At 41.7% G+C, this 70,385-nt stretch overlaps 1 protein-coding gene and 1 long non-coding RNA gene across 3 annotated transcripts; one reads left to right on the top strand and one right to left on the bottom strand.

The window, feature by feature from the left end:
• The first annotated feature begins 24,113 nt into the window (after positions 1 to 24,113).
• Positions 24,114 to 24,613, top strand: LOC126484471 (uncharacterized). The gene is made up of 2 exons (XR_007587860.1): positions 24,114 to 24,265; positions 24,365 to 24,613. It is a non-coding gene; the product is annotated as an uncharacterized LOC126484471 (long non-coding RNA).
• A 4,707-nt stretch (positions 24,614 to 29,320) lies between these two features.
• LOC126484525 (NADH dehydrogenase [ubiquinone] iron-sulfur protein 5) lies at positions 29,321 to 60,730 on the bottom strand. Of its 2 annotated transcripts, none has more exons than XM_050108074.1 (3): positions 60,606 to 60,730; positions 59,860 to 60,087; positions 29,321 to 29,535 (listed from the first exon to the last, which is right to left on the bottom strand). In XM_050108074.1, the coding sequence occupies exons 2-3, from the start codon at positions 60,055 to 60,057 to the stop codon at positions 29,428 to 29,430; spliced, it is 306 nt and encodes a 101-aa protein (XP_049964031.1). In that variant the 5' UTR covers positions 60,058 to 60,087; positions 60,606 to 60,730; the 3' UTR covers positions 29,321 to 29,427. The 2 variants fall into 2 exon arrangements, with proteins under 2 accessions (XP_049964031.1, XP_049964030.1); XM_050108073.1 differs by lacking the exon at positions 60,606 to 60,730 and adding an exon at positions 60,331 to 60,473.
• Positions 60,731 to 70,385: the final 9,655 nt, after the last annotated feature.

Genomic DNA, 70,385 nt, shown 5'->3' on the forward strand with positions numbered 1-70,385 from the left:
GCTCCATCAAATTCTTCACGCAGTATCATGTCTCCGATTTCATCTTCATCTACGTCCTCTTCCATTTCCATAATATCGACCTCAAGTACATCGCCCTTGTATAGACCTTCTCCATACTCCTTCCACCTTTCTGCTTTCCCTACTTTGCTTAGAACTGGTTTTCCGTCTGAGCTCTTGATATTCATACAAGTGGTTCTCTTTTCTCCAAAGGTATCTTTAATTTTCCTATAGGCAGTATCTATCTTACGCCTAGTGATGTATGCTTCTACATTCTTACATACATCCTCTAGCCATCCCTGCTTAGCCATTTTGCACTTCCTGTTGATCTCATTTTTGAGATGTTTGTATTCCTTTTCACCTGCTTCATTTACTGCATTTTTATATTTCCTTCTTCATCAATTAAGTTCAATATCTCTTCTGTTGCCCAAGGATTTCTACTAGCCCTCATCTTTTTACCTACTTGATCCTCTGCTGCCTTCACTATTTCATCTCTCAAAGTTACCCATTCTTCTTCTATTGTATTTCTTTCCCCCGTTCTTGTTGATCATTCCCTAATGCTCTCTCTGAAATGCTCTACAACCTCTCATTCTTTCAGTTTATCCAGGTCCCATCTCCTTAATTTGCAACCTCTTTGCCGTTTCCTCAGTTGTAATCTAAACCAATCAACTGTGGTCAGAGTCCCTGAAAATTGATTACAATTTAAAACCTGGTTCCTAAATCTCTGTCTTAGCATTACATAATATCTCTGAAACCTTCCAGTGTATCCAGATCTCTTCCACATATACAACCTTCTCTCATGTTTCTTAAACCAAGTCAGCTAGGATTAAGTTATGTTCTTTGCAAAATTCTACCAGGCGGCTTCCTCTTTCATTCCTTACCCCTATTCCATATGCACCTACTACTTTTCCTTCTCTTTCTTTTCCTACTATCGAATTCCAGTCCTCCATGATGATTAAATTTTTGTCTCCCTTCACTATCTGAATAATGTCCTTTATCGCGTCATGTATTTCTCCAGTCTCTTCCTGCAAAGCTAATCAGCATATAAACTTGTACTTCTATGGTATGTGTGGGCTTCGTGTCTATCTTGGCTACAATAATGTGTTCACTGTGCTGTTGGTACTAGCTTATCCACGCTCTTATTTTTTTATTCATTATTACACCTACTCCGGCATTATACATATTTAATTTTATATTTATAACCCTGTATTCACCTGACCAGAAGTCTTGTTCCTCCTGCCAGTGAACTATCCATTTCCATTTTAAATCTTCTAACCTACCTGCCCAACTAAGGGATCTGACATTCCATGCTCTGACGCATAGAGTGCCAGTTTTCTGTCTCCTGATAATGACGTTCTCCTGAGTAGTCCCCATGCGGAAATCCAAATTGGCGGAGTATTTTACCCCTGGAATATTTTACCCTAGAGGATGCCATCATAATTTAATGAAACAGTGGAGCTGCAAACCCTAGGGAAAAATTACAACTGTAGTCTCCTCTTGCTTTCAGCCGTTCTCAGTACCAACACAGCAAGGTCGTTTTGGTTGATGTTACAAGGCCAGATCAGTCAATCATCCAGGTAGTTGCCCTTGAAACTACTGAAAAAGCTGCTGCCCCTCTTCAGGAACCACACATTTGTCTGGCCCCTCAACAGATACCCCTTCATAGTGGTTGCACCTACGGTACGACTATCTGTATCGCCAAGGCAAGCAAGCCTCCCCACTAATGGTGAGGTTCATGGTTGCCTTTCTATCCTGATGTTATTCACCATATCTCACTCCAAATTGCTAACTGTACAGTATGTTGTTCCACAGTTGCCCTGCTAGTACACACCAAGCCCTGCACATGTACATGTCATAATTATTAGCTGTACCAAACACTGTCTTTGGCAACTTTACCCCATGCATCTAACCATCCTGTTTCATCATAACAATGTTCATGGCACAAAATTCATTACTTGACATAACTCATCTCTTAACCTTTCATACTAAAATAATAATCCCTGACCACCTCCCTGTATCTGTCTTAGTTTTCCTTCTATCTTGGCTTTGAGATTATGGGTCAATGTTAAAAATCCACTGGTGACCGACCAGTTGGTATGACATCCCCTTGTCTGGAGCTTCAAGTTGTTTGTTCCTCAGCATGTCCACTACTTCTCCCCCAAAGTGGAGCAGTATCATCAGAAATATCAGACCTATTCTGAATATTCTCTGTGATAATGCCATCTGGGAGAAAGGAATTTGCATAATTCTTCTTCTCCCTTCAAAAAACTTAGTCGTACATAATTCAGTGGTAAACAATATTGTGTTGGGTTGTGTATTAAGTCAAAATATAGATGGTAAAGAACATCCAGTGACTTATGCCTCCAGGCGGTTAAATAAAGCACAAATAAATTATTCCGCAACAGAAAAGGAAATGCTAGCTATCCTTTATGGAATTTCATACTTTCATTGTTATTTGTATGGTTGGAAATTCAAAGTTGTTATGGACCAAGCTTCTCTCGGATGGTTACTAGGGTTAAAGGATCCATCAAGCGGATGGTGAGATGGGCATGAAAATTAAGTGAATTTGATTATGATGTGATTCATAAATCGGGAGCTTCAAATAAAAATGCTGATGTGTTAAGCAGAAAGGTTGCAGATTTACAAGTAGTAGGTTCTGATCAGCCAGACTGGATAAAGGCACAACTAGCTGATGGACAGTGCACATTGTTTCACATGCAGCAACAGTTTGAAATATAAGAAGGCATGCTATGCAGAGCTACAAAGTGCAAACCATGTGTTGTCATTCCTGCAGCGTTGAGACAGGAAGTGTTACGTCAGGCTCATGACCATGTTTTATCAGGTCACAGAGGTAGACGTACAACAAATCGCTGAGTAGCTGGAAGATTCTGGTGGAAGACACGTCACAATGATGTAGTGCAATTTGTAAAAAAACTTGTGTTCCGTGCATGCAACGGTCAAATTTAAGTCATCAAAAGATTGAGTTACAATGACTGCCTGAAACAGATAGACCATTTTCTTTTTTAGGACTTGACATTCCCTGGCCTTTTAACAAAACACCTGCTGGGAAAAAATATGTTTTAACAATTTTGGGCCATTTTTCATGTTATTTGGTTATGGTAGCTATTCCTGATCGGAAGGCTAGTACAGTAACACAAGCAATGGTGAGCAATTGGCTATTGAAGTACAGTATACCTGAAACTATTATTACAGACCAGAGAAAAAAAAATTGTATCTAAATTACTGAAACAACTATGTTGGTTATTACAAATTAAGAAGTTATATACCAATACATTTCATCCTCAAGAATGGGTGAACTGAATGAGTTCACCATACGTTTTCTAAGATGTTGAGCCACTATGTTGACCCACAGCATTTAAATTGGGATCTAGTCATCTGTGTTTAATATGTGAAAGTTCATTATTGAATGGGTCTCTCACCACACGAAGTTGTATATGGTAGGAAAATGCCATCACCTTTCAATGTGCTCCATCATAAACTAGGGCCACAAGGTGAACCAGTGAAAGAATTTGCAAAGAAGATTTAAAAAAATGGAAAACAGTGAAACGGGCCAACACAAAAGAATTAGAAAAACGAGCATATTGGGCAAAGAGCAAGTAAACTACCACAGTATAGAACAGGACAATGGGTATTGTTAACTAATCCTTATATTCTGATAGGCAAAACTATCTTCATGATAGAAATCTGCCAAGGACAGTACTTCTACTTATGGCATATATCGGTTAGAAAAATGCACCGATGATAACTGATATCAGTCGAAATCGATTTGCAACAAGCTAAATAAATTATGTTTCTGTGACTGGTTGCAACATTCTTTATAATTTTAATAAAACTAAAAATTTTTTGACTAAGTATCAAGGACCGTAGCAAGTTGTTGAAATGACTTCCCTGGTCAACATAAAATTGCAATTACCAACAAGGACTGCAATAGTGCACGTCAGTCAAGTCAAACCATTTAACAGTGTAGTTGACGCATTGCCACAAATCTCTTCAACCAACCCCGAAAGATCAGAAGGACAAAAGAAGCAACAACCTAAGAAGGATATACCTTATTCACTTAGATCTAGGAAGCATAAACAGAAATATAAAGGGGTACGGTCAGGTGATCTTGGGGGCCAGTTAATATCACCACCACCGGCCAGTCCAGCAGTTAGGGTAGATGTGGTTGAGATGGTCCCTCACATGTAAGGTAACGTGAAGGGGCACCATCATGTTGAAAGTACATACCAGTTTGTTTGGCTAAAGGAACATCTTCCAATAGTTCCACAAATGAATTTTCCAAAGAATGCAGGTACCTCTCTCCCGTCAATCGCTGATTGATAATACACACATCAAAAAAAGTTTTGCATAACCTTGGTTCCAAGAGTTCCAGAATCTGTACAGAAAATTGGAATAGAGATCAACATAAACATCATTCCCGCCCTTTTTATTGCTCATGGAAACCTCACATTGCATGTTGTACCACCATACTGCGAGACCTTCAGAGGTGGTGGTCCAGATTGTTGTACGCACCGATACCTCTAATACCCAGTAGCACATTCTCTTGCATCGATGTTTGCCTGTATCCATCATGGCATACTATTCACAAGTTCATCAAGGCACTGTTGGTACAGTTTGTCCCACTCCTCAATGGCGATTCAGCATAGATCCCTCAGAGTGGTTGGTGGGTCAAGTCATCCATAAACAGCCCTTTTCAATCTATCCCATTCATGTTCGATGCGGTTCATGTCGGGAGAATATGCAGGCCACTCTAGTCGAGCGATGTCATTGTCCTGAAGGAAGGCATTCACAAGATGTGCACAATGGGGGCATAAATTGTTGCCCATGAAAACGAATGCCTCTCCAACATGTTGCCGATATGGTTGCACTATCAGAGGACGGCATTCACATATCGTACAGTCATCACGGCGCCTTCCATGACCACCAGTGGCATACGTCGGCTCCACATAATGCCACCCAAAACAGCAGGGAACCTCTACCCGGCTGCACTCACTGTACAGTGTGTCTAAGGTGTTCAGCCTGACTGGGTTGCCTCCAAACACGTTTCTGATGATTGTCTGGTTGAAGGCATATGCGACACTTATCGGTAAAGGGAACATGATGCCAATCCTGAGTGGTTCATTCAGCATGTTGTTGTGCCCATCTGCACTGTGCTGCATGGTGCCATGGTTGCAAAGATTTACCTCGCCATGGACGTCGGGAGTGAAGTTGCGCATCATGCAGCCTATTGTGCAGTTTGAGTCGTAACACGACGTCCTGTGGCTGCACAAAAAGCATTATTCAACATGGTGGCATTGCTGTCAGGGCTCCTCCAAGCCATAATCCACAGGTAGCGGTCATGCACTGCAGTAGTAGCCCTTGGACGGCCTGAACATGGCATGTCACCAACAGTTCCTGTCTCTCTGTATCTCTTCTCTGTCCGAACAACATCACTTTGGTTCACTCCGAGATGTATGGGCGCTTCCGTTGCTGAGAGTTCTTTCTGGCACAAAGTAACAATGCAGACATGATCAAACTGCGGTATTGACTGTCAAGGCATGGTTAACTACAGAGAACACGAGATGTGTACCTCCTTCCTGGTGGAATGACTGGTTGGCTGTCTAACCCTCTCTGTCTAATAGGTGGTGCTCATGCATGGTTGTTTAAATCTTTGGGAGGGTTTAGGGACATCTCTTAACAGTCAAAGTGACTGTGTTTGTGATACAATATCCACAGTCAACGTCTATCTCCAGGAGTTATGGGAACCGGGGTAAGCAAAACTTTTTTTGATGTGTGTACACACATTTACAGGAGGTGGCGCATACAATTTTGATGCTGTGTAGCATTGTTGGATGATGTATCTGGATATGGGTTACTATGTAAAATTTGATCTACTAAGCCCCCTCTACAACCTGTAGAAGTGTGTAACATGAATTGTGAAACACCCTGTATAGTAATAGTACATATGTTCATCTAGAAATAGAATTTACAGGTGAAGTATTTATGGATGAAAGAAAATATATTCTTTGAAAAAATCATTGTAATCTAGCAAATCTAGTAAATAGAAAGCTACCAACAGCAGATAAACAGCAGCTACATAATGAAAATGAGGTGGCAACACCTTTTCCTGTTGCAGCAGCTTTGTTTTCAATTTACATGATTAAATTTAGATAGCATATGCCTGAATGACATTCAGCAATATAGTGACAGTTTATTGTAAATATTTAAAGATTACATTTCTATGACTTCTTTATATTTTATTATTGTATTTCTTGACTTGTTCTGTCTCCCTGATGGTTTTCCATCTTGATAGAATCTATGGACGAATGAATGAATACTTTCTTACTTTATTTTGACTGTTGTTGTGGACTTAAGCCCAAAGACTGGTTTTATGCAGCTCTCCACACTATTCTATCCTGTGCATCCTACATTAATTTGAACTTACAGATAAACTGCTTGTTAAGTGGAAACAACATCGTAACCAACATCTTGTGCAGATCAGATTATATTGTGTAACCGATCAACTGTTATTTGTGTGTCAAAATCATAGTAAATGGGTTGCTTCCATCCAGAAAGCAAACTACGTACCATAACAAATAGAACGTTACTGAGTTGCCCTACAACACGATCTTCAACAGGATCATAAATAATATTGCTGTCTACATTCATTTTGTCGAATGATAGCACACACACACGTTCAGGTCTTGTCAATACAGATGAGTGGGCTTTAATTAGTTACAAGGCATCTGTCAGCACGCCAGGAAGGCATCTGAAACAGCGTGACGTTTATCTCTTGCGTGGTTTACTTTATTGACACAATTTGTACCTCCACCCCCCCGCCCCGCCACTTCCCTCCATTTCTAAACTGACAGTTCCTTGATGCCTCAGTATGTGTCCTATCATCTGATACCTTCTTTTACTCAAGATGTGCCATAAAGTTATTTTTTCCTCAATTGCATTCATTAATTATTCGATCCACCCATCTTATCTTCACCAGCCTTCTGTAGCACCATATTTCACAAGTTCTATTCTCTTCTTGTCTGAACTATTTAATGTTCATATTTTGCTTCCATACAAGGCTACAGTTCAAAGAAGAAAAGAGAGAAAGAGAGGCTTACTAACATTGAAATTTATATTTGATGTTAGCAAATTCCTCTTTATCAGAAAGCTTTTCTGCATTTTATATTCCCACTACTTTCACCATCATCAGTTATTTTTCTACCCAAATAGCAAAACTTTTCAGCTGCTTTTAGCGTCTTATTTCCCAATTAAATTTCCTCAGAAGTTCCTGATTTGTTTTGACTACCTTCAGTTATCCTTGCTTTATTTTTGTTGTTCATTTTCTACCTCTTTTCAAGACACTGTTCATTCCATTCAACCTTTTAAGAGGGAGAATTGCAGTGTCACTGGCACCTCAAAGCTTTAATTTCTTCCTGCTCAAATTCAATTCCCCTTCGAAATTTTTTCTTGATTTACTTTGCTGATTGTTCCATGAATAGATAGAAAAACATCAGGGATAGGAATAGTCCCATCTCCCCCTTTCTCATCTGCTGCTTCCACAGCAATAATGAAGACACAAGATAAATTTGGGAAAGTAATTAAAGTTCAGGGAGAAGAAATTAAAACTTTGATGTTTTCTGATGGGATTGTAATAATGTCAGAGAGGTCAAAGAACCCAGAAGATAATTTGAATGGAATGGATAGGGTTTTGAAATGAGACCGTAAGATGAACATGAGCAAAACTAAAGCAAGAGTTGTGGAATATAGTTAACTTAAATAAGGTGATGCTGACGGAATTTGATTAGGAAATGAGACACTAAAAGTAGTAGGTAAGTTTTGCTATTTGAATAGGAAAATAACTGATGAGAATCGAAGCAGAAAGGATATAAAATATAGACTGGCAATAGTAAGAAAGCTGTTCTGAAGAAGAGAAATTTGTTAACATCAAATATAAATTAAAGTGCTAGGATATCTTTTTTGAAGATATTTGTCAGAGTGTAGCCTTGTACAAAAGTGAAACATGGCCATTACTTACAGACAAGAAGGGAATAGAAGTTTTTGAAATGTGTTGATACAGAAGAATACAAAGATTAGATGTGTAGAGCAGATAGATAGTGAAGACACATTTAATCACTGTAGGAAGAAAAGAAATGTATGCCACAACTTGACTGAAAGAAGGAATCAGTTGAGTGGACAAATCAAGGAATTGTCAATTAGGTATTGGAGGGAAGAGTGTAGGGGTGGTGGAGGCTAAAAAAGTGAAGAGTGACGCCAAGAGATTAAAGGTTTAGTACAGTGAACAAGTTCATATGGATGTACACTGAAGAGCCAAAGAAGCTGGTACACCTGCCTAATATCATATAGGGCCCCTGTGAGCACGCAGAAGTGCCGCCACATGATGTGGCATGGACTCGACAAATGTCTGAAGTAGTGCTGGAGGGAGCTGACACCATGAATCCTGCAGGAAAGACTCTTTTCACAAACCTTGTATGTATGTCTAGTGTGTAATGACACTCATTTTGGTACAAAATAAAACGAAGTAAATAGGTTGTCAAAGGGCCGAAGACGAAACAACAACGATAGCTCGTTCGGATTTTATGTGTACTATGTACAATCGCCACTGGGATGGGCACTGGCTGGAATCTGATGTAAAGGTTAACTTTGCACAGTTATTCAACTAAACATCCCAAATTAGTCACAGTGCAACAACTTCCTAATGCGAGAAACGCATTACCGTCTTAATCAGAATGAGAGTCTGACATAATTTCCTGCTCATCTGTATAATATACTAATTAATGGAGCTGCCCGAGCTGTACTAATGAAATGCTAGAATGCGATCTAGATAATTTAATATCGTGTTCAAAATGTAGGAAGTAGCAGAAAAGTTACGTCACACCAATAAATTGGAAACAACAAAATGTGAGTGTGTTACTCGCGCAAACGAAGTTAACACACGGTGCGGTGGCTGATGGGAACGTAAATAGAAAATGCTTTCACGGTCGCTCCCATCAGCCACCGCGTCGAGTCTCAGCATGGATGGCGCGAATTGTCATTGTTTAATTCATGAAAATGTAGAATATCTTCGTCACTGCTATTTTCGTTGCAAAAAATCAAATATTGTGATAAATATTGTTGATCAACATGTAACAGAGAATATATTAAATATTGTTGATCAACATGTAACAGAGAATATATTAAGTGGTTTACTTTACATTGCTACAGATCCGTACACTGTCAAAATCGTTATGTGTAAATGTAACAATTAATGTACTTGAAACACGTACTAGTATGTAATACATGTAGGCCTGTATATCATGATAACAAATTAAACAGCTTCTTCCGCTATCCTTTACTGAATTGTAAATCGAAATGTCAAGAACAGAATAATAACTGTCTTGAGCACACAAACCGGCGGAAATCTAATTACGAACCCAAAATTTTACTGAATGCTATAATATGTTGACTATAGAGATAAATCTGGAAGAAGACTGATAAAGTTTTTCAGTATTTGACCTATAAAAAAATACAATAGAGTTCCCAATATTACAAGTATTGTAAAAAAAAACAGCATAGCAACTTGAGATTTCCAAACTATACGTGAGACACAAGTTTCCAAAGAGAGGGGACTGAATAACAAAATTTTCCACAGTTTTGTTATTGCCGAAAAAAAAAATAAGGCTTTACAAATCTATTTTCGATGATTCTCGCTTGCCAGTGTCGTAGTATGGTGGACGTCAAGATAATGATTTAAGAATGACTTTTGCCTTTTTCGGTGCTGCGATCAGGTTTTAATTTATGATAGTAAATGTTCTGTCTCTCTAATATCGAAATTTGAGCAATTTATAAGCTACGAGACTCACCTATGTATTTGAATGATGTTCTGTATCCTCTGCTTGCACTAACATTTTCCAGTATCTGACAAGGCTGACAAGCACAAAGCGTTCCATTCGCCTTCGGGGATTAATATAATGGTGTAATTTTCCCTCTTGAACAACCATACGGCTACTACGCAACTTGCAATCTTGCCAAAAGGAGATACCTGGCTTCCTTAACTTCCACCACCAAAAACCAAGGTTCTAAAAGGGGCTTTCCAAGAGAGTTTTGGAACTATCATATCGAAAACTGACAAACTCCGCTATGCTTTTAACAGTTGATAAAAAATACGGATGCCATTGTTCGTAAGATATGTTTTATGGCAATGACCATAATACTTCAACTTATTTTTTTTTTACAAGGAAACCTCCCATTTAAGTTCATTACAAGCATATAGCTAGCTAGTTTGTGTTAATGGAGTGAAACCTCTCAAAGTATTGCCAGTCACTCACTTTCAGCCGACTGTCAAAGCGTTGACAAATGGCGGTAGGCAGCACTGATTTCAAGGCTGTTACGTGTCATGCGAGATAGATTATTGTTGGCATTAAATGTTCACTGAACAGGCATACGAGCTATTGTAATTATGAACTGAAAACTTTTTAAACTATGTAAAAATAGCAACTTACTGCGCCTGAACTTCATTGTGAAGAGGCTGGTGATGACTTCAGTTTTCAGGAGTCGAGTTTGCTGGAAGTAATTAACGCGCGCGATGTGTTTTCTGGGATGTACCGGTACCGATATCAGATATTCGAGGTACAGGAGTTTTTTTTGCGAAAGACACTGTCAGTTCCACCAGAGGGTAAACAAAAACAAGGTGCAGTCTTTTCTGTCAACACAACAATTAAAGATAGTCATTAAATATGGTTCTCTTCCCGTTCAGCAACTGTCACTGAATCTGTTTCACAGTTTCTATCTGATTGGTAGACAATACTTCTCTCGAAGTGCAGAACTCAGGCGTGCAACAAACAAAGATTGTTTTCACATTGTGTTAGTATGATACAGGTGACACCTATTGAGCAAAAAGTCAAATTTCCGATGTTGCTGATGATATGGAAAATGATTTGTTTAAGGGTGCTCTTATTAACTTTTTGAAAAGACTTTCTGGGGAACATTGAAAGTATTTTGTTACACCAGTTATAGTTATTATAGATTTTTTTTGTGTTATTTCCATCTCATTGTTTGTAGCCTTTCAAGGGAAATGCCATAAATCGTCGCTATTGCTGATCAAGAAATGACAGGCAGCCTGACTTTCCAAGGAGGGATTGACACACGAATACAAAAGCAAAAATAACATACTTTCCCCTGTTACTGAAACGTGCCTGTAAATTAGGTCATTTATATAAGGTCAGTGTACAACAGATCAAAAATAATTTGCTCTAAAATTACATTGCATACAGAATGGAAAACGTTCTAGTGGCAAAGGTTTTATACAGCGTAACAGTTTATCGAAACATTTTGAGTTCTGTTTGTTGCAGTGTCTAGATACTGAAGAATGCAGAACCCAGCCATACAATTGTACGAGAAAATTCCGACGTATTCCATATATTTAATCACAATGTAGAAAGTGAGTTGATGAGAAAATTAAATTACTTTCTTCATCAGTATGAAACTATATGATCGAAAAATCGGCCAGTGATACAATTCATAACCTTTCTTCCTACTGCCAGTATATTTTGCATTAAATAAATGCTTACATAACCATGTAATTAGTGAAAACTTCATCAGACTCGTTTTGATCCAAGGCATGCAGCATCCAATCAAACCCAGTGACATACCATTATGATCTCAGTTATCATCTATCCGTAAGTGCTTCAAAGCACAGTCCTCTGGCTAATAAAAAAGCAGTTAATTCGTCGTCCAAAATGTGTTTCTGGCCTTACTTGCCACATCTTCACTACTTCTGTCACCTGAAGTCAGTCTCTCTCTCTCTCTCTCTCTCTCTCTCTCTCTCTCTCTGAATTGGTTCCGAGTAGTAGGTGCTTTTAATTATTATCAGCTGTAATTATTGCTACCAGCTTTGTGCAATTAACATATGGATGATGCAATATTTCTTGGTGCTATCTTATTTTTGAGGTGTATCATAATGTGTGTTGCTGGAACTGAAGTCTACGTTTGGGATGTTTTGTCAAAATGACGGTTTTGTGTGGAAAGCTCACAGATGTTGAGATCCATAGTAATAGTTTAGGATGACACAGTTTGTGTTTGATGGGACTAGGGTGATAGAAATGAATACTGGGTAGTTTGTAGTCTTCCAAAATTCCTGTATAAATTTTGCATGTTGTATAAGTGGTTTGTGCATTTAATTCGTCTGATTGTTTTGTATGTTTGTATCTTTATTTCTAAATAGTTCTACTAGTTCTCTGGACTTTGGTTCCTATTCTAATTTTCTGAACAATAATGTGGAATTTAAGCCTCTAATACATTCTGGGGTTTTCCACCAGTGCATGTGTGCCAAGTTTGATTTCCCGATTCTTAAATTGTCACAGGATATGCATCCTTTTTCAGTGTATAGTTTCTGCAGTGCTTTTATAAATATCTCTTAAGTACTGTAGACTGACTCGTGGTATTTTAGGTTTCTGGTATTTTTTCCAATTAGTTGAATTTTGATATATGAGGTATGTTGCTCTCATATGTCTTGTACAATTCAAGTATTTCTGTGTTTGGATACACAAATGTGTCATGTTTTACACTTTGAAGAAATTTAATCAAATTCAACATATACTTTTTGAGTTACTTTTATTATTGTTTCTTTAGTTTTTGTTCATTTATAAACAGCAATATATACTGTCAATATCTATCAAAAAGATAAATGGAGCCTTCTGTCTACATCATTCCTTTCTTTTAACACGGAGTTATTTGAAGGCACATCACCAATTTAGTATCTGTTGAATGACTTGAAATGAAATCACTATGTGAAGGTAGAAACATGTTCCATCAGTTAGATTTTTGGGAACTTTTTCAGAGAGTTGTGACTCCAAGTAGTATCACAGGCATGCTGAATATTGGAATACTTACAGTGTAATTTGCCTGTAGGTAAGACTGGTATCCTTTTGCCTCCAGAAATATTACATTATCAAGGGTGCAGTGATGTTATTTGTAGTAACACTATTGCAAGTAGTTAGGCAGCTCCTCAGATAACCACCCTTCAAGAATGTCTCTAGGTGCTTTCCAATGAATTTAATATTAGCACCATTGCAGCAATTACAGCAGAAGCTTATACCTCCCCTTTTTTTGGGAGTGTTTTAAGTAGGCCTACATCTTGTCTCTGGGTTATGTGGTGTCACTTATCAGTACCACCCAACGGGTGTCAAAGTTGGCTGTGGAATTGCAAATTTCCTTGAGACGCTGACGGCAGTTGTCTAGGATCTGGTGAACCCAATGGTGCACATCCTCTTAGACACACTTCCAGTGGCTTTGGACTATGAGCATCCTTTGCCACCGCAGTATAGGACAGCTGGTGGCAGCTACACAGTACGTGATGCTACAAGGACACTGCCTAGCCATGGCTCTGACACCATCATTAGTTCCTTAGTTCAGAGAGCCTCTTCCGTGTTAACATAGAGTGCTGGACTCTATGTCTTCCTGCACTATTTGTAATGGGTCTTTGTATGCTTGAAGAAATACAAGTTAAGAAAATCTGTGTATTTTGTTAATGTTTTTGCTACTAATTTCTGCTCCTGTCCAGCTTTTCTAGTGTCAGTTGCCACACCACTCTGTAGCGCACCTGTTCTTAATGTTGTGTATGAAGTCGTACACAATGGGTTATGGCTATCTTGTGTCAACCATATCTTTACATACCAAAAATCCAGCTGCACTTATCACTGTTGGAATATAAGGTCTAACCTTTTTCATATAACAACACCAGTTCTTGGTGACGATTATAGGAATATTCTCAAACTTTCACTGGCTGAAAACTTGGTGACACCTCTTATGCCCCCTAACTGCCCCTACTGGGTTTGCACAGCTTTTCAGAAGTGAGGGAACGGTTGGTTAAGTCTAAAATCAATCCATATAAACTCTTCTCTCTCTCTCTCTCTCTCTCTCTCTCTCTCTCTCTCTCTCTAGATCTCATTGTTGTTATGCATTGTTCAAATATCTAGAGAGAATGTGAGTTTCCCTGTAAATTGCCAGTACTATTTCTTTGTATTGTTTCATACCAGACTAAATGTGGAGTGACCGAATCTCATTTGTGATACTTCATTGCCATGTTACAAGCTAGACTAATTATAGAGCAACAGATCTCATTTCACTGGATTGCCTCTCTAGTCGATTTGAGACTTGCGTTGGATCAGTATGTCCCACACTCCCTTCCCTCTCCAAATCCCTATCTCTGAAGTCTCAAAACAAAGATTGGGTAGAGGCTTGGTGAATGACAACTTCCACAATGCGGTCTGGACACACATGCTGATGTCCACTCAAATGAATAACAAACTAAGATGGCCTCAACATTGGATAAGTTAATCAGTTCTGCCTGCTTTGCACTAAGAAATCTGTTTCATTGTGAAACTGCCTGGCAGACTAAAACAGTGTCCCAGATCAGACTTTAGACATTGAACCTTTGACTTTTGCGGGCAAGTTGCTCTACCAACTAAGCTGTCCAAGCATGACTCATGACCCACTGTTACATTCCCGCCTCTGCCAGTACTTCAGCTCCTTCCTTCCAAGCTTCTCAGAACTTCTCCTGCATACCTTGCAGGACCAGCAGTGCTGGAAGAAAGTTTCAGTCAGTGCACATTTTGCTGCAGAGTGAAAATTCATTCTGGAAACAATCTCGTAGGCTGTGGCTAAGCCATGTTCTTTCTTCTAGGAGTGCTAGCCCTACAAAGTATGCCGGAGACTTATGGTAAATTTGGAAGGTAGGGGATGAGGTACTGCCTGAAGTAAAGCTGTGAGGGTGGATCGTGATACAGACTTCGATAGCTCAATCGATGAAATGCAAAAGGCAAAGGTCCCATGTTCAAATTCGGCCAAACACAATGTTTTAATATGTCAGAAAGTTTCAAATCAGTGCACACACTGTTGCAGAGTGAAAATTCATTCTCTCTCATTGTCATAATTACTAGCATACTTTCACTCATTACTGCCCAACACACAGACTAGAATAACCCAGGTGATGGCAAGAAATATTTGTTGGACATAAGTTTGCAGCAAGAATATTGTATAAAATTGATAGCCAAATATCTTACTAAAGCATCTTCAGGAACTTTGGGATTCTTACTTTACATTGATACCAACTATCTCTGCAGATGATGAAGAAATTGATGAAATGTACGATGAGATAAAAGAAATTATTCAGGTAGTGAAGGGAGACGAAAATTTAATAGTCATGGGTGACTGGAATTCGACACTAGGAAAAGGAAGAGAAAGAATCGTAATAGGTGAATACGGATTGGGGCTAAGAAATGAAAGAGGAAGCCGCCTGGTAGAATTTTGCACAGAGCATGACTTAATCATAGCTAACACTTGATTCAAGAATCATGAAAGAAGGCTGTATACGTGGAAGAACCCTGGAGATACTAGAAGATTTGAGATAGATTATATAATGGTAAGACAGAGCTTTAGGTACCAGGTTTTTAACTGTTAGACATTTCCAGGGACAGATGTGGACTCTGACCACAATCTGTTGGTTATGAACTGTAGATTAAAACTGAAGAAACTGCAAAAAGGTGGGAATTTAAGGAGATGGAACCTGGATAAACTGAAAGAACTAGAGGTTGTACAGAGTTTCAGGGAGAGCATAAGGAAACAAAATGGCTCTGAGTACTATGCGACTTAACTTCTGAGCTCAACAGTCGCCTAGAACTTAGAACTAATTAAACCTAACTAACCTAAGGACATCACACACATCCATGCCCGAGGCAGGATTCGAACCTGCGACCGTAGCAGTCACACGGTTCCAGACTGAAGTGCCTAGAACCGCACAGCCACACCGGCCGGCTCATAAGAAAACAATTGACAGGAATGGGGGAAAGAAATACAGTAGAAGAAGAATGGGTAGCTTTGAGGAATGAAATAGTGAAGGCAGCAGAGGATCAAGTAGGCAAAAAGACGAGGGCTCATAGAAATCCTTGGGTAACAGAAGAAATATAGAATTTAATTGATGAAAGGAGAAAATACAAAAATGCAGTGAGTGAAGCAGCAAAATGGTATACAAACGTCTCAAAAATGAGATCGACAGGAAGTGCAAAATGAATAAGCAGGGATGGCTAGAGGACAAATGTAAGGATGTAGAGGCTTTTCTCACTAGTGGTAAGATAGATACTGCCTACAGGAAAATTAAAGAGACCTTTGGAGAAAAGAGAACCACTTGTATGAACATCAAGAGCTCAGATGCAAACCCAGTTCTAAGGAAAGAAGGGAAAGCAGAAAGGTGGAAGGAGTATATAGAGGGTCTATACAGGGGCAATGTACTTGAGGACAATATTTTGGAGATGGAAGAGGATGTAGATGAAGATGAAATGGGAGATATGATACCGCGTGAAGAGTTTGAAAGAGCACTGAAAGACCTAAGTCGAAACAAGGCCCCGGGAGTAGACAACATTCCATTAGAACTACTGACAGCCTTGGGAGAGCCAGTTCTGACAAAACTCTACCATCTGGTGAGCAAGATGTATGAGACAGGCAAAATTCCCTCAGACTTCAAGAAGAATATAATAATTCCAATCGCAAAGAAAGCAGGTGTTGACAGATGTGAAAATTACTGAACTATCAGTTTAATAAGTCACAGCTGCAAAATACTAACGCGAATTCTTTGCAGACAAATGGAAAAACTGGTCGAAGCCGACCTCGGGGAAGATCAGTTTGGATTCCGTAGAAATGTTGAAACACGTGAGGCAATACTGACCCTATGACTTATCTTAGAAGAAAGATTAAGGAAAGGCAAACCTACGTTTCTAGCATTTGCAGACTTAGAGAAAGCTTTTGACAATGTTGACTGGAATACTCTCTTTCAAATTCTGAAGCTGGCATGGGTAAAATACAGGGAGTGAAAGGCTATTTACAATTTGTACAGAAACCAGATGACAGTTATTAGAGTCGAGGGACAAGAAAGGGAAGCAGTGGTTGGGAAGGGAGTGAGACAGGGTTGTTGCCTCTCCCTGATGCTATTCAATCTGTATATTGAGCAAGCAGTAAAGGAAACAAAAGAAAAGTTCGGAGTAGGTATTAAAATCCATGGAGAAGAAATAAAAACTTTGAGGTCCGCCGATGACATTGTAATTCTGTCAGAGACAGCAAAGGACTTGGAAGAGCAGTTGAACGGAATGGACGGTGTCGTGAAAGGAGGGTATAAGATGAACATCAACAAAAGCAAAACGAGGATAATGGAATGTTGTCGAATTAAGTCAGGTGATGCTGAGGGAATTAGATTAGGAAATGAGACACTTAAAGTAGTAAAGGCGTTCTGCTATTTGGGGAGCAAAATAACTGATGATGGTTGAAGTAGAGAGGATATAAAATATAGACTGACAATGGCAAGGAAAGCGTTTCTGAAGAAGAGAAATTTGTTAACAATGAGTATTGATTTATGTGTCAGGAAGTCGTTTCTAAAAGTATTTGCATGGAGTGTAGCCATGTATGGAAGTGAAACATGGATGACAAATAGTTTAGACAAGAAGAGAATAGAAGCTGTGGTGTTACAGAAGAATGCTGAAGATTAGATGGGTGGATCACATAACTAATGAGGAGGTATTGAATAGAATTGGGGAGAAGAGGAGTTTGTGGCACAACTTGACTAGAAGGAGGGATCGGTTGGTAGGACATGTTCTGAGGCATCAAGGGATCACCAATTTAGTACTGGAGGGCAGTGTGGAGGGTAAAAATCATAGAGGGAGACCATCTATGGTCATCAGTCCCCTAGAACTTAGAACTACTTAAACCTAACTAACCTAAGGACAATTCACAACACCCAGTCATCATGAGGCAGAGAAAATCCCTGACCCCGTCGGGAATCGAACCCGGGCGCGGGAAGCGAGAACGCTACCGTACTCATCAAGAAAATATCCCTCAGACGTATACTTATTTATGCAGTATGTTAAAGGATACACAATACAATCTATTACTTTTTTAGAATGTTACTAGAAATGTCATATATGTCTACACTCAGATGATTTTAGATGTTTAAATATTTTTAGGACAAGACTAGATGGGACCTCAGAGAAGGTAAACATACCTGTATTTACGAGTGGTTTACAGATATTTTTCGAAAGAATCTGAGATGAACTAATGACCGGTTTGGTGATAGCATTTCCTATTTCTTGAACTTATTTAATAAAGAAATCGTTGAATTTCTGAGGGCATATACTGATTGTTTTTGTTTCTTTCATCTTTAGTAACACTATTTATTAGTTTCCATGCAGCTTTGCATTTACTTGTGGAATTCTCAATACTGTTGAAGTTGTGTGCTCTTTTGGCTTCCACTATGGCTTTTTTGTACTTATTCTTACATTGAACATACGCTGATCTGTCATGGCCGGTCTTCAGATTTTTATGTATACTGTGCAACAACATAACTTGGTTTTTCAGATTTGTTAGTTTGCAGTATACCATGGGTTTTGTATGTTTATACCCTTGCCTTTGTCGATTATTTTGAATTTCTTTATTGGAATGCAGTCATTAAATTGTGTCAATAACACTGAAAATCTTTTCAAATATTAGTTTTGCTGACAGATCTTTCCATAATTTGTGTCACCAGACCATTAGCCAAACCAGTCTCTGTTAGTAAAGGACGTACAAAACCTGCCAATTTTATCATTTGTGACCGATCTAGTGATTACCATTTTTAGGACAGACTTATAAATGTTACTATGAGCACACAACCTGCTTATGTAATTTAATGATACAGACTCATGATCTGAGAATGGGATTACTGTCACATCACATGAGTCTTCTGTAGTATAGAAACTGACAAAAGATATTGTCAAGACATGCTTCATCTCTTGTGGGTCTATTATTGATGAAGTGCAGATTGTACTGTCTTAGAAGGTTTTTGAGCCTAGTGACACTATGTTTAGTTACTGTTAGATCAAAATCTGCATTCAAATCTCCACCTATTACAGTGTCATAATGTAACCATTTTGTCTTTCTATGTGCGTCAACTAGCATGTCCAGTTTTTCTAAAAATACACTGATGATACCCTTAGATGATCTATATAAAGCTATTATCACTAACTTAAAATTGTCACTAACTATACCAGTGGCTTCAAAATTCTGTTCATCACACAAATAGTCTAGATCCAACCTATTAATGGAGTGACTGGTTAGTGTACAATGCCACACCATCCCTTTTATGCACTTTTCTACAGTAACCATTTGCTATTTTATAGTTATCAAATTTGACAGCTGTAAGTTCACTCACTGTTGCCAGTGTTCACTCAGACAAAAAATAACAAATTTGTTCTCTAATCCAAAATTATTTACAATAAATTGAATATTGGTTGGCTCTGAGCACTATGCGATTTAACTTCTGAGGTCATCAGTCGCCTAGAACTTAGAACTAATTAAACCTAACTAACCTAAGGACATCACACACATCCATGGCCGAGGCAGCATTCGAACCTGCGACGTAGCAGTCTCGCGGTTCCAGACTGAAGCGCCTAGAACCGCATGGCCACACCGGCCGGCTCCTTGAATATTCAGGTAGCAAATTTTATTGTCTTTAGAATGAACAGTTTGGTTAGGAGCTATAATATCTTTTACACTACTTATTTTATGGGTTTCTTTGTCTTGCTGTGTTCCACTAAAAAATCATGTAGACAGAGAGGAGGCACTGTTTTCTGCTTACCCACAACGCTTGATTCTGCTTCTTCTGCTGTAGGATCGCCACAAACTCCTCTAAAACCACATTTCTGTGTTAGCACCATGTTAGCAAACAGGGCAGTACATTTGAACAGATGTAAATGTAAATCACACCAAATACTTATCACAGATCCTTGCTGGTCACATTGTGTCACAAACACACAAAATCATGACCAACACAACAACAGGCCTCGGTGCCATGGTCCAGCTGCAGTGATAGGTGTGCAATCATTCCATGTCAACAATAATAAACCACCTCATAGCTCATCTGGACTCAGCCAGGCTGGGTAGGCTGGCAGACCGCTGCATTGTAAAGTGTGGAGAGGTTAGGGGATGCCAAAACACCAGTGGAGAGTGGTTGCACAGCACCAAACTGAGGGTGAACAGTGAGCGCAGTGCTGCATCAAGCCAACCAGAAGGCAAGCAAACATCTCTGCCCAAAATCAAATGGACACCCTGCCTTTTCCAGTGTTTTTAGGCAAAATGCAAAAATTTTCCAAGTTTATCAGTTTTCCAGGATGCCGGACATACCGTCACAACAGTAGAGTCTGTCTTCGCCTGCAGAGGCGTGAAGCAAGAAGTTTGTCTGCACAGGCAATGGAGGATGAGAGCCTGCTAGTTCACAGGTGGGAGAAACAGACCTTGAGTGCAGAAGACTGGCAGCAGCTTTAATAGCACCCCACAAGTGGCCCACCGGTTGTAGAGTGCTAAGTCCCAGCACAGAAATTATGAGTATTTACATGTTATTGGCTTTTCCTTGCTTTGAGCCCAAATATGGAGTAGCCACGTCATCCAATCGCTGTGACACTGGATTTCTGCAGTGTCAGTACCATTGCACCTTCTTTGTCTTAGTTTGGTGGCAACATGAGGTCACTGCCTCGGTGTCTCACTAGCCGCACGTATGCTGTATCAGCAGATGTTTCTGGTGAAACTTTGGTCAGCAATCTGACATGATCTGCTTCCCTGGCTTCTTACAGTGGGCGAGGGAGATGTCTTAATTTTTCCCCAGCCATATCAAGTACACCATTTTCCGACACAACATGCCTCCCTCATTTAGAAAAGACCCTCCCACCATTTTGCTGAAAGTTCCTCCGAAAAAATTTTGACATACATTTACATGATAACATTTACACATAGTACACGTAGTTTTTCTATTATACTAATCCAGCTTAAACCACAAGATTCATTGGCTATATTCTCACAATCAAACAATTCAATCAACTGCACCATCCCCCTTCCCTATAGACTATAAACTAGTACAACCAAATTCTGCTATTTTGACAGCTGTTCAGGACACATAACAATCTCATTTAACTCTTCCTTAAGCTCCACACTTCCTCTAGATTACTAACTAGTTCTCTTAATTCTTACTCAACTAATTTTCACTAAATAATTGTTACCCCATTACACTGATGTTTGACACACTGGCGGTTCATGGTGCTGGAGGGGTTTTCGCTCAAGGCCGATGTAGGTTAAACAAAACACAATCAGAACCACTACAGAACTAGAAAACACGACACTGGCAGTCATAACATAGTGGTATTGCTTACTGCAATACTACTGTACATGCTGGAACTTTGTGAAGTTATAAGCTGATCTAATGGCTGAAATAAGTCTAGTTTCAGGGAGTCTTTTAAATACATCAGCCTCTGGGTTGGCAACACGTATAGCAGTTTCTTTGGCCAATACAACTATAGCTGTGTATTTTATAGTAATTCCAGAGATGGTAGCTGGGAGACAAGACATCTTACCCATTGTGTCACAGGTTGTTCCGTTGACTAGTACCCCATTATCGCCCAAATTCCAACCACGTCATTGCCTTAGTACTTCCTTGTTCATACCATTCCACTATTACCACCGCTGGAGAAAACACAGAGTAAATCCAATGCATGTCCATCTTCTGGAAAAATAAGTGACGCATCAGGACTTCCCTCTGACAACAGGCTCCTTCTGACTTCCCCAGAAATAATGTCACTTCCCACTGTTGTGCACTAGTCTGGACCATCCTAGTCAGACTTACCATAATATTCTCTCTCTGGAGCAAGCATAATTCCTCTGCTGATGTCAATACAAAGGTTTCTTTCTGCTCTGATACTACTTTCTGTGATTTCACCAGTACAGATTTACCTACACCTTCCCATTTTAATGGCTAGTAATGAATTGTGAATTGCTGGTAGTGTGCATCCACACTCATCACTGGGAACAGCACTAATACAAGAACCCCCCCCCCCCCCTCTCTCTCTCTCTCAACATTAACTTCAACTGTCGATGTATGATAATACAATGACAAACTATGTTCTGTTGGTTCCACAAAGTGATGGAACTCTGATGTTAAATCTTGCTGCATCTTCAGTAGTCCAGCTAAGAAGTGCACCACACGACTCCGTCTCCTGCAGGGTTGACACTACTGTCATTGCATTACTTAAGCCATCTGCCAGCAATCACTGCAGCTTTGCTACGACATGAGTAAGCACTTTATCCAAATCTCTCTCAATATTTCTCACAAGTGTCTTCGAAGTATCCTGTTAACTCCATAGTTGATTCCCTTACTATCCTGATGTTACTCACCATATCTCACTACAAATTTGCTAACTTCATGGGATGTCATTCCCCAATTGCGCTGTTAGTACACACCATGCCCTGCCCTGCACATGTACATGTCATTATTAGCTGTACCAAACACTGTCTTTGGCAACTTTACCCCATGCATCTAACCATCCTGTTCAATCATTACAATGTTCATGGCACCAAATTCATTACTTGACATAATTGATCTCTTAACCTGCCATACAAAAATCATAACTCCTGTGAAATCCTCCCTCTACCTGTCTTAGCTTTCCTTCTTTCTTGGCTTTGAGATTCAGCTCCATAAAAGCTCTTTCTTTTCTTTTTCAATCTTTGTATCTCATTCCTCACCTCCCATGTGTTATGGGTCCATTTTAACAGCCACTAATGACTAGTTGGTACAACATATTCTTGTCTGAAGCTTCAAGTTGTTTGTTCCTTAGCACGTCCACGACTTCTCCCCCGAAGTGGAGCAGTATCATCAGAAATATCACACCCATTCTGAATATTCTCTTTGATAACGCGATCTGGGAGAAAGGAATTTGCACAATTATTCGCTGTCTTCCTTTAAAAAAACTGGCTGTACACAATTCATTGGTACATTCATACTGGATGTAAGTCAAACACCTTATGGGGGTGAAGGAGGAAGACACAACATACATTAAAACAAATATTGTAATAAACAAGAATAAGTAGAATCGTCCCACATAATATTCAGTTGTTATTATTATAATAATAATGAAGTGTACACGAAGTGAATACCAAAACCTGATGTACGTTATAAAAGTTCAATTTATTATAATGTGCATACAAATTTTTAAAGATTATTCAGTAACGCTAGGGAGTTCAAAGTCTACTGAATTCTGTTAACGTGATCAGTTTGCCACGTTGTTATCCCTGCAACTGCATGGCTGTTGAAGTATTCTGTAAATGAATCTCGCACAGAAAATCCATCAGCAGTGCATAACTGCCACTCCTTGCTGCTAATGGTCCAAGATTTTCAGTGGGTAGTGGTTCACTTCTGTTTAATTCAAAATGTGGCTCATTATTTTTCTCTAAGAATGCATCTCTAAGTAAATTGTGTAAACAGCAAGCAACAACAGTCAAATTATCAGTCGTTTCTGGCTTCGGACTGATCGGCGAATAAAATATATGAAATACTTGACTTAACAGAGTGAAGGCATTTTCAGAAACTCTACGTGCTCGTGAAAGACTGTAGTTAAAAATAGCTTTTTTTTGGTCAGTACTAGCAACTCGACGAGAGAAAGGTTCCATCATGTTTGGATGTAATCGAAATGCCTCATCGCCTACAAAAGCATGTGGCACTACTATGTCTGAATCCGACAGCTTAGTAGGTGGATGAAACATCTTACCACTTGAAAACAGTTTCCCGATATAACTTTTATCAAAAATTCCACTGTCTCCTTCTTTCCCATATGACCCAACATCAATGAAAATGAATTTATAGTTCGTGTCAAACACAGCAAGAGGGATGGTAGAGAAAAAAACGTTTGTACTTGTAATACAATGAACCTGACAGTGCAGGGGAAAAAATTTGCACGTTTTCCGTCTATGGCACCAACACAGTTAGGAAATTGCCATTTTTCTTCAAATTCCTTACATTTTGATTTCAACTGGTCAGATGACATCGGTGGGAAAAGGATTGGCAGTAACTTCTTACGTAGAATGGACAACACAACTAGTATGATTTTATCGGTGCAAGAAGCAGATATTCTGAATGCAAATGGCAGTTATCTGAATGTTTCCCCCATTGCCATAAACCTAAAAATAAGACAGGTGCAACTGTAAAAATTACTTTTATTTTTACATCTAACAAATATTAATGTACATAATTATTTGACTCTATTGTGTTTTATAGTTGAAGACTGCAAAAAAGATAAAAGAATATAAAAGACACATACCAAAAAAAGCAAGGAAAAGGAAACAGTACTGGAAATTCTGCTTCCAGTAAAGGAAATAAATGGCCAGTGGCTAATATGTTAAAATTTTTAAACAAAATGGATCACAAGTGAGTGTAAGTTGCCATACAATTTGCCTGTTTACGTTATTTTTTATTCTGTTTCATTTTATTATTGACAATGAATTACCTGTAATTTTTTAATATATTTCACAGAAGTACATCCAACGTTGAGGTAGATGAAATGCAAAGCCCACAATATGATGGTGAACCGAGTAACAGAGAGATGTGCCAGACATCGCCAACTTTGTCAGAAAAAGAAATTTTTTTCCGAAGACTAGGAAGACATCGCGTCGTTCAGACCACCCAAGGAAAAGGTCATGACAAAATGAAAAAAATCATGGAGTTGATGAATTCTTGGCGGGCCGAGAGAAAAACGTTAATGAAAAGACTGGCTGAAGAAAAGCGTGATGATTACATCGATTTATTTTTTAAAAGTATCGCCCTCAACATAAAAAAAATAACTACAGGAATTTCACATCTGTCTTCAAAAATCAGTTCATGGTTTAGCAAATATTCTATAGTAATCACAAAGTCCCAAAAATGAAAGCAGTTGTTCTGCTGTTTACGGCACTAAGAAGTTAAATACAACAGAAATGAACCATGAGTTAGTCTTCATTCCATCTTGGCTTATTAAATGACCTACATAATTTACCTCTGTTGGTGTAAAGGGACACTTCTCAATAGTTAGTGTTAGAAGTGCTGAAGACAACCTCTGAAACACTTCCTCCAGTATGAATATATGAAGATGGTATCTATTCCTTCAGACATATCCGAAAGAACAGATACCATCTTCATGTAGATATGGCTTACCAGCCAATGAACTACTTCAGTGCAGATGCACTGACATTGCTCAAACTGTCACTGGAATCAATAGAGAGGCTGCTGTGAGTAATGAGTATAGTGGGCAGGGGCACTACAGATGTATTTTTTGTGGACAGTAAAGTTGGAAGTGTGGGTCTCACAGGGAGCATGTGCCAGAGATAAGTCCCTGCAGTCCCACTATCCTCTGTGTCCTCGATCATTCAGTCGGACAGAGTGTCTGCCATGTAAGCAGGAGATCCCGGGTTTGAGTTCTGGTCAGGGCACACATTTTCACCTGTCCCCATTAATATTTATCAATGACAGTTAACAGCTAATGGTCTGGATTTCATTGTAATTTCATACTTCCTCCAGCTGTTGCACACACTCCTGCAGGTCTTTAGAAAATACAATGTTGCATAGATAAACTACACTGTTTCAGTTCACGACCCTTCAGCATTCCATCCAATAGCCTCTGTAACGTAGCGGGTGCATTTTTAGGACCAAACAGCAAGTGTCAATACTGATGTGACCCCATGGAACAGTGGTCGTGGACTTCGGAATGACTTGCAATTTCTAATAACCACTCTTTAAATCAATTGTGGAGAATTATTTACATTGACCTAAGTTGTCTAAATTTTTTGTTATATCCAACACAGGATGTGCACCCATGACTGTGCTTGCATTTAGATACTGCAAACTGCAAGAAAATTTGTATTTCCTCATTCCATCAAGAGATTTCTTTGGGACAATTACAACAGCTGTTCCCCACAGACTATTAATTTCTTCAATGATGCTGACTGACAAATTTTTCCATTATAGGTTGTACCTGCTTGGGTATTATGAATGGCTTCCTCTAGAGTAGTGTGTCACTGACAGTGCTAGGTTCAAAAGATCTGTGAATCATACTAACAAAGCTTCCATAGTTGACTTATCCTGTCCTTCAAATGTTTTACTTTCCTGCATAATGCAGATGCATTGATGGTTTGCTTGTGGCGAAGGTCTATACTTGATCTATCCGGATCATGCTCGTCTCTGCAATCAATAAACCCTTTGACAGATCCACTTCCTTAGCGCCAAAATTATCCACACTCACTAGAATCATGTAATCCGTATCTATTTCCTGCACACATGCCATGCTTCTAAGCACATAATGATGCAATGTATTCAACTTGTCATTGCATTCCAACGGATCTGTACCACCTATTTCACTTGGTATGTCAGTAGTCGCACTCACTCAGAGTAACTTTCCTGTCCCTTTTGGTTCTTTATCATGCAAACGGAGCTTTAATTCATGGGCCTGCAGTTTATTTGGTACAACTTCGTGAATAATAAATGTAACACTTGCATTGGTTGTTTCTAGCTGGAGCAATGTCACACTGAGTTCAATAGCATACTGCGAAAGATGAATTCTTGAATGATGCTTACCAGAAAATCCAGCCTAGGATCACGCAGTATCACTCCAGACATGTGGCAATACTTCCAAATATTCCCAAAAATTCATTGCTCCAACATTACAACCGAGCAATGTTGACCCCAATGATGCTACATCATTGTCTCCTATGCTATGTAACCTTTAATGTACAGATACCAGTCTCTTCCTGCTTAGGGTGTCCAGACTAGCTGCCAATACAAGTCCACTTCCATTAAAAATCTATGATACTTTCTATTCATTATGCCCACCAAGCAGCACTCCATCTATGCACACACACACACACACACACACACACACACACTTATAGCATTCAGCTTTATTGGAAACATCTTCTGGTAATTGAGGAATTCCCATTGTTGTTTAATGAATGCTTATCATGGCTGTCCATTTTGCTGCTTATTACAACAGTCTTGCACCAGTAGCCCCACTTCTCAAAATTCAAAGCACTGCAGTTGCTGGCACTGTCTCCGAATGTTGCCTGTATGTCCACACCTACACTTTACCTCTGAGGAGCAAACACTCTATTTTCCTACCCCTCAGTCACCATGTCCACCTTCTCAAGATGTGTAGCAACTATAATGGCAGCAGTCAAATCCTTTGGATTCTCCACCATCAACACTCTGTAACTTATCAGCTGGGAGACCCCTCAAAAACACATCCAACAGCCTGTGCTCTGGCTCTTGCACAAAGATTTTATCTGTCTGCTTGTTCTGCATCTACTTGTAGGTCTGTGCATTGATTTTTCTAATCCAGTTTAAGAATTCCTCTACCAACCTGTTTCATTTCTGAGCTACCCAATCATATGTTCCCTGAAGAGTCTAGCACTCTTTTGCTTGTGTTACTGTTGACAGAGACCCTCCTTACGCTGTTCAAATGTATGTGTCTTATTTAACTCTTCATGATAAATGACATATGTCTTTGCATAGTCAACCAATCACAATTTGCCCATGTGCAAGCATGTCTCATCCAACCAATTACATGGTTTAGCGGCAGAATCTAGTCATTAATACACATTGAAAACTCATGAGTGCTTGCAGCTGTATTACCAGAAAATTTGCCATACATCCAGTTTTTGGGCCAATACAGCTGTGTGCAATCATGAGTTTTCATCATTTCCTTAAAGCTAAAAATTATCACCTCCTCAAATTAATGTTCATTGATGTGACTGTGTTTATCATCCATCAGCTTACCCAGAAAAGGCATTCCTAAGTTAGCTTCAGTTGGTTCCCAGAAGGAATAGGTGCACCGACTAAAGCTTATACTTCCACTGTCTCAAGACTGTCTACTCTCATTACATGCCTTTAGAGTGTCTACCTGCCATTATTACATATCAGTATCCTTCAACTCGGCAAACTGTTCTGACAAAACTTCGACCAACTCCTGCATTGTCATTGCCTATGTTTCTGGAATTTGTGCAACCTATCTTGCAATACAGTTAACATACACCAGAAGGACACCTACTACAAACACAGAGACATAACAAAAAATGACACCATGACAGATCATAGACCAACATGTTTCACTGCACTGATGTGCCTCATGTCAATGTCAGCATGTGCTACATACAGTTGGCACTGCTTGTATACACAGTAATTCATGACCTGTAAAATTACAATGTTGGTACCTAAATCACAGCAAATACTTTCTTTTACTGCATGCTGCAGATGGAGACATGGTCTTGGATCCCTACTGCAGATGTCAGTGACCACTCTGAACCAATTATAATGAGCGGGTGAATCATTCGCTATGGTGGAACTGGGTAGGTCAAGGTCAGGATGCTGGAATACTGCCACCCAATGTGAGAGTTGCAGTGGAGTGGTGAGATGTGCCTTTTACATACCCAATGAAACATCACAAGAAACTGCATTGGGAAACCATTTACTTATTACTCAAAGTACATCCACTGTGCCAGTTGAAGAAGGTGCTGCAGTCAGTGCACAGCACGTGGCGTTGGCATACAGCATACGAGCAAGCAGTAGCGTAAGCACCAGCAACACCACAAGGCCGCTGAACCAGCGAAACGAGCACCCCGTGTCGACCCTGCCACCTAGCAGCAGTTAAAAAGCTCTTTGTGAGGCACACCGAATCACATTCTGGACCTGAGTAGAAAAGGCAGCCCACAACAGCGGAGTCTGCCCATGAGTGCAGAGGCAGGCAGCAAGAAGTTTGCCCGCACAGGCAATGCCGGGTGAGTGGCTGTGTGTTCCTGGCCAGGAATTGAACACCTCCAGGTTGTAAGGCCTGCAGCAACTGAAGCAGGACCCCTGGCAAGACTGGTCATGTGGGGAATGCATCACCTTCCTGTACTAACATGAAAGGTTACATCTGCGAGAAGTTTTTGTTCTGCTGGGCATTGCATAGTTCTTCTGTTAATCATACTGCAGATACTGATATCTTCTGCAAGACTTGTGTTTATTAATACTATTACTAAAATTTGTAAATACAAACACATCAGATGAAGTTTTAAATAACATTGATTATGTGCAAAATAGCTTTCTCAAATTTTAACAATGTGTGTTTTATAGGAAGATAGAACAGTCAACCCCTATAAGTGAAAGCGTTTAAGAGTTCTGAAAGTCTCAGGTGTACCTAGAAAGCCCACATCTGCATCCACTGCAAAATTGTACCAACAAATGTCTTTCCCAAATAAACCATGTATGAGCCATAGGGTGAAGGGTCTGTGCTGCATGTCACACACAAAAAGCTGAAGCCCAATGGAGTATTCATGTCTTACAACTTTTGCTGTGCTTTGAGCTTGATCGTAGCAGTTGACTGAATTTTGTATGACTTTTTGTAGTTTAGTAAACCTGGAAACAAAGATATCACCTGCAAAAATGGAAGAAAAATGGTACAGTAACTTACTTCACATGTGCATATTCTTATGGAAACACCTATTTTATTATTCACAACTACAAGATACAAATCATGGTTTTATTTTCAGTGATTTTTTAAAATTAACACTATTTTTTGATACTTTTGCTCTTTAAAAACTATCATCTGTTGGTGGTTTTGCATAAAGTTCTTCTCGTGGACGTTCCCCAGCAAAGTACTGTCGGTGGCGCTCTAATCTCATTTCTCGAATACGGAGTTTCTACAAAATATTAGGAAAGTTTCTGTTAATGTAGAATATAAGCAAGAGATAAATTATGAAACTGTTAAAATAAAAATAAGAAATACAATTACACACGTGAAGTTTAATATCTCCATTCATTTATAAAGCTTAATGAAAGGCAATACTAGCCCTTCTGCCAAACACAAGAAGTCAAAACCCACCACCTACACGATTTCACACAAACTTGCATCACCATTTCTTTATTTAGTGGCAGTAAATATCAAGTTTTGCCTTTTCAACAGAATGTAGCATTGTCATTTCTGGAAAGTGTTGTTACATGTGGAAATTCCAATACAGAGTTCCTCGTAAGTATGTCCAAGGTTTCAGAAGACAGCTGCAAGGAAGCTACAAGACATACAGAAAATAGACACACATTTCTGGACAGAGTGTCTCCACAAGTTCTAACTCACATTATAGCTGCTTAATGTGAATTCCATTTGTGATGTGGCAAATGTAAATATTTGCATGGAATTCATTGAAGTCACAACAGAAGGTTCAACACAGCCTGCCTTGGAAATCTATTCATTGGGTTGCCTATCCACAAGCCCAACTAATTTGATGCAATAATATGGAGTGAATGATTTGTCTACATGATCTGACACATCAGCCCCCTATTGGCGCAGTCTACGACTACACTACAATGCGTAGTATGAATCCAAATTTTGAGAGATACTCTGTCCACTGAAGTGTAATTTTTCTCTGTTTTGTTTTCGTGTAGCCTTCTGATCTGTGGAAGTACTATGAATAATGCTGCATATTAACTTTGTGCAGTACTTTCCATTTGCTCATGACATTTGGTGTGATATTATATTACCTTGTTATGGGAATAATTTTACTCCAAATGTGAGGCAACAGGGTGTGTGGTATTAATTGATAAACCTCTGTAGACTTATTTAACAAGCTTGGATTCTTACACTAACATTGCAGTACTTCTATTCACAGTCAAGAATTTGCTTGGCAACATAAATTTCATAAAAGGAATTGCAAATTCCATTCAGTAAGCACAAGTTTGAGGTACCATCTTTTTATTATGGGCATATCCTTCATTAACCATTCTAAAAGTATGCAAAATTAAGTTGCAGAAGACTTCCATCAAAGTAGGAGGTTTTTAGTGACAAAAATGGGTTTTCAAACCCAAGCTTAGTGCTTTTCTACTGGAAAACTTTTTTCAGAAAAAATACTTCAGGTATGTTTAATCCTGCAATGAGAAAAAAATCTGTTTCTACAAACTAAATAACTGATAATGTTGTTCACATATTGACATCTACACTTATCAACAATGCACAAACCATTCCCTTATTCTAATCATGTAATGGAGTAAGGGATGAGTGATTGCCTTTAAACCTCAGTATGCACCATAAGGTCATACATACCCTCGGTTCCAAAGATTCATATTTAAGGCCACTGAGCTTCTTTACTAAATTTACATATAAGATCTATTGGTCTTTTACAACTCTGACAGTGTGTGTCTAAATTTTGATGTCTTCTCACATCTACTTGATGTAATAATAATAATAATAATATGGAAAAGACAGATTGCTACTCACCGTAAAGACGACACAATGAGTTGCAGACAGGCATAATAAAGAGACTGTTACATATAAGCTTTTGGCCAAAGCCTTCTTTAGAAAAGAAAAAACACACACACACACACACACACACACACACACACACACACACACAAAACCACTATCTTCAGCTGTTCTGGCCAGAATGCAACTGGAACACTTCGCATTGGAAGCAATAAGGAGTGAGGTGAGCAAAGGGGAGGGATAGCATCAGGATATGGGTGGTGGAAGAGGAGTCAGCACTGCCTGCAAGCATGCGTGGACTAGAGGCGGAAGGACAGATCCATCAGGGGCAGTATCGGGATCCAGTGGGGAGGGTGTTATGTATCAGATCACTTTGGCTTAAAACAATGTGTTATACCATACCCCTTCAATCTGACAAATGATGTCAGTGACTTTCAAAGAGGAACTTTCTTTTCTAGTTTATTAGACATTCGTGACCCACCTTCTGTACACAGAATTTCTGTTTTGTTTGTACATGTTCCGTATCCTGGGATGAACGCAGCACACCTGCGAAATAGGGTGGCAGGTGGCGATATTACAGTGCATTGTGGCACTTGCTGCACGCAGCTGTTACTTCAAGCCGCTTACATCCTGCCTATGGGATGCTTTTCGAAACCACAGGATCCCCAGTGAGTCAAAAACTTGGCTGTCGATGTCTCTAAGACAAAGCAGGCCATTGATTGACAGCCAGAATATACGAAAGATGTTGCATAAGGCAAATGTTGTATATTTTGGAGTGTAACCAACTGAAAAATGCAATGTACTCAATTGTATTGGGAAGTGAGTACATGTGCAGCACAGAAGAAGAGTCCAAAATTGTTCCGTAATGGGCCACTGTAGCTCTGCAAGTACTTCCAAGTGCCAGAGGTGGTTGTTGTTGTGGTCTTCAGTCCTGAGACTGGTTTGATGCAGCTCTCCATGCTACTCTATCCTGTGCAAGCTTCTTCATCTCCCAGTACCTACTGCAACCTACATCCTTCTGAATCTGCTTAGTGTATTCATCTCTTGGTCTCCCTCTACAATTTTTACCCTCCATGCTGCCCTCCAATGCTAAATTTGTGATCCCTTGATGCCTCAGACCATGTCCTACCAACCGATCCCTTCTTCTAGTCAAGTTGTGCCACAAACTTCTCTTCTCCCCAATCCTATTCAATACCTCCTCATTAGTTACGTGATCTATCCACCTTATCTTCAGCATTCTTCTGTAGCACCACATTTCGAAAGCTTCAATTCTCTTCTTGTCCAAACTAGTTATCGTGCATGTTTCACTTCCATACATGGCTACACTCCATACAAATACTTTCAGAAACGACTTCCTGACACTTAAATCTATACTCGATGTTAACAAATTTCTCTTCTTCAGAAACGATTTCCTTGCCATTGCCAGTCTACATTTTATATCCTCTCTACTTCGACCATCATCAGTTATTTTACTCCCTAAATAGCAAAACTCCTTTACAACTTTAAGTGTCTCATTTCCTAATCTAATTCCCTCAGCATCACCCGATTTAATTTGACTACATTCCATTATCCTCGTTTTGCTTTTGTTGATGTTCATCTTATATCCTCCTTTCAAGAAACTGTCCATTCTGTTCAACTGCTCTTCCAAGTCCTTTGCTGTCTCTGACAGAATTACAATGTCATCGGCGAACCTCAAAGTTTTTACTTCTTCTCCATGAATTTTAATACCTACTCCGAATTTTTCCTTTGTTTCCTTTACTGCTTGCTCAATATACAGATTGAATAAAATCGGGGCGAGGCTACAACCCTATCTCACTCCTTTCCCAACCACTGCTTCCCTTTCATGCCCCCCGACTCTTATAACTGCCATCTGATTTCTGTACAAATTGTAAATAGCCTTTCGCTCCCTGTATTTTATACCTGCCACCTTCAGAATTTGAAAGAGAGTATTCTAGTTAACATTGTCAAAAGCTTTCTCTAAGTCTACAAATGCTAGAAATGTAGGTTTGCCTTTCCTTAATCTTTCTTCTAAGATAAGTCTTAAGGTTAGTATTGCCTCACGTGTTCCAACATTTCTACGGAATCCAAACTGATCTTCCCCGAGGTCCGCTTCTACCAGTTTTTCCATTCGTCTGTAAAGAATTCGCGTTAGTATTTTGCAGCTGTGACGTATTAAACTGATAGTTCGGTAATTTTCACATCTGTCAACACCTGCTTTCTTGGGATTGGAATTATTATATTCTTCTTGAAGTCTGAGGGTATTTCGCCTGTCTTATACATCTTGCTCACCAGATGGTAGAGTTTTGTCATGACTGGCTCTCCCAAGGCCATCAGTAGTTCTAATGGAATGTTGTCTACTCCCGGAGCCTTGTTTCGACTCAGGTCTTTCAGTGCTCTGTCAAACTCTTCACGCAGTATCTTATCTCCCATTTCGTCTTCATCTACATCCTCTTCCATTTCCATAATATTGTCCTCAAGTACATTGCCCTTGTATAAACCCTCTATATACTCCTTCCACCTTTCTGCCTTCCCTTCTTTGCTTAGAACTGGGTTGCCATCTAAGCTCTTGATATTCATACAAGTGGTTCTCTTTCCTCCAAAGGTCTCTTTAATTTTCCTGTAGGCAGTATCTATCTTACCCCTAGTGAGACAAGCCTCTACATCCTTACATTTATCCTCTAGCCATCCCCGCTTAGCCATTTTGCACTTCCTGTCGATCTCAATTTTGAGATGTTGGTATTCCTTTTTGCCTGCTTCATTTACTGCATTTTTATATTTTCTCCTTTCATCAATTAAATTCTATATTTCTTCTGTTACCCAAGGATTTCTATTATCCCTTGCCTTTTTACCTACTTGATCGTTTGCTGCCTTCACTACTTCATCTCTCAGAGCTACCCATTCTTCTTCTACTGTATTTCTTTCCCCCATTCCTGTCAATTGTTCCCTTATGCTCTCCCTGAAACTCTCTACAACCTCTGGCTCTTTCAGTTTATCCAGGTTCCATCTCCTTAAATTCCCACCTTTTTGCAGTTTCTTCAGTTTTAATCTACAGTTCATAACCAATAGATTGTGGTCAGAATCCACATCTGCTCCTGGAAATGTCTTACAATTTAAAACCTGGTTCCTAAATCTCTGTCTTACCATTATATAATCTATCTGATACCTTTTAGAATCTCCAGGATTCTTCCCGGTATACAACCTTCTTTTATGATTCTTGAACCAAGTGGTAGCTATGATTAAGTTATGCTCTGTGCAAAATTCTACAAGGCGGCTTCCTCTTTCATTTCTTCCTCCCAATCCATATTCACCTACTTTGTTTCCTTCTCTCCCTTTTCCTACTGACGAATTCCAGTCACCCATGGCTATTAAATTTTCGTCTCCCTTCACTACCTGAATAATTTCTTTTATCTCGTCATACATTTCATCTATTTCTTCATCATCTGCAGAGCTAGTTGGCATATAAACTTGTACTACTGTAGTAGGCATGGGCTTTGTGTCTATCTTGGCCACAATAATGCGTTCGCTATGCTGTTTGTAGTAGCTAACCCGCACTCCTATTTTTTTATTCATTATTAAACCTGCTCCTGCATTACCCCTATTTGATTTTGTATTTATAACCCTGTAAGCACCTGACCAAAAGTCTTGTTCCTCCTGCCACCGAACTTCACTAATTCCCACTATATCTAACTTTAACCTAGCCATTTCCCTTTTTAAATTTTCTAACCTACCTGCCCGATTAAGGGATCTGACATTCCACGCTCCGATCCGTAGAACGCCAGTTTTCTTTCTCCTGATAACGACGTCCTCTTGAGTAGTCCCCGCCCGGAGATCCGAATGGGGGACTATTTTACCTCTGGAATATTTTACCCAAGAGGATGCCATCATCATTTAATCTCCCCTTGCTTTCAGCCGTTCGCAGTACCAGCACAGCAAGGTCGTTTTGGTTAATGTTACAAGGCCAGATCAGTCAATCATCCGGACTGTTGCCCCCGCAACTACTGAAAAGGCCGCTGCCCCTCTTCAGGAACCACATGTTTGTCTGGCCTCTTAACAGATACCCCTCCGTTGTGGTTGCACCTACGGTACGGCCATCTGTGTCGCTGAGGCACGCAAGCCTCCCCACCAACGGCAAGGTCCATGGTTCATGGAGGGGCCAGAGGTTAACGTTTATAATCTACAGCAACAGTAAAATACTCACAGACTGTTAGAGATGCATGATACATCGCAAAGGAGGGGGAATGCAAAGAGGAATGAGGAGCAGAGAAGAGGAACAGACCAATGGATGTGCTGGCAGAGAGCAGCACATAATGAGGCTTAGGAGTCATGAATTGTGAGGACATGACAGAGACAGAGGTGGTGGAAACAGTTGGGTGGAGTGTGTAGGGCTACTGTAGGTTGAGGCTGGGATGATTTCAGGAGTGGAGAATATATTGTAAGGATAACTGTTGTATGCGCAGTTCAGGAAAGTTAGTGTTGGAGGAGAGGATCCAGGTGGTCCAGGTTGTGAAGACATATTGAAATCCAGCACGTTATATTAAGCTTCATGTTTTCTAACAGGGTGATCCACTTTGCTCTTGGCCACAATGTGGCGGTGGCCGTTCATCCTGGTAGATAGCTGGTTGGTAGTCATAGCAATATAAAATGCTGTGCAAGGATTGCAGTAGAGCTGGTACATGACATGGCAGCTTTCACAGGTTGCCCAGCCTCTGATGGAAAGTGTTGGGTGGGTGGAGTGGGCAGGTCTTTTACCTGGGTCTTCCACAGAGATATGATCCACGTGACAAGGGGTTAGGTTTGGGAGTGGCATAGAGAAAGACTAGGATGATGTGGAGGTTGGGCCGGGGACAGAACACCACTTTAGGAGGGGTGGAAAGTAGAGGTGGACCAAACGGTTATTCCAGTTATCACAGTTCCAGTTATTCTTTGATAACCGTTATTTTTAACGGTTATTAATAACTGTCGAGTTATTTTTCGCTAGCGAATAATCCGACGGGTTACAGTTAAATAACGACATAGTTGGAATCCATCAGTTTAGTTATCAGTATAACTGCGAGTAGTGTTGGTTGGTTGGGGAAGGAGACCAGACAGCGTGGTCATCGGTCTCATCGGATTAGGGAAGGAAGTCGGCTGTGCCCTTTCAGAGGAACCAACCAGGCATTTACCTGGAATGATTTAGGGAAATCACGCAAAACCTAAATCAGGATGGCCGGACGCGGGATTGAACCGTTGTCCTCTAGAATGCGAGTCCAGTGTCTAACCACTGCGCCACCTCGCTCGGTGCGAGTAGTGTGAAATGGCAGGAATGTCGTATGAATGGTGTCATCACCTTACCTAATTAACTCTGGGTACATTTTAGTTGATGTTAGAACGATTATTAGTGTTTCATATCATATGTGTGTAGGTTATCGGTCGCTATTAGAAATATTACCTTTGCAGCTGCAACAGAAAGTACGCGGAACTTCGCCACAGCACTGTTTAAGTAAAATATTAACAACGTGCGTTTTTATGTATGAAGTAATATGTAAACTGAATACTGTAGGTTAAATTCGAAACTTAATTTTCTGTGCTGCTAACTTAATAGAATAAGTGTACAGCCTTGTAATACAACAAAAAATATACGTAATGTGACAGATTCGTTTACTCCTGTCCTGTACAAGATAGTCGTATTGGGAAAAGTGTGAGTACGCGAAGAAAAGTGTTATGTGAGATTTGGAAATTGCTCTATTTCTCCAGCTACAGCATGTTTATGACATATGAAGACACGCAGATCAAAAAGGTTGACAGTGTTACATTTCTGGGACTACAACTCGATAATAAATTCAGTTGGGAAGGGCATACCACAGAATTGATGAAGCCCCTAAACAAGTCTGTATTTACAGTGAGAATGATGTTAGATGTAGGAGACATAAATATAGAAAAGCATTCCGCTACACCAACGAAATCTGCAGGAATCTGACACTTCCCTTGAACAATATAGGTCAACCATATACCAAAACACCAGTACCCATAACTAAAAGTATGAAAATTGGAATCAGACATTTCCCTTGACCTACATAGGTCAACCTCAGATGACAATACCAAAACATCAACACCTACAACTATGAAAATGGGAATTGGTCATTTCCGGTGACCTATATAGGTCCACCACAACTACTGATGCCAAAAAACCAACACCTACAACTGCGAAAAATAAAACCAAAACCACAACCCCAAAAATCCACAAATCAAACATTCCTACATAAATTAAAACACATTCAATACTCCATAAATACACAAAACATCACAAATAGAAAAAAAAATTAATTACCACCAGCAAATTCCGGCACTGCATACTAGATCGGCCAGACCCCCCCCCCCCCTCCCCCCCCCCACACACACAAAAATAACTCATAAACACCGTGCCGTAATGACATTCACACACCACAACATCTTTACGTCAAAGCAGATGGGTGAAATCGGACGCTTCCATTGACCCCTCCTACTCTTTAGATGAATATCTTAACAGAGACTGATAGACCAGCTTAAGTAAAAATTCTGCTATATTTCAGTTTTGACAGCACTTGGTCGCAACAGTCATGATCGGGTATTCTGTGAATGATAAATTTATTAAAAGTGCGTAACTCTGTTTTATTATGGAAGTGTATCAATTCTGTAAATATTAGCAGTTACTGTAATATATTCACATATTTTGACAATCTCCTGATAAATGATGAGGATGATAATTATTATATTCAAATGTATTATGTTATACTTTCTGACATCATTCGCAATGACCAGCAGCTATTTCCGAAGAAGTATGAAAATATTTGCTCGCTCCAGTAACTATCCTTTCTGGAAATATCACCGGGGTCTAAGACTGGAGTCACTGTGTCAGGAACACAGACACACAGTTATTCCATTACCGACTTCCAGGTTACCTGTAGTGGTAGCCCGATAACTGCCAGAGAACGAGAACTGTGAGCCAATAATGATAACTGCCAGAGGAGAACACTGATCTGTGACAGTTATTTCCATAGTCGCTCGAATTCCTTATGGTAACTCTCGTTGTACTACCCGTCCAAGCTAAATTAACACATAAGGCGGTGGTTCAAGGGACTGACTGTACTTGTTAATGCCTGTACTGCAGCTCCTATCAGCCACCGCTCGGACATTAACTTTATTTAATTGTTTGTGCTAAAAGTAACGAAGGCACACGAAATAGTACACAGTTCTTATCAACAGATGGCGCGCAGTCTCACAGTTATTCCCATGGTCTATAGAACGCCTTCCAAATGCGCAGTACGATCTTCGGTCAACAGATGGCGCGAGGCACTGTTGACACTAGACAGTTATTGAAATAACTGCCAGAATCAGAGAAACGGTTACCGCAGTAACCGTTAATTCTCAGTAACCGGTTATTTCTATCAGTTACGTTATTTTTTGCCACCTCTAGTGGAAAGCTTCTCGGGTAGCCTGTGGTTCAGTTGTTCCAGGCTGGGGTGGTATAGGATGATGAAGAGGGCACTCTTTGTACTTGGTTCTTGGGGGTGGTGGGAGGATTGAGGAAGGGGGGAAGATATGGCCTGCGAAATCTGTTTCCAGACTGGATATGGGGAAAGTATTTTTGTGAGACCTTCAGCATACTCACAAAAGAGCTCCCATCACGGCAGATAAGATGCCCCTGGGTGGCCAGCAATATAAGAGGGATTTTTTGGGGGGAGGAAGGGATGACAACTGTTGTAATGCAGGTACTGTTGGTGGGTTTAATGGGGACAGATGTGTGAATGGAGCCATCAGGGAAGAGGTGGTCAACATCTAAGAAGGTGGCATGGTGGGTTGAACAGATCCAAGTGAAGTGGATAGGAGAGACGGTGTTAAGGTAATGAAGGAATGGGAATAGGATATCCTTGCTCAGTCCAGATCATGAAGATGAACTTTGGGTGGCCAAACCAGAGATTTGGGGTTTTGGTAGGCTAGGGAGGCTTTTCTCCAGATGAATCTTAATCAGGTTGGCTTACGAGGATGCCATGGGGGTGCCCATTGCTATGCTGTGAATTTGTTTCTGTATCTTCCCTTCAGAGAAGTAGTGCGTGTTAGGATACCGTATCTACTCAAATCTAAGCCGCACTCAAATCTAAGCTGCACCTGAAAAATGAGACTTGAAATTAAGGAAAAAATTTTTTCCCGAATCTAAGCCGCACCTGAAATTTGAGACTCGAAATTCAAGGGGAGAGAAAAGTTTTAGGCCGCACCTCCAAATCGAAACAAAGTTGGTCCATTGTGATATGAGACACAATTTAGGTCGAATGAATGACGATGTAGCTACAGTAGTTTGGTTCGAGTCGTAAGATTAGCAGTTAAGCTTTACCAGGTAGCCATTGCTATGCGTCAGGCGCTCCGTCCGTATTTATACGGGTACCATTGCTTTTTCACGTGCTTCGTCTGGTTTGAATTGATTGCTTATTTTTCTTTGATCTGATAAGCGCCATTCTCTTTGTTATAGGTGTTTACGTCACGCTAAGCTGAAAATGCATTACTGTACTGTGTCATGCACTGTTTGTCGCATTCTCATGATGAGTGTTTTGCGGCCTGTCGCCGCTCGCGGCATGGCTTGCTTTTGTGCACGCTACCGCCACTTACAATTATATAAAAAAAAGAAAAAAGAGAGAGAGGAATCGTCTCATTAGCGAAACAATGGCATGAGACTGCTATTTGTTGTTACTTACACTGCTGCTTTCTTTGATAATGATCAACAAGAACCAAATAATATACTGTGTATGACAGAGGTTCTGAACGAGAGTTAAGCGAAAATTTTTCTCCCTTTGAAAATCTTTGCAGACGTCTCATTAGTACACATCATTCTGCACAGAAATTAGTCATTTTAGATTTAAAAATTTAGTCAATTGCCGTGCTTCATTTCTGACTGTATCACTATTACACATAAGAATAATACGAATATAAACATGACATGATATGTATATTCTTCCGCGTTTGCTGTTGTCTCACTCTAGTTTCGTAGTTCATTAGGCAGACAGGATTTAAATGAGATAGCAGCAAACACGAAACAATACATAGAAAATGTTTCTATTCCTATTATTCTTATGGTGAAGAGAATACTGTATGTGATTCACAGTTCATAAAAGTTCCTATTAGCAACCATCTCTTCTCACAGGAAGGAAAAAATTCAGAACGTAGAGTTGGCCATATTGACAAACATCCCAAACAGTCTTGCCAGTCGGATTTTCATAGTACATTGAAATGATGCTACATTCGAAGATGAACAATACGGAATTTGTATTTACTTCGTTGGATAATGTATGAAAATGCAGTGGTCGAAACTCGGGGCGGAGAAAAAAAAGCTCGTCTTCCACCTTTTTTTTTTAAATTTATTTACTGACGCAGAGGTTTTAGCGCCAGTATTTATCTTTGTGCCTGCAAAGCATGCGTGTGTAGTGCTACATATATTCGACGGCAGAAGTTACTTGTGGCGGCACCTACCAACATTTTTCAGAGCTTCCACTTACTTTGCACTCGATTCTAAGCCGCAGGTGGTTTTTTGGATTACAAAAAACCGGAAAAAAGTGCGGCTTAGATTCGAGTAAATACAGTATATACATTTACATCTATACTCCGCAAAACACCATTATGTGCATGGGAGAGCGTACATCCCACTGTACTAGTTATTAGTGTCTCTTTCCATTCAATTCAGGTGAGGAGCGTGGGAAGAATGATTGTTTGAATGCCTCTGTGCATGCAGTAATTATTCCAACCTTATTCTCACACTCCTTATGTGAGCAATATGTAGATAATTGAGGTACATTCCTAGAGTCACCATTTAAAGGCAGTTCTGAAAACTTTGTTAACAGACTTCCTCAGGATAGTTCACGTCTACCTCCAAGAGTCTTCCAATTCCATTCCTTCAGTGTGTCTGTGACTCCCTCCCATGGATCAAACAAATATGGTACCATTCGTGCTGCCTTTTCTCTGTATACATTCAATATCCGCTGTTTGTCTTATTTGGTATGGGCCCCATCCACTTGAGCAATATTCTAGAACCAGTTGCACAAGTGATTTGTTAGATTGACTGCACTATCAATACATTGAGATCTACCATGTGCTTTACCCGTGGTTGGTTGGTTGGTTTGTGGGATTAAAGGGACCAGACTGCTACGGTCATCGGTCCCTTTTTCCAAGTACTAAAAACACCCACAGAGAATAAAAACGATTAACAGAATAGAGCACAGACGACACAGAACAAGAGAAACTGAGACAAAGACCAGACAAAACGAACCAAAATCACACAGAGTGTGACGGTGGTTGGCCGACCATAGAAATAAAAAGGGAAAAGCCAACCACTTAAAACACATTAAAAAATCAGTTTAAAACCGGAGGCCAAAGGCCAGAATCAACACAAAACAATAAGATAAAACAGAAACACTTAGATTAAATGATAAAAAACCCCTGCCCGAATACAACGTAAAACTAAGTCAGCTGTAGCAGAGTCATCTGTTAAAAGGGCAGGGAGCATGTCAGGCAGTGCGAATGACTGCCTGAGCACAGCTAAAAGCGGACACTCCAATAAAATATGGACCACAGATAAAACAGAGCCGCAGCGACATAGAGGTGCGTCCTCACGGCGCAATAAGTGGCCGTGCGTAAGCCGAGTGTGCCCAATGCGCAGCCGGCAGAGGTCAACAGACTCCTTGTGGGAGACCTGCATGGACGACCGCCACACAGTCGTCGTCGCCTTGATTGGACGGAGTTTGTTGGGCGTGGGCAGATTGGGCCATTCAGCGTCCCAAACCGAAAGAACTTCGCGGCATAAAACTGTCAGCAAATCAGTCTCCGGGAGGCCAATCCCCAGAGATGACTTACTAGTGGCCTCTTTCACCAGGCGGTCAACATTCTCATTGCCAGGTATCCCAACATGGCCTGGGGTCCACACGAAGACCACAGAGCGGCCGCAACATGCAAGAGTATGCAGGGACTCATGGATAGCCATCATCAGACGAGAACGAGGGAAACACTGGTCGAGAGCTCGTAAACCGCTCAGGGAATTGCTACAGATAACGAAGGACTCACCTGAGCAAGAGCGGATATACTCTAGGGCACGAAAGATGGCGACCAGCTCAGTAGTAAAAACGCCGCAGCCAGCTGGCAATGAATGTTGTTCATAGTGATCCCCTAGAGTCAGAGCATAACCGACATGACCAGCAACCATCGAGCCGTCGGTGTAAACAACTCCAGAGCCCTGATACGTGGCCAGGATGAAATAAAAGTGGCATCGGAAGGCCTCCGGAGGGACTGAGTCCTTCGGGCTCTGTGCCAAATCGAGCCGAAGGCAAGGACGAGGCACACACCATGGGGGCGAGCGCAGAGGTGCCCGGAAAGGAGGTGGAACTGGGAAAAACCCTAGCCCCAAGAGGAGCTCTTTGACGCGGACACCCCGACCGGGGCGACAGTCCGGCAGATGGACGACTGACTGCGGGAACAGGACACGGTAATTTGGATGCCCGGGCAAGCTAAAATCATGGGCAGCATAAGCCGCCAGTAAATGTTGGCGCCTCAGTCGCAGTGGAGGGACGCCTGCCTCAACAAGTAGGCCGTCCACAGGGCTGGTGCGGAAGGCACCAGTGGCAAGTCGGATCCCACTGTGTAGTATTGGGTCCAGCACCCACAACGCAGATGGGGATGCTGAGCCATAAGCCAGACGGGACTGGATTAACGCCTGGTAGAGCCGCAACAGGGTAGAACAGTCGGCGCCCTAGCGGGTGTGGCTCAAGCATCTCAGAGCGTTGTGATGCCGCCAACACGCCTGTTTAAGCTGCCGGATATGAGGCAGCCAAGTCAACCAGGCATCAAAAACCACTCCCAAAAACCTGTGTGATTCCACCACTGAAAGAAGTTCGCCGGCAAGATAAAGCTGTGGCTCCGGGTGGACAGTACGTCGCCGGCAGAAATGCATAACGCAGGTCTTGGCTGCGGAAAACTGGAACCCATGAGCTACGGCCCAAGACTGCGCCTTGCGGATAGCGCCCTGTAGCTGACGTTCAACAGCTGCAATGCCAGTAGAGCTGTAGTAAAGGCAGAAGTCGTCAACATACAGGGAAGCAGAGACAGAATTTCCCCACGGACGCAGCGAGCCCGTTAATGGCTATTAAAAACAGGCAGACACTTAAAACAGAACCCTGTGGCACACTGGTCTCCTGGACGTGGGAGGAACTATATGAGGCCGCGACTTGCATGCAGAAGGTACGAGACGACAGAAAATTGCGGATAAAAATCGGCAGAGGACCCCGAAGACCCCATCCATGAAGCGTAGAAAGGATGTGATGACGCCATGTCGTATCGTACGCCTTCCGCATGTCGAAAAAGACAGCGACCAGGTGCTGACGGCGGGCAAAGGCAGTACGGATGGCCGACTCCAGGCTCACCAGATTGTCGGTGGTGGAGCGGCCTTTACAGAAGCCACCCTGAGACGGAGCCAGAAGGCCCCGAGACTCCAGTACCCAATTCAAGCGCCGGCTCACCATCCGTTCAAGCAACTTGCAAAGAACGTTGGTGAGGCTAATGGGATGGTAGCTGTCCACCTCCAGAGGGTTCTTTCCAGGTTTCAAAACGGGGATGACAATGTTTTCCCGCCATTGCGACGGAAACTCCCCCTCGACCCAAAGACGGTTGTAAAGGTCGAGGAGGCGTCGCTGGCAGTCCACTGAAAGGTGTTTCAGCATCTGACAGTGGATGCCATCTGGCCCAGGAGTGGTATCAGGGCAAGCGGCTAGGGCACTGTGAAATTCCCACTCACTGAATGGAGCATTGTAGGATTCAGAAGTGTGGGTGCGAAAAGAAAGGCTCCGACGTTCCATCCGCTCTTTAATGGAGCGGAAGGCCTGGGGGTAATTCGCAGAAGCGGAACTCATAGCAAAATGCTCTGCTAAGCGGTTTGCAATGACGTCGGAGTCAGTACAAACTGCTCCATTCACTGAGAGCGCAGGGACGCTGGCAGGGGTCCGATAGCCGAAGACGCGTCGAATCTTGGCCCAGACCTGCAATGGAGTGACATGGAGGCCAATGGTGGACACATACCGCTCGCAGCACTCCTTCTTGCCTTGGCGGATAAGGAGGCGGGCCCGCGCACGCAGACGTTTGAAGGCGATAAGGTGGTCTATGGAGGGATGTCGCTTGTGACGCTGGAGCGCCCGCCAGCGATCTTTAATCGCTTCAGCGATCTCAGGCGACCACCAAGGTACAGCCCTCCGCCGAGGGGACCCAGAAGAACGGGGAATGGCAGATTCGGTGGCAGTAATGATGCCGGTGGTGACCGATTGAACCACCGCATCAATGGCATCACTAGAGAGAGGCGCAATAGCGGCAGTGGAGGAAAACAAGTCCCAGTCAGCCTTATTCATAGCCCATCTGCTGGGTCGCCCAGAAGAGTGACATGGTGGCAGTGACAGAAGGATCGGAAAGTGGTCACTGCCACACAAGTCGTTATGCACACTCCATTGGACAGACGGTAAGAGGCAAGGGCTACAGATCGAAAGGTCGATGGCAGAGTACGTGCCATGTGCCACGCTGAAGTGCGTGAAGGAACCATCATTTAGAAGTGAAAGATCGAGCTCTGCCAATAAATGCTCAATGGTGGCGCCTCGACCTGTTGCCACTGACCCACCCCACAGAGGGTTATGGGCGTTGAAGTCGCCCAGTAACAAGAAAGGTGGCGGCAATTGGGCTATCAGTGCAGCCAGGACATGCAGCGCGACATCACCATCCGGTGGAAGGTAAAGACTGCAGACGGTAATAGCCTGTGGTGTCCATACCCTAACAGCGACAGCCTCTAATGCTGTTTGTAGAGGGACAGACTCGCTGTGAAGAGAGTTAAGGACATAGATGCAGACGCCACCAGAAACCCTTTCGTAAGCTGCTCGGTTCTTATAATAACCCCGATAGCCACGGAGGGTGGGGGTGCGCATTGCTGGAAACCAAGTTTCCTGCAGAGCAATGCAGAGGAAAGGATGTAGGCTGATAAGTTGGCGGAGCTCAGCTAGATGGTGGAAGAAACCGCTGCAGTTCCACTGGAGGATGGTGTTGTCCATGGCTGAAAAAGGCGTGACGGGACTAGGAAGGCAGATTACGCCGTTGGGTCACCTGCTGCCTCCGATTGAGCACCTGTGCTAGTGCTATCCATGGCGTCTGAGGGACCGGCGAGATCGAGGTCCTCAGCAGACGCCAGAATCTCCACCTCGTCCTCAGACGCAGAGCTTGTAGGAAGCGGTGGGACGGGTGCCACCGCAATGTCGGTATTCTTGGGGACGTTCTTCTGTTTCTGTGTCCGTTTCCCTCGTTGTGCCTTCAGTGGTTCAGGCTTGGAGGGCTTCACAGGGTCAGTCTCAGGGACGGACGATGACCGTGAAGCCCTACGACCCGGGACTGGTGGTTGTTTAAGCCACTTGCGGGTGTCTGCTGTGCCGCTGGTCGGAACTTGCGAAGGGAGGTCCCCAAGGGACCCCTTCCTTGCGAGAGTAGCCGAAGAAGTCTTACGCTTCTCCGGCTGGGAAGGGGGAACTGATGTCCCCGATTGTTGGGGGGGTGTTGCTCCTGAAGTAGATGGAGCAGGAGCAACAGGTTGTGAAGTGCCCCCCACAAGCAAGGGGGCTGACCGACCTTAGAGCCGATTTGTGATGATGGGAGAACTGTCGTTGCAGCAGCGGCGTAGGTTGACGTCATTGCCACAGGATGGAGCCGCTCGTATTTCCGTCTAGCCTCGGGGTAGGTCAGGCGGTCCAGGGTCTTATATTCCATTATCTTCCTTTCTTTCTGGAATATCCTACAGTCCGGCGAGCAGGGGGAATGGTGTTCTCCGCAGTTAACACAGATAGGAGGCGGGGCACATGGAGTATCGGGATGTGAAGGACGTCCACAATCCCAACACGTGATGCTGGAAGTACAGCAAGATGACATGTGCCCGAACTTCCAGCATTTAAAACATCGCATCGGAGGAGGGATATATGGCTTCACATCACAACGGTAAACCATCACCTTAACCTTTTCGGGTAAGACATCACCCTCAAAGGCCAAGATGAAGGCACCGGTGGCTACCTGATTATCCCTCGGACCCCGATGGATGCGCCGGACGAAGTGAACACCTCGTCGTTCTAGGTTGGCGCGTAGTTCATCGTCGGACTGCAGAAGAAGATCCCTGTGGAATATAATACCCTGGACCATGTTGAGACTCTTATGGGGCGTGATGCTAACTGAAACACCCCCCAACTTGTCGCAAGCGAGCAACCTCCGTGATTGGGCAGAGGATGCTGTTTTGATGAGAACCGCCCCAGAGCGCAGTTTGGACAAGCCCTCCACCTCCCCGAACTTGTCCTCTAAATGCTCCACAAAAAACTGAGGCTTGGTTTGCATAAAAGATTCACCATCGACCCACGAACAGACAAGGTACCAGGGTGAATAATCTCCACTGCTGTCTTTAGCCATGCGTTCCTCCCATGGAGTGGCCAGGGAGGGAAATGATCTTGGATTGAATTGCTTGCCGTTGAGGTTAGACCTCGATCGCTTAGAGACTGCTGGGGGAGGCCCACCAGCGAGAGATGATGTACCACGCTTCATTGCGGGTCATCCGCCCTGATGCCACCCACTCCGACCAGGGGCTCTCCCCACGGGCGCCACCCAGCCACAGCAAAGACCACCTGGCAGGATGGCCTTTGCCGGGAGTCCCGATGCCCCAGAGGGATAGGCATCTACTCCTCGGCATACGTGGGGAGGTAGCAGCTCAGGCATCAGCAGTGCGATCCCTGTGTAGTCAGGGGGCTACCACCAAGAGGGTACATGACGACCCCACCACAACGGACTGGCTACCGTGCTGGATGTCGGGTGTCAAATATCCATATGTGTCGTGAGTGCGAAGATGGAAGTGCATAATGGAGGGCATGTATGCCACCCGGAACACACTGCAGCTGACGTGGCCGGATGCTCGGTGTAAGGCCAACTCCATGACAAAATCGGTTGTGCCAGATCTGAGGGCAAGATGGATATAGAATGCACCACGTAAGGTGTCCTTCCCCAAATGGCACGCACTAACAGAAAATTTTGAAATCTAGTGCTCAAACCCCTTAGGGGACCATCACATGAAGGTCAAAAAGTTTGAGACTCCTTTTAGTCGCCTCTTACGACAGGCAGGAATACCGCGGGCCAATTCTTACCCCCGGACCCGCAGGGGGGGTACTTTACCCATGACTGAGCCTATGTGATTCATGCCATTCCTACAATGTGCCATACGAGTGCACATGGTTGTGTTGCAGATTTGTTTCTATACCTTCCCTTCAAAGGAGAATACCCAGGTATTTGTATGAGTTGGCCGATAGTAACAGTGATTCATTGTTGTTACAATCACAGAGTGCTACATTTTTTCATTTTGTGAAGTGTAAAATGTTACATTTATGAACATTTAAAGCGAGTTGCGAATCTCTGCACCACTTTGAAATCTTATTGAGATCTGACAGAATATTTATGCAGCTTCTTTCACATAGTACTTCATTACAGATAGCTACATCATCTGCAAAAAGCCTGATTTTACTATTTTGTCTCCAAGAACTTAATATACAATGTGAACAGCAAGTTCCCAACACACTTCCCTGGGGCACACCTGATGATACTTCTACATTTGATGCTGACTCTCCATCCAAGGTAACATGCTATGTCCTCATCCTTACCAAAAATTCCTAAATCCAGTCACAAATATCACTTGATACCCCGTATGATCATACTTTTGACAACAAGTGTAGTTGGGGTACTGCTTTTCAGAAATCAAGAAATACTGCATCTACCTGACTGCCTTGATCCAAAACTTTCAATATGTCATGTGAGAAAAGTGTGAGCTGGGTTTCACAAGATCAATGTGTTTGGAACCATCAAGATACCTCATTATGTTTGAGCTCAGAGTATTTGTAAGATTCTACAGCAAATGGCAAGAATACTGAAAGTTAATTTTGTCGATCACTTCTACTATCCTTCATGCAGACAGTTGTGACCTGTGCTTTTTTCCCAGAGCTGGACACAGTTTTTTTGTTTGAGGCATCATTGATACATTATAGTCAGAAGAGTGGCTAACTCAGCTGCAAATTCTGTATAGAATCTGACAGGGATTGCATCTGGCACAGCAGATTTGTGCAATTTTAACAATTTCAGCAGTTTCTAAACTCCACTGACACTAATACTAATTTCATTCATCTTTTCGGAGGTACGAGGATTAAATTGGGGCAATTCTCCTTGGTTTTCCATTGTAAAGGAACATTTGAAAATGGAGTTAAGCATTTCAGCTTTTGATTTGCTAGCCTCAGTTTCAATTCCTGTCATTCACTAGGGACTGGACACTATCTTTGGTGCCACTAATAGTCTTTACGTATGACCAGAATTTAACTGGGATTTGCAAAAGATCATTTGACAATATTCTGATATGGTACTCACTGAAGGCATTACGCATTGCTCTCTTGACAGTAAAAAACATTTTATTCAGCATCTCTCTATCGCCTCCCATGAATCATGGATCTCACTGTCAGTGAAGTGGCTTGCGTGCCTCAGTGATATAGATAGCCGTACTGTAGTTACAGCCACAATTGAGAGGAATCTTTTGAGAGGACAGACAAACGTGGTTCCTGAAGAAGGTTAGCAGCCTTTTCACTAGATGCATGAGCAACAATCTGGATGATTGACTGATCTGACCTTGTACATCAACCAAAATGCCCTTGCTGTGCTGGTACTACGAATGGTTGAAATAAAGGGGAAACTACAGCCATAATTTTTCCCAAGGACATGCAGCTCTATTGTATCATTAAGTGGTGACGGTGTCCTCTTGGGTAAAATATTCCGGAGGTAAAATAGTCCTCCATTCAGATCTCCGGGTGGGGGCTACTCAGGAGAATGTCGCAATCAAGAGAAACAAAACTGGCATTCTACTGATCGGAGCAGGCAAGTAGGTTAGGAAATTTAAAAAGTGAACTGAATAGATTGAAGTTACATATAGTGGGGATTAGCAAAGTTCGGTGGCAGGAAGAACGGAATTTCTGGTCAGGTGAAAACAGAGTTATTAAAAAAAAGTGAAAGAGGAGTAATGCATTAGTGGGTTTAAAAAGGAACCACTGAGCATAAGTTTACATGCCAAGTAGCTCTCCAGGTGATGAAGAGATTGAAATTGAGGCAAAAGAAATTACCCAGACAGTGAAAGGAGACAAAAATGTAATTGTGATAGGGGACTGGAATTCAATAGTAGGAAAATGACAAGAAGGAAAAATAGTAGGTGAATATAGACTGGGGGGAAAGGAATGAAATAGGAAGCCACTTGGCAGAATTTTGTAAAGAGCAAACTTTAATCATCACTAACACTTGGTGTAAGAATCATAAAAGAAGGTTGTACACGTGGAAGAGATCAGGGGACACCAGAAGGTTTCAGATTTGTTACATAATGGTTGGGCAGAGATTTGGGAACCAGATCCTAAATTTTAAGACCTTCCAAGGGGCAGATGTGGACCACAACAGTACATTACAACTGAAGAAATTGGAAAAAGGTATGAACTTAAGGAGATGGGGCCTGGATAAGTTTGAAAGGACCAGAGGTTGCTGAGAGCCTCAGAGGGAGCATCAAGCAATGGTTGACTAGAACATGAGAAAATAATACAGCAGAAGAAAATGGGTAGCTTTAAGAGATGAAATAGTGAAGGCAGCAGATGATCAAATAAGTAAAAAGATGAGGCCTATTAGGAATCCTTGGATAGCACAAGAGATATTGGATTTAACTGATCAAAGAAAAAAATTAAAAATACACCAAAAGATGAATGGCTAGAGGACAAATGTAAGGATTTAGAAGCATATTTCACTTGGGGAAAGACAGATACCATCTACAGGGAAATTAAGGAGGCCTTTGGGGAAAAGAGAAGCAGCTGTATGAATATCAAGAGCTCAGAAGGTAAACCACTCCTAAGCAAAGAAGGGAAAGCTGAACACTGGAAGGTGTATATAAAGGATCTATACAAGACACACAAACTTGAAAGCAATATTACAGAAAGGGAAGTGGACGTTGATCAAGAAGAGTGGGTGGTATGATACTGCGAGAAGAATCTGACAGAGCTGTGAAAGATCTAAGTCGAGCCAAGGCGCCGGGAGTAGATGACATTCCGCCAGAACTACTGATAGTCTTGGGAAAGCCAGCCATGACACAGTTCTTCCACCTGGTGTGCAGGATGTATGAGACAGCTGAAATACCCTAAGACTTCAAGAAGAATGTGGCAGTTCCAATTATAAATAAAGCTGTTGCTGATAGGTGTGAAAATGGTCAAACTATCCGTTTAATAAGTTATTGCTGTAAAATACTAACATGAATTCTTTGCAGAAGAAGAATGGGAAAACTGGTAGGTACAGACCTTGGGGAAGATCAGTTTGCATTCAGGAGAAATGTAGGAACATGCTAGGTAATACTGACCCTATGACTTATCTCAAAAGACCGGTTAAGGAAAGGCAAACCTACATTTATGGCATTTGCAGACTTAGAGAAAGCTTTTGACAATGTTGACTGGAATACTCTCTTTCAAATTCTGAAGGTGGGAGGGACCAAACTCAGGGAGCGAAAGGCTATTTACAATTTGTACAGAAACCAGATAGCAGTTATAAGAGTCGAGGGACATGAAAGGGAAGCAGTGGTTGAGAAGGGATTGAGACAGGGTTGTAGCCTATCCCCGATGTTATTCCATCTGTGTACTGAGCAAGCAGTGAAGGAGACAAATGAAAAATTTGGAGTAGGAATTAAAATCCACGGAGAAGGAATATAAACTTTGAGGTTTGCCGATGACATTGAAATTCTATCAGAGACAGCAGAGGACTTGGAAGAGCAGTTGAATGGAATGGACAGTGTCTTGAAAGCAGGATATAAGATGAACATCAATAAAAGCAAGATGATGATAATGGAATGCAGTCTAATTAAATTGTGATGCTGAGGGAATTAGATTAGGAAATGACACATTTAAAGTAGTAGGTAAGTTTTGCTATTTGGGGAGCAAAATAACTAATGGTGACTGAAACAGAAAGGATATAAAATGTAGACTGGTAATGGCAAGGAGTAGTTTCTGAAGAAGAGAAATCTGTTAACATCGAGTATAGATTTAAGGGTCAGGAAGTCTTTTTTGAAAGTATTTGTATGGAGTACAGATGTCAAACATGGACGATACATGGTTTAGATTAAAAGAGAATAGAAGCTTTCGAAATGTTGTGCTACAGAAGAATTCTGAAGATTAGATACGTCGATCATGTAACTAAAGAGGACAGAAGAATTTGAAGATTAGATGGGTCAATCATGTAACTAATGAGGAAGTACTGAACAGGATTGGAGAGACAAGAGACTTCAAGGGATTGCCAATTAAGTATTTGAGGGAAGTTTGGGGGATAAAAATTGCAGAGGAAGACCAAGAGATGAATACAGTAACCACAGAGAGTAGCATGGAGAGCTGCATCAAATCAGTCTTCAGACAGAAGACCACAACTACCAACACAACACCAACACTATCTATAGCCCAACACTTTGGTTTACACGTATTACACAGTAATCTCCGTTTCTTTAGAAGTTCTTTACAGTGACTAAGGAGTTTCCCTCCCCTTATGAACTGTTCTATACAATGCATGGTCCACTATTCTTTTAAACCTGAGCCATAGTTCCTCTACACGATCCTTCCCTGTGCTGAAAGTTATAAGTTCCTCACTGAGATATAACACTTACAAATTTTATCTAGTTTGCTGAACATTAATACCTTTTTGTTTGTTTTAGTTGTCCTTTGCACTTTGGTAGTCATTGCTGCCACAACCATGTCATGGTCAGTGATACAAGTTTCGATATGGACATCCTCAAAGAGGTCAGGTCTATTTGCTGCTATTAGATACAATATATTTCCATCACGAGTGGCGTTCCTAGCTATCTGTTTGAGGTAGTTTTCAGGGAAGGCATTTAGTAATGTCTGACAGGATGTCTCATGCACCACTAACAAAATTTAAAATTACACAATTGATAGTTGGATGATTGAAGTCTCCTCCAATGATTACACTAAGATTGGGGAGCTTACTTACAAGTGGAACGAGTTTCTCTCTATAAGTTTTCAGTTACATCAGGAGATGAGTCTGGTGGGCGATAGAAGGATCCAATTACCATTTTATGCTATCCCTGATACTTAGTCATTCCCAAACAGTCTCACATATGGCTGCAATTTCTACCTCAATGGATTTGAGTTTCTTGTATATTGCGACAAATACACCACACCCATTTCCCATTAGCCTATCCTTTTAATATGTTCTTAAAATTTCCCCAAAAATCTCATTACTATTAATTTCAGGTTTCAAGCAGCTTTCTGTACCTAGAATTATGCGGGCTTCAATGCTTTTCAGGAGTGTTTCGGATTCTGGCACTTCGTTGTGAATGCTTCGGCAGTTAACCGCTATGATTTTAATACGCTAACCAGTGGGAGAAATTTCTTTCCATCTTTCACTGATACTTCTGAGGTTCCTGTGGCTATTACAATATGAAATGTATGGAGAGTCATCTAATCTAAAAAACCATTGTTGCACCACACACACTGTCAGCTACCTGAGTAGCAGCCTCTGATATGCACTGCACACCTGACCCATTTAGCAGGACACTATAGTTCTCAATCCTATGGTGCAAGTCCATTAAGTCACAGCTTGGCTTGTCACAGAACCTTCAAAGTATCTGGTTCAGTCCTTCCATTCAACTCAGAACCAAAGGGCCATGTTCGGTTCTGGGGACAGTGCTGCAAATTGTGAGCTTCACCGAAACAGTGGCAGAGTAGTTAGTAAGGTGGATGAGGAATGGGGTGGTGGGTTTGGAACCTGAAAGATGTTGGGACCATACTTCTCCAGGTCCCTTCCTAAGAACACCAACCTTTCGGCAGAAGAAAGGGCAATTACACACTGCCTGGAAACGGATCCTGACCTAATCATCCTATACGCAGACAAAGGCTCAACTAATGTCATTATGACTCTCAGCAACTGCCTGGTGGGAGGCCTCTACCCTACCTATAAACTCTGCCAGTGTGATCCCCTCCTAGAATCCCTGTTTGAAGCCTAACCTTGCCCCTGAATCTATTTCCCTCCTCATCTCTATGACATTCCACACACCCACCTTCTACATGCTCTTGAAAATCCACAAACCCAACAATCCTGAATGACCCTTTTTGGCTGGTTATTGTGCTCCCACTGAAAGAATATCAGCCCTCATTGTCCAACACCTCCAACCTACTGCCCACAATTTACACTACCACATCAAAGACGCCAGCCAATTTCTTCACCAACTCTCTGTCATCCCTGCCCCTTTGCCACATGGATCGCTATTCATCACTGCTGCCGCCACCTCCCTAAACACCCAATCCCCCATGCCCATGGTCTTGCCGCTATTGAACAATACCTCTCCCAATGTCCTTCACACTCCAAACCCACTACCTCACTCCGATTACATCTCACTAACTATATCCCGACACACAACTTGAAGGGAAGGTATAAAAATTAATCTGCAGCACAGCCATGTGCATCTGCCAGGCACTGTCCTATGCTAGACTGTTTATGGGTCACCTAGAGCAGGGGCAGTCAATCTTTTTTTACCTACTGTATACTTTTGTATCTGTGACACTGGTAAAATTTTCTAAACGCCAACTGGTTCCACAGTAATAGTGTTTTATACAGTAGGGAAGTAAATTTACTTTATAAAATTTATAAGGTAGCATTACAGAGAGTAAAAGCATATACTACTAATTACTCACCACATACTTTATGTCAAAATATTATGAAAACCTAGTGAAAATGTTTTTGAAACTCCTATTGCCTACCATGAAATTTGGAACACTCGCTAGAGGGCAGTAGGGACCAGGATGACTACCACTGGTCTAGAAGAAACCTATCTTCCCTCCGAAAACCCCAGACACCTGATATTGTTCAGTTTCATTGATGTTATCGGGACTAAAGGCCAGGACACCCTACATTCATTTCTTCACAACCTCAACACCTTCTTACCCATCCATTTCATTTGTTCCTCCTCAGCACTATGTGCGACCTTCATTAACATTGACCACCTCACCTCTGATGGCTCCACTCACAACTCTGTCCACATTAAACCCACCAATTATGAACAGTACCAGCATTTTGACAGCTGCCATCCCTTCCACCCAAAAAGTTCCTCCCATACTGCCTGGTCACTCACGATGGCCTATCTGCAGCGACGAAAGCCTCCCCCCCCCCCCCTCATCCAGTATGCTGAAGGTCTTCAACAGAGCTTCAGTTATCTATCATCATGCCCTGAAATTAAGGGCCTCCTACCCAAGAAGTTTCCTACCCCTTCTGAAGTAGTTTTCTATCACCTACCCCTACTAAAATGGTTTTCCATTGCCTATCCAATGTCCAGATCCATCCCTATACCACTCCCAATCCCAGCCCCTTGCTACAGGGATCGTATACCTGTGAAAGACTCAGATGCAAAATCTGCCCAATCCACCCACCCAGCACTTTTTATTGCAATTGTATCACAGGCTCATCCTACCCCATCAGAGGCCAGGCCACTTGAAAAAGCACTGATGTCATATACCAGCTCTGCTGCAATCATTGCTCAGCTTTTTATATTTGTACGACCGCCAGCCATATGTCCATCAGGATGAATGATCAAAAAATTATGGTCATGAGCGAAATGGACCACTCTGTGGCACAACATGCAGCTGAATGTAACATGTTCGATTTTGATAAATGCTTCACAACTCGAGCCACCTGGATTCCCACTTCCACCACCAACTTTTCTGAACTCCACATATGGGAGTTATCCTTAAAACACGTTCTCCATACCTGAAATCATCCCAGCCTCAACCTACAGAAACCTCTTGCCCCCACATAATACATCACCTCTGTCCTGTCCTGTCCTGTCCTGTCCTGTCACGTCACGTCCTCACTATTCGCTTCCCCTCACCCTCACTGTGCGCCGGTCTCTGCAGACACACCCATTGGTCTTACCCTCGTTCTCTGCTTCTCTCCTTTCTGCTCTCGCTTCTGCCCCCCCCCCCCCCCCCCTCTCTCTCTCTCTCTCTCTCTCTCTCTCTCCCCCCCCCCCCCCCTCACAGCCTTCTGACACTGTGCTTGGCAGCCCTGTCTAGCAACCTCCAGTCCCTGCATGCTCTGCCAGGCAGCTCTGGTTCCTCTTCCCTCATCATTAGCCTGCTATCCCTCCCCCCTCCTACTCCAGATTGTTGCTCCATTCAACATGTTTTAGTGAAGTTCTGACCAGAAATAGTGGTAGTGTGTGATGTGTATTGCTTGTGTGAATGCATGTGTGTGTGTGTGTGTGTGTGTGCCTTTTCTGAAGAAGGCTTTGGCTGTAAGATTATACGTAACAGTCTTTTCATGGTGACTGTCCATAACTGACAGTGTCATCCTTACAGCGAGTTACTGTCTATCCTTTTCATAATACTGTTGACATTGTAACTTGGACCTTCCTGTACTTGCTAATAAGGACTCCAAATGGTGCAACAGTAATTGTGTGCATTTTCATTTACATTTGTACAAAAGTTTTCAAGACAGTGAGAGAACTCTGTCAGTTGCTTTCTATTTACTTTTTCAATAAATTAACTGGCATCACCACACCTGCTTTTGGATGTTCTAATCATACAATAATTGCAGTTGATTACCTTGCTTTTGTCAAAGATACTGTCATATTGTCAAATGACTCAAACAGCTATGATCAAAATTGATCTGCTAAAAGAAACTGTTGAATGAGCGCGAGTGAGGAGGGAGGGGGGGGGGGGGGGCTATTGGGGGAAAGTTCACTTTCTGACAGTCCTTTTGCTGTGTCTATCTGTGACTCAGCATCTCTGCTATATGGTGAGCAGCAACTATCCTTTTCATAACATTCTAACATTCCATCCTGGATTTTCTATTGTTTGAAATGGTAAATATAATTTTTTTAGGTTACTATAAAAAAAATGTAAATCTGCCAATGTAACACTAATCATACTTCCAAAAACTAGAACAGTGTTTACTCACTTTTGTCTATTGGTAGTAGTACACACTTCACATTTTTTAAGTTAAGTACTGGCTGGTAAGACAGCTATTGTTTGCAGTAATGAGGTTAAGACATTTTCTTAACTGAGTTACCAGCCAATACTTACCCTCAAAAGGGGAGTCGGAGGGATAGTATGGTGGGGATGGCAGGGACAGTGAAGTGTTGGAGGTTAGGTGGCAGGCAGGGAGGCAGGGGAGAGGTGAGGACAGTGTGGGGGGGGGGGGGAGGGAGGGAGGGAGGGAAGCAGTGGAAAAAGAAATAAATAAATAAAAAAAATAATAAAACAAAATAAATAATAAAAAAAGACTGTGTGTGGTGGTGGAATGATGGCTGTGTAGTGCTGGAATGGGAGCAGGGAAGGGGCTGGATGGGTGACTGTGGGGGTTACATAACCCTCCTGGCCTCAGCCTCCGTTAGTCGCTGTCCCCACCCTTCTCTGCTCCCATTCCAGCACTACACAGCCATAATTCCACCACCACACCCAGACTTTTTTTATTATTATTTTTATTTATTATCTCCTTTTCTGCTACTCCCCCCCCCCCCCCTCACCTCTCCCTGCCCGCCAACTAACCTCCAACACTTCACTGTCCCTGCCATCCCCACCATACTATTCCTCCCACTCCTTGCTCCAGCCTCCTCTTTCCCCCCACCCACTCTCCATTCCCATCATGCACTGGTGCTGCTGCTCGCAGTTTGGTTTCAGTTGATCGAGACTGCGTGCGTGTGTGTGTGTGTGTGTGTGTGTGTGTGTGTGTGTGTGTGAGAGAGAGAGAGAGAGAGAGAGAGAGAGAGAGAGAGAGAGAGAGTGTTGACAAAGTCCATTGGTCGAAAGCTTTAAGTGTGAAAATCTTTTTGTTGTGCCTATCTGCAACTCAGTATCTCCGCTATATGGTGAGTGGAAACTTTCCTTCTCATAATATTGTTACAAACATTTTTGTTGGAAGATTAATTGGTAGCATAATAGGACTAATCAAAGTCATTGGCTGCTGCCGCAGATAATGGTCATATGTACGTGAGGTGCGTGTGTGTTTTGTTCTTTTCTGAAGAAGGCTTTGGCTGAAAGCTCAATGCTTAAGGTCTTTTTCTTGTGCCTGTCTGCAACTCAGTGTGTGACGTTAATGGTGAGTAGCAGTCTATCCTTTTATTAATATTGTAAAAAAGTAAAATAAAGTTTTATTTCTAGATAATGGATAGTATTATCAGTGTATATAACTTTTCATTTAGCAAAATGGGATTTCTTGTGACTGCATTACATTTTAATCATCTAATTACCTAAAACAAAAACATATTATTTTTCTACAAAATTATGAATCAATATTTGTTAATTTAAATTTCCATTTTAAATAAATATGGAATTTCAATAAAAGTTAACAAATCATACCACTAGCAGGACTGAACTATTAATTTTATGAATACAATCTTATTAAGCTATACATTCACTTATTGATGACTGTGTTGATAATTTTATGTTTTGTTAGAGCTTTAATCATGCCTGCGTTGTCAGCGATGTTACATAGTAAACTTAGGCTACAAGGACTGCAGCGCTTGGTTGCGAAAATGACATCTTTTTGACCTAGGTTTCAGCCCCTTCTAAGAGTGCCTTCATCAGAACATTTAAAACTGGCATGTCACGTATAAATAACTATGAAGCGATAACCATTTAGCACCTGATGCTACCGCAGCTGGACATGTTGGTTGGTTGGGTTTTTGGGGGAAGAGACCAAACAGCGAGGTCATCGGTCTCATTGGATTAGGGAAGGACAGGGAAGGAAGTCGGCCGTGCCCTTTCAGAGGAACCATCCCAGCATTTGCCTGGAGCGATTTAGGGAAATCACGGAAAACCCAAATCAGGATGGCCGGACGCGGCATTGAACCATCGTCCTCCCTAATGCCAGTCCAGTGTGCTAACCACTGCGCCACCTCGCTCGGTAGCTGGACATGTGGTGCAGCCCTTAGTGGCCTGCCTCTATGTATTCTATTTTAATATTTTGTAACTAAAGCATTATTTCTTCCTAGTTATTTTATACGTAACATACCAGTTCTAAATGTTTTATTTCTGATGAAGGCACTCTTAGAAGTGGCTGAAATCTAGATCAAAAAGACTCCACTTTTTGCAACCGAGGGCTGCAATTGTTTTAATTTTATGTTTTGTACTTAACAGCACCTAATCTAATTTTATAGGGCAGTTTTTTCAAGAATTGTGACTTACTGCTTTCAGAAATTGATGTCAGGGCTCTGAAATTCAAGTCCACCAAGTACGAAGAAAATCAAAGGTGGCCAGTCTGTTAAGGTCCTGTAGTCACTATTTTCAGATAACTCACCAAATGTCAGAAATTGATACTGCAGATGACACAAGGTCTTAAATGAGCAATGCATATGAGGCATTTCTTGAAAAACTGCTTTTCTCATAACAAATGACTGTCCCCCATATTGTAGTTGGTGGGATTATCTTGAAGAACAGTACATGTCTTATGCGATGCATTCCCATTGGAGTTCATCACAGTTTACAGTACATAATGTGTTATCAAAGATGGAGCACTATTAATTACAAGAACTCTCATGCATGCACTTTTGGTACAGCAGAATTTGGTGCGTCAAAAACTGAACAGATGTACACAGAAATGTTTTGCAACAGACATTATCCCAATCAGAAGTAGTTTATGACATTGCATAGAAACACAATATACTGGTTCATTCATTTCTCTGGGGGCTGATCAGTATTCTTACAAATAATTGTTCATATTGCAGAATTTTGAGAGATTATGTTGGACCACGTTGAAGAGTCATCAATAAGCACCTGTCAACTAGTCCATGTTACACATTTCAAAGAACACAGTGTGGAAATTACTGGTGAAGCAGGAATTACACCCCTGCCATACACAATTCATGCAAACAATGGTGTAGAACAACAGTGAACTCCGATTTCATCTCTGTCAATGAATTACTGAGTTTCATTGTCTCTGGTCTTCACTTTGAACAGTTTCAAAACAGGTCACTGTGTGTAAGTGCCATCAGCTGATGTACAAGAATGTGTAATTGGTTGTGAAAAACTTTGTTTCAGTGTGACATACAGATGCCATCGAGTGAATTACTAAATACAGCTGGTGCAAGAGGGGTGCCATTATAGACAATGGAGGTTCATCCATTTTATCTTTCAATGAAAATCATTACTAGGAAATCCGTGCTACTTGACACACCAAGGATAAATGCTAAAATAAAGCAGGCCCCCCCTAACACACAAATCTTACATAAAATTATAACTTGCAAATTTATGATAGTGGGAATCTGGGTTTGTTCTCGTATTTTTTAATTTTGGTTTAAATTGTCCTAACTCTTGGCATGTGACGTGGTAGTCCTTTTGTAGTAACAGACTTCAACCACTGTTAGTAGGAATAAGGTAATAGACGAAAATCCAAAATACGTTAAGCATTCCAGCAAATGTTTTGTACAAATTATAACAGCAATCTGGTACCTGACACAAAATACAGTGACTACATTTAACACTGTGGATGGGGACTATTAGAAAGGAAGAATCAGTTACATGCTAACAAAAACAGCATTCGAAAAGTAATCAGAGGAAAATTCAGTGCGGAACACCACACAAGCATTTTTTTTTAAAAGTTCTGAATCCTTTTAATTTCAATAACTATAGGGAAAGCACCACCAACACATCAAAGGAATATTATAGGTACAAACCTGTTTAGTTCGCAAGGCACACTCTTTGAAATCTTCAATTAATGTCTTGCACTTCTCCTTTCCCCTCTCAACACCATAAGCCTCCAAACAATCCATCATTTTCATTTCAAACCCGGCACATCGTGAATAGTGTTGATGGTTGACCATACAGCCCGTAAGGTCAGTAAATGGCAGTCGGAAGAAAGGACCGAGGGACATTTTCCCCTTCTGTTACTCTATTCAACAGACCTAAAACAGAAAAATATATTCAGCGGCCTCTTACTTCCACGAAAGCCAAACCTATATGTGAATCCCAATTAATGCGAAGGCTGTTGTATCCTTTTTCATGATACTTTAGATCGAACCATGACCTGGTTACAGTATCAGTTTATGGTATCTGACACTGAATACATATGGTATTATTGTAAGTGAAGCATTATGATGGTTATGCACAGACTGGAATGAAAAAAATTAAAGCGTTATGCTTAATACCTATCGTGTGAATTTGATGTACGTAATATTATTTCACTTGCGTTGACTGTTCCGACGGCTCGTGGCGAATTTTAAACGTTATTAATGGAAAAACTACATTTGTGTAGTATTATACCGTAATTCATTACATTAGTGTATAGTGTTTTTTCGTTCGTAGTAATTGTATCACTTTATAAAAGCGTCTAGGTATATGCAAATAGTAACACGATTCCCCTTGCTCAGTTTATTCATGCACAGTAGAATAATAATCCGATATACACAAATTCAAATCATACCATAAAATTATTCCCACTTTCAACAAACTTTTTGTTTTGTCGTTCGTCTGCACTTCTAAGCAGCTCATCAGACTACGGCTATTAAATAAATACTCTGATCAAAGTTCATAACCCATTCCTACGGAATAATTTTTCACGCGTGTCGTGCAGCGCAGTTGGAAGACTGAGAAAGATTTCTTACTTTCTAGATTCTGACTATTTAAGAGAATTACGGTTTACATTCATGAATTGCAGTGCAATGTTAAGAGGACCTTTTGAATGGCTTGGTTGCCCCATTATCAGAGAACGGTAAGTACGAAAGGGCTCAATTGGTCAATTCACCAAAATGGAGTCAGAATTCTCACTCGAAGCTGGGAAACAGAAGAAAGGTACACTATTTCAACACTAAAAACCAACTAGAACATTCTAATTAGTAGCATTTATTGTAAGATCAAAATATTCTGTAATTACGTAAAGATGCTAGAAAGATCGTAGTATAAAAGACACAGAAACTATCTGTTGCTTATACGAAGTACACAGTGTTAAAAATACTACTACAATGAAAAACATTTTGTTTAGCTGATAGTAGCATGGAGTTCAGATTCTCTTATGACATCTTAATATTCACGAGGTGAGCTCGGAATGAAAAGCACATTTTGGTAGGAAAATAAAAATTGAGATTATCCTCAACAAAGAAACCGAATGTGAATGAACGATATTCACAGTGCGCAGGCTGAATACGCTTCCTCCACTCCTAAACAAAACGTCTCAATTCCACAATTTAAGTATAAAGTGAGTTTAGCATATTGTCTCATGGTGCCGAAACAGAAGAGGATCATTATTCTCTTAAAGTGAAAAATCAGTGCCTAATTTGTGTGAATTATTTCCTCTGATTCATTCAAAACAAACAATAAAATCTAATTATCACATAATCCATTCATAATATTTTTCTTTTTAAATCTCAGTTCATTATAGAATAGTCAGGGCTGTGGAACAAGCTACATTTATAAATTAGCAAAAGCAACTACTGGAAGATTCTCTCAAAGTAATTAATTCACTTAGAAAAAAATCAACATGGAAAAAATGGCAAACACGTTTTTCTGTAAAGGTTTCTGCAGCGATCAGATGGTACAATCAAAGAATGAGGCATTAGGGTGAACGATTTAAAAAAATGCATGATTGAATATGTCAGATTTTTCTTTGTTGTCTTCTATTTCAGCTCAAAATGGGCCCCTTCAGTGACTGTACAGAAAATTTAGATTCACTGTTTTACAGAACTGAAAAATTTCCTTAATCTTTCAGCAAAGTTCTTGGAATAATGTTTCATCAGATAGGCTGTTACAGGTGTCATGCATACTTCGTCTTACAGATGTATCAGTTGATATTAATCTTTGTCTGTCGCCCTTTCCATAGTCTCTTTCACCCTGCAAATACAACTGTATCAATTTTCTTAGCATTTCGCGAAAATCATCGATATCTCTCCCTTTGATAACAATGCCTACAAGATTACGACTGATCGTCACAAAGAGGTCCAACATATTTCTTTTGTGTAGAGGCTGTCGTACGAGCTGTTTCAGTACCAAGGAAGGTGACAGAGTGAATTTGCTTTCGGGAAGAAGGTGGTTCACCATCCGATCTCACAAATATTTTCGTTTAACAATTCGATTAAAAGAAATGTTGGGATGGTTCCTTCTCTACCCTTTTCCTTTCTAAGTCCGTGCTTCATTTTTATCATATTCAAAATGAGTTATTAAAATACAATCATTATTCCTTCCTTAATTATTCATGACAAAACTGCAGAAAATATTTTGTATGATTTTGTAAGATTATTCATCTGTACCATGAGCAGTAAACATGTAACTGTCCAACTTAACAATCAATAACTAAAAATACTTCCCGCACTTAAGTGTAATGCGTCTCCTCCATCAAGCTCAAAACCTCCTGAAAGCTTCTACAGCTGTTGGAGAAATATCCAATGGCTGATAAAATGTCCAATTTCCAATATGACTCTATCCTGACCATTTTATTTGGTCCCAAAGAGTTCACAATCTAATTTTTTCTTCCTAGGTCTAATACTTGTACTGACTGCTGTAAAAAGTTTTCCTCCTAGAAAATGTAGCCTCTGTTATCTATATATGTTCTATGTACTGTTACCAATTTTCGAATTGTTTCCTGAAGCCTTCATGGCGGATCGAATATTCCATCATTTATTGGGCATGCATCTTTTTAATCTATGACTAACACTCTTGTTATCAACAGTGTTAACTATGCTGTATGTACATTTTCTCCACAGCAAGCGTCTCACCTTGAAAAGGGCTGAAAGTTCTTCAGCCAAAAAAAAAAAAAAAAATGGAACATAAATTAAAAATATTTTTGAATTTTCTACCTCAGATTTTAACCAACTGCCAGAACTGCCATAATCCTGGAGGGAGATGACTTCTGAGCTTTTGTTGCAAATGCTTGCTCAGTTAACAATTTAATACTAAATTCTACCTTTTCCATACATTGTTATAAAACTAATTTTGCGAATAGGCAAGTGTTTATTTGAAACCTACAAAAAAGTTTCCACATATATTTCATACATACTCTGCTATTCCTGGTGTGACTTATCGATAACACTCCTGGAAGACTTCACTATAGTATGCAGATAACAAAATCAGTCGTCATGTTGGTCATACAAGTGACAAAGACACTGGTCTAGTACCTAACCACTAGAAAAGAGGACTATGATCCATTCTGGGCACCATGTTACAGAGCAGCGGTTGTGCAGAGGTATGTGAGACTAACTATTTTTGCCATTTCTATCAGTCTCTGAATAGAGCAAAGAGTGGCTTTAGGTACTGTATAGTAGAAGTTGATGTACTGTTGTAAGAAACAGCCAACAGCTTATTACTTCCTGCATTCTAGATTGTTGTTGGAAGAAAGTTGTACCTGCATGAAGAAGCGAGATGAACAGCAATTAAGTCACTGGTGTCACATTTGGAAGTAGGGTGTTCACATTTTTATCCATCCTTTTAGGTTCAGGTTTTCTGTAATTTCTCTAAATCATTTAAGGATTTCTCAATGTGGAGTTAATGGATTTTGTGTAGTTACAGAGTGCTGTCCCATTTTGCCATAGGAGTGTCCTGTTTTGCCAAGCTTTGAGTGTTGACGTATATCTGTGTTTTGCTTTTGTTTACACTTTATCAAGTCATTTACTACAATTAAAGACTACATTGTGTTGACGGTTGTTTGCATTTTGTTTATGGGTCAATTAAAAACAAACTATTGCAAATCCAGCAGCATATGCATCATTCTCTATAATTTGAGTTGAAAATGTTGTATCCAGATGACAACATCCAGTATCTTACTAGAAATAATATGTTAACATAATGTTAACAAAGGAGAAATTGAAAAGAAGTGGTGAAGCAAAAAGAAAAACAAGTTTCTCTTTTTTCCTTCCCAAATTTTGAAATTGAATATGCAAAAACTTTATTTCAGTGACATCCCTTGTGTGAGAACAAAATTAAGAAAAAGTAAATGTTCCTTTTAATATTGTGCGATGCGTTTCTAGAATGAAGAAAGATTGCTACATTTTGATGAAGAAGAAAACTGTCACTTTGATTTATATAGGTAATCATTCTAAACATTGCATGTGCCTTGCAAAAAAATGGTTCAAATGGCTCTGAGCACTATGGGACTCAACTGCTGAGGTCATTAGTCCCCTAGAACTTAGAACTAGTTAAACCTAACTAACCTAAGGACATCACAAACATCCATGCCCGAGGCAGGATTCGAACCTGCGACCGTAGCGGTCTTGCGGTTCCAGACTGCAGCGCCTTTAACCGCACGGCCACTTCGGCCGCATGTGCCTTGCAATAAAAACACTAATAACTCTTGGCAAACTAAACTTTAACATGTAAATTACATTATTCAGTAGGGATATACATAAAATCGCTTAGTTGCAACATTCCTTTCATCTGTTCACGGAACTTACATATCATAGTGGAAAGTACCTCTTGCGACCATGGCCAGTACTCTTAATGATGTATAGCTCACAAGATAAGTTACTTGATGCATTATTCCGCTAATTTGATGGGAAATGTTTATTAGCAGACCCGGATTAATTCTTTGCACCACTCCTTGTACTAACAATCTAAATAAGGCGTGCCAGCTTCACTTTGGCCTACAAGACAAGATTAAATTTCTCACTGCTCCATAATCAGTAATTAAATACCTGTAGCTATTTAAATACTTTCGGAAAAGTACTGTGGTTTGACAACAGGACCAGTCCACAATGCACACCGCTAACAGTTATTTTACTACCACCAGCTGGCTTTCAGCGACTCAGGCTGGTAATCTCTGCAGTAACAAAACCCATACACAATTCCAAGTCAGTTGGGCAAAAGACATGAGTAAACAAAAACACTACACATCAAGTTTTATCAACAGGAATAGAGTTTATTGGCTTCTATTAAATCTCACCAATCCCATCACTTTTATCCAGAACAAGTTCCAGCTAGCTAATAGCTCGAAGCACCGATATGAGGCTTCTTCTTATGAAGCATGTCCATGTTCAGTAAACTGCAACATGCGCCAAGAAAAAAAAGAAAATTATATTTTCACTGTCAAAATATCCACGGGTGTGCTGCCGGTCTACAGTGTCCAACGGGCACAATATTTCGGCGATCATACATGTCGCCATCATCAGGTGAACTGACGGACTGAGCTACTGTGAACGTGCCGGCACGGAGATCCGTACGCTATGGCTGCTCAGATGGAACTGGGTTCGGTCGCGGCGGCGGCCGATTTAAATGCCCTCCGCCCGCGGCGCGCTCCCTCCGCCGTCCGCGCCCCGCGCCACGGTCGCGCGGTGGAACAGATTGCGACGGCGTCTGAGATGACGTCGGTGTGATGGCTCTGTCCGCCGTGGTCGTCACAACTATACGTTTGCTCGATTTACTCTTGATTAACCCAATCGCTGGTTCCCAAGCCTTGCTAAGATTATAGCCACAGTCGCGGTTTATGAGGTCGTCATTGGTGCGAATTTCGATGGTCTCTCTAACAACGCTGTCCTAGTATCTCAACGTCTGTACCAGAATCCTCGTGCGGTCATACTCCATGGCGTGATTTTCCGACAAACAATGTTCAGCGACCGCTGACTTGCTCGGATACATCAGTCGAGTGTGCCTCTGGTGTTCACGGCATCGATCCTCGACGGTACGCATCGTCTGACCAATATACGACTTACCACACTGACACGGAATCTGGTACACGCCGGCCTTCCTCAAACCGAGGTCATCTTTGGCGCTCCCCACCAGTGCATGAGTTTTATTCGGAGGACAAAACACAGTTCCGACCCGGTGTTTCTTCAGAATGCGAGCGATTTTCCCCGAGAGTGCGCCTGTGTAAGGAATAAATGCAGTGCCTACCTCCTCCCTCGTGACTTCATCCATCTCAAGAGGTTGTGCTGCAGTGGTTGGGCGGAGAGCACGTTGAATCTGCCACTCTGAGTACCCATTTTTTCGAAATACAGTTCTCAGATGTTCCAATTCCTGGGGTAGACTCTCTGCGTCAGAGATAGTGCGCGCCCTATGTACTAGCGTTTTAAGTACCCCTTTCCTCTGTGAAGGGTGGTGGCAGCTGTCTGCGTGCAAATACAGATCAGTGTGCGTAGTCTTCCGATACACCCCATGACCTAGGGTGCCGTCAGCCCTTCTCTTGACCAAGACGTCAAGGAGAGGTAATTTACCCTCCGTTTCAGTCTTCATAGTGAAATTGATGTTGGGGTGTATGGAGTTTAGATGTGTAAGGAAGTCAAGGAGTTTATCCATACCATGTGGCCAGATGACGAACGTGTCGCCCACGTAACGGAAAAAGCAAGTAGGTTTCCATACGGATGACGACAGGGCTTCCTCCTCGAAGTTCGCCATGTACAAATTCGCTACCACCGGTGAGAGTGGGCTACCCATGGCGACTCCCTCCGTTTGTTCGTAGTATTCTCCATTAAAAAGAAAATACGTGGAAGTCAAGACATGCCTAAAAAGTTCAGTGGTCTTCTCGTCAAACTTCTGACTAATCAATTCTAGTGACTCTCGCAGGGGTACCCTCGTAAACAAGGAAACGACGTCAAAACTCACCATGATATCTGACTCATCCAACCTGAAGCTATCAAGGCGTTAGTGTTGTTGAACAGGTTGTAGCTCAACTTCCGCCAGAATCAGCCGAGGAAATACGTCGTGAAACTTGTCGTGCGTTGACGAAATCCAAGCCGATGAAGTCAAATATTAGCAGTAAAGAGAGGGCGGCCATTCGTGATCTGAGGGAGCACTCTGAAATTGTTGTCTTACCGGCTGACAAAGGCAATGCTACAGTTGTTGTCTCCCATAAGGACTACACTGATAAGATGCAGAGCCTGCTAAATGACGATTCCTACCGGAAGATCAGCGTTGACCCTACAAAGAAGGTGGAGAACAAGACGAGGGCGCTTCTCAAGGACGCAGATTTACCGGAGGGTGACGCTAAGAAATTGTTACCCCAAGGTCCGGTACCGCCTAGACTATATGGACTCCCGAAGGTTCACAAAGAGGGGCTACCATTACGCCCCATTGTCAGCAACAGCAGGGCACCTACATATTTGTTGGCCAAATACCTGACGGGAATATTAAGTCCTTATGTGGGTAAATGCCCTCATCACATCCGTAATTCCGTGGATTTTGTTAAACGCCTTGATAGCTTCAGGTTGGATGAGTCAGATATCATGGTGAGTTTTGACGTCGTTTCCTTGTTTACGAGGGTACCCCTGCGAGAGTCACTAGAATTGATTAGTCAGAAGTTTGACGAGAAGACCACTGAACTTTTTAGGCATGTCTTGACTTCCACGTATTTTCTTTTTAATGGAGAATACTACGAACAAACGGAGGGAGTCGCCATGGGTAGCCCACTCTCACCGGTGGTAGCGAATTTGTACATGGCGAACTTCGAGGAGGGAGCCCTGTCGTCATCCGTATGGAAACCTACTTGCTTTTTCCGTTACGTGGGCGACACGTTAGTCATCTGGCCACATGGTATGGATAAACTCCTTGACTTCCTTAAACATCTAAACTCCATACACCCCAACATCAATTTCACTATGAAGACTGAAACGGAGGGTAAATTACCTTTCCTTGACGTCTTGGTCAAGAGAAGGGCTGACGGCACCCTAGGTCATGGGGTGTATCAGAAGAGAACGAACACTGATCTGTATTTGCACGCAGACATGTGCCACCACCCTTCACAGAGGAATAGAGTACATAAACTCTAGTACATAGGGCGCGCACTATCTCTGACGCAGAGAGTCTACCCCAGGAATTGGAACATCTAAGAACTGTATTTCGAAAAAATGGGCACTCAGAGTGGCAGATTCAACGTGATCTACGCCCAACCACTACAGCACAACCTGTGAAGATGGATTAAATCACGAGGGAGGAGGTAGGCACTTCGTTTATTCCATATACAGGCGCACTCTCGGGGAAAATCGCCCGCATTTTGAAGAAACATCGGGTCGGAACTGTGTTTTGTCCTCCGAATAAAACTCGTGCACTGGTGGGGAGCGCGAAAGATGACCTCGGTCTGAGGAAGGCCGGCGTGTACCAGATTCCGTGTCAATGTGGCAAGTCGTATATTGGTCAGACGATGCGTACCGTCGAGGATCGATGCCGTGAACACCAGAGGCACACTCGACTGATGTATCCGAGCAAGTCGGCGGTCGCTGAACATTGTTTGTCGGAAAATCACGCTATGGAGTATGAACGCACGAGGATTCTGGTACAGACGTCGAGATACTGGGACAGCGTTGTTAGAGAGGCCATCGAAATTCGCACCAATAACGGCCTCATAAACCGTGACTGTGGCTATAATCTTAGCAAGGCTTGGGAACCAGCGATTGGGTTAATCAAGAGTAAATCGAGCAAACGTATAGTTGTGACGACCACGGCGGAAAGAGCCATCACACCGACGTCATCTCAGACGCCGTCGCAAACTGTTCCACCGCGCGACCGTGGCGCGGGGCGCGGACGGCGGAGGGAGCGAGCCGCGGGCAGAGGGCATTTAAATCGGCCGCCGCCGCGACCGAACCCAGTTCCCTCTGAGCAGTCATAGCGTACGGATCTCCGTGCCGGCACGTTCACAGGAGCTCAGTCCGTCAGTTCACCTGATGATGGCGACATGTATGATCGCCGAAATATTGTGCCCGTTGGACACTATAGACCGGCAGCACACCCGTGGATATTTTGACATCAAATACGCCAGGAGAAACTCAAGAATTATATTTTCACTTTCTGAAAAGCAACTTTGTTGATAGCGAAGGTTTACTAACTCAAGTCTACTGAATGACAGTTGCTTGACACACACAACCATTGCTCCACAGTACCCACAACTTGATTCTTGGCGGTTGGCCAATGCTCCAATTTTGCAAGCTCCAGAGTTGTTTTTCTTGTCAGCATTTTCGTCAGTGATTCAGGAACGGTTGCAGGCAGCTCCACTGGTCACTTCCTCTCACACTAGTAACACAAAGCTACAAAACCCTGCTGCTTCCTGATAGAGCTTATGAAAAGTTTATGCCTAACATGTGATGGGAAACACATACCATCCTGGGAAGATCACTCACCCTTATGCCTAACATGTGATGGGAAACACATACCATCCTGGGAAGATCACTCACCCTTATGTCAGCTTCATAGGCCTCAACCACAGCCCAATTTATCAACATCAGGTAAAGAGCATCCCATCATCTCCAGGCTGGAGTAGTCTGCTTCTCCTGGACACTGGAAATTGACTAATGTACATACAACTCAGTAGTCACAGGATAGCACACACTTATGCCACATCTGTGAGTTATGTGACACATACAAAGATCTCTAGTCAACTATAACATGTGACAATATGCAACAAACCGCGTGTGACTGTTCACCTCTGTGTGTTTTCAGAGTATTAGTTTGTATGGTGTTGTGGGTACAAAACACATTCAAGAAAGTAAATAAGCAGACTAGAAATGAATGGAAAACCATTCTAGCGGTCATAGCGGCCCAAAGTGAGGAAATCCACTGACATATCCGACTTTGATGAGGGAAGATATCTATGGCCCAGCGTCTGGGAAGAGCGAAATTTCGATGCTGGTCGCTTGTTTGAGTGTTTGTCATGAGGACCTGTGGAAAGTGGTTGAAGAATGCTGAAACCATGAACAGGGGACAAAGAGTAGGTGACAGTGTAGTATAATGTTCCTGATGCTACAATTATGTTGGACCACACTGTTCACCACATGCCTTTGAATGTGGGCTCTGCTACAGATGACCCATATGTGTTGCTATGTTAACCCAATAACATCATAAGTTACAATTGCAGTGGACACACAATCATTATGATTGGACCACCAGTCATTGTAAATGTGTCACCTGGTTGGATGAATCATATTTGATGTTTTACCAGATCTATGGTCGTGGCTAGATACACTGTCATCCAGTCGAACATCTTCTCAAAACATGCCCCGTGTCACAGATGGAGGCCAGTGGGGACCATATTATACTATGAAGACCATTCACCTGCGATACCATAGGATCTTGCAGGGTATTGCTGTGGGGGAGTAAATATGAATGAGTTTAAACTGATGGAAATAGAGTTGTGTGGATGGGTCGAGAGTCATACTTGGCTGGCTCAGTTGATAGAGCACTTGCCCGCAAAAGGCAAAAGGCCCGAGTTCAAGTCTCGGTCTGGCACACAGTTTTAATCTGCCAGGAAGTTTCTATCAACGCACACCCTGCTGCAGAGTGAAAAGTTTATTTAGAT

This window comes from Schistocerca serialis, chromosome 6, assembly GCF_023864345.2.
Source record: "Schistocerca serialis cubense isolate TAMUIC-IGC-003099 chromosome 6, iqSchSeri2.2, whole genome shotgun sequence".
In the NCBI taxonomy this organism is placed as follows: Eukaryota; Metazoa; Arthropoda; class Insecta; order Orthoptera; family Acrididae; genus Schistocerca; species Schistocerca serialis.

Coding starts and splice junctions, on each gene's coding strand:
- LOC126484525 (XM_050108074.1), bottom strand. CDS start 60,057: ATGTCCCTCGGTCCTTTCTTCCGACTGCCATTTACTGACCTTACGGGC. Junction 29,536..59,859: donor GTGCCTTGCGAACTAAACAG/GTTTGTACCTAT, acceptor AATATTTTGTAG/AAACTCCGTATTCGAGAAAT.